General features: G+C 35.2%; 4 protein-coding genes and 1 pseudogene across 4 annotated transcripts; 4 read left to right on the top strand and 1 right to left on the bottom strand.

Annotated features, from left to right (window-relative positions):
- The first annotated feature begins 9,082 nt into the window (after window positions 1-9,082).
- LOC110290238 (olfactory receptor 4P4-like) lies at window positions 9,083-10,018 on the top strand. Its single transcript, XM_021156737.1, has one exon. It carries the CDS (start codon window positions 9,083-9,085, stop codon window positions 10,016-10,018), a length of 936 nt encoding a protein of 311 aa, XP_021012396.1.
- Window positions 10,019-21,049: 11,031 nt separating this feature from the next.
- On the top strand, window positions 21,050-22,015 carry LOC110289808 (olfactory receptor 4C11-like). The gene has a single exon (XM_021156191.2). The coding sequence runs from the start codon at window positions 21,104-21,106 to the stop codon at window positions 22,013-22,015; it is 912 nt and encodes a 303-aa protein (XP_021011850.1). The 5' UTR covers window positions 21,050-21,103.
- A 17,691-nt stretch (window positions 22,016-39,706) lies between these two features.
- LOC110289757 (olfactory receptor 4C11-like) lies at window positions 39,707-40,676 on the top strand. The gene has a single exon (XM_021156127.2). It carries the CDS (start codon window positions 39,765-39,767, stop codon window positions 40,674-40,676), a length of 912 nt encoding a protein of 303 aa, XP_021011786.1. The 5' UTR covers window positions 39,707-39,764.
- A 10,634-nt stretch (window positions 40,677-51,310) lies between these two features.
- Window positions 51,311-52,277, top strand: LOC110289657 (olfactory receptor 4C11-like). Its single transcript, XM_021155954.2, has one exon. The coding sequence runs from the start codon at window positions 51,366-51,368 to the stop codon at window positions 52,275-52,277; it is 912 nt and encodes a 303-aa protein (XP_021011613.1). The 5' UTR covers window positions 51,311-51,365.
- An 8,045-nt stretch (window positions 52,278-60,322) lies between these two features.
- LOC110308063 (olfactory receptor 4C6-like) lies at window positions 60,323-61,258 on the bottom strand (annotated as a pseudogene).
- Window positions 61,259-72,089: the final 10,831 nt, after the last annotated feature.

Raw genomic sequence — 72,089 nt, 5'->3', positions numbered from 1 at the left:
AGGCAACAGACTCAAGGACAGCTTTCCTGTTCTAGTTCTTGAGGGATCCACATGAAGACCAAGCTGTACATCTAGTACATATATGTGCAGTGGACTAGACCAGACCATGTATGTTCTTTGGTTGATGATTCAGTCTCTAGCAGCTGCCAAATGTCCAGATTAGATGACTCTATTTGTCTTTCTGCACAGTTCCTATTCCCTCCAGGTCCCTCAATTCTTCCCCCAACTCTTCTACTAGCCTCCTCAATATCCATCTAAATATTAGCTATGGGTTTCTACATCTGTTTGTGTCAGTTGCTGGGTAGTACCTCTCAGAAGGCAGGTATACCAGGGTCCTATCTGCATGATATTAGCATAGACCACAATCACAGACACAGATACTTATTGCTTGGCTTGATTTACCCTGTTATATTAAAGCTGGTCTCTGACAACCTGTGGATCAGGACCCAAGGTAAATTGTTCTCTGTGTTTGACCAGTTACAGATTTCTATGTTCATATCTATATGAGAACAAAAAGAAGCATCTTTGAGTAATAGTGAGAGTTTTCCTTATCTGTGGTACAAAGATGTGTTCTAGAGATACTTGTTAATACATTTTTGAAACACTGTTTTTAAGTTTATAAACATTTAGACATGTATACTTGTTCTAGATCATTTAATTGTTTTACTGGACTGCTATTTATCTACCCATTGATCTATCCATTGTTTTGTCTGTCAATCTATTATCTATCTATCTATCTATTATCACCATCTATGTCTTCAAACTTCCCTTGTGTATTCATAGCCTTTTTTTCTTTTTCTGTTTTTACCAACCACATTATCTAAATTCTACTCTATATATTTGCTCTACAAACTGTTAATTTATTATGTTTTATTTGGAGACAGATTTTTAATAATTCCAAGATGGTCTTACAGTCATTATCTATGCAGAGCTAATGATGACCTTGAAGTTCCTCTGGCCTTCTGCCCTCTACCTCCTAAGTATGTATAGTGCAGACATATATCACAAGGCATAGACTATAAAGTTTATTCTTATATCCATAATAATTTCAATTTTGTGGTAGTTTTTTCTTATTTGAAAAAATTTTACATATAAAGCATTATATTAATATATTAGAATGCTTGCTTATACTTAAGAGTATTATTTTGAAAAGATGATCAAAACACTGTCTTGTTCCAACTTTATTTTTTGCCTTCCTAGACACTGCTTAGCTTTTCTACAACCTCCTTGGCAAAGTTTTTGGGACTGTCCATAACCTTGACAATAATCTGCATGTATTGGGTAGTATCTGAAAAATATCAGCTGCTACAACCACTCTGGAAATCAGTTTGGTGGTTCTTCAGAAAATTGGACATAGTTCTACTGGAAGATCCAGCAATACCACTCCTGGGCATATACCCATAAGATGCTCCAATTTTTAATAAGGACACATGCTCCACTATGTTTATAGCAGCCTTATTTAAAATAGCCAGGATCTGGAAAGAACCCAGATGTCCCTCAACAGAGGAATGGATACAGAGAATGTGGTACATTTATACAACAGAGTACTACTCAGTTATTAAAAACAATGAATTCATGAAATTCTTAGACAAATGGATGGATCTGGAAGATATTATTCTAAGTGAGGTAACCCAATCACAAAAGAACACACATGATATGCACTCACTGATAAGTCGATACTAGCCCAGAAGCTTGGAATACCAAAGATACAATTTGCAAAACATGAAACTCAAGAAGAAGGAAGACCAAAGTTTGGATACCTTGATCCTTCTTAGAAGGGGAACAAAATACCCAAGGAAGGAGTTACAGAGACAAAGTTTGGTGTAATAAAAAGAAAAAAGAAAAACATCACTGAGCTCTTGAAATAAAGAACTTGTTACTAAGCCTCCCCATATCTCTCATTAATGTAACTTCTAAGAACATTGCTATGAATTGGTCTTATCTTTATTAGTGTTGTACAGCTGAACTTGGACATCAAGAGTATTCAGGGGAATAAGCCTGCTCTTGGCCTGGCATTAATAAAATGACTCATAAATTTTAATTGTCTTAATCAGATGAGTATCAATAACTATCTCACATAGATCATTTAAGTTTAGATGATAATTTTGAAGCTTTTTTATTTATATTTATTACATTTTTCTCTTTGTCTCATCACTTTTCTGTTATCTGTATTTTCCATGGCTACTTAAAATTTATAGTTTACACTATACAGTTTCAACTTTTACAACTACCTCCATGTAACAAACCATCTTTTATGGGTAATATGCCATAATTATTATTCTATAATCATTATGACAATGTTTACAATAAAATTTTAGTAATCATGTTATACATGATAGTCTGTGCATTGTATATGTGTACAAGTATGTGTGTGTATCTATATTTATCAGAAATTCCTGAGCAACTTAAATGCTGTATGCATTTGAACAAATTGTAGACATTTGAACAAATATCTTCTAACCCTAAATAAGGAATCAATGACAGACTAAAATATGGATAGCACCAAAATCCAACGTGATCAAAAAATTAGTTTTATGAGGTTAGTTATTGGAATATGGGTGAAGAATTACTGGCAGGAACAGAAATGACTTAAATACAGGTGCATTACCAAAGCTAGTTTAAAACTGGGCACAGTGCACAATCTGCAGACACTTCAACAGAGTATATTTTCCAGGCACCTTGCTTGGTGGATCTGACTCTCTTCCAGGTGGCTGGTCGGTCTTCAAGTTCTTCCAGATAGTGCGGTTTGTCTGAGAATATCTTTTAGGAGTTCTTTTTTTTAATTTTTAATATTTTTATTACATATTTTCCTCAATTACAATTCCAATGCTATCCCAAAAGTCCACCATACCGCCCCCCACTTCCCTACCCACCCATTCCTATTCTTTTGGCCCTGGCATTCCCCTATATTGGGGCATATAAAGTTTGCAAGTCCAATGGGCCTCTCTTTCCAGTGATTGCCAACTAGGCCATCTTTCGATACATATGCAGCTAGAGACAAGAGCTCCGGGGTACTGTTTAGTTGATCATGTTGTTCCAACTATAGGGTTGCAGATCCCTTTAGCTCCTTGGGTACTTTCTCTAGCTTCTCCATTGGGAGCCCTGTAATACATCCAATAGCTGACTGTGAGCATCCACGCCTGTGTTTGCTAGGCCCCGGCATAGTCTCACAAGAGACAGCTATATTTGGGTCCTTTCAGCAAAATCTTGCTAGTGTATGCAATGGTGTCAGCGTTTGGAAGATGATTATGGGATGGATCCCTGGATATGGCAGTCTCTAGATGGTTCATCCTTTCATCACAGCTCGAAACTTTGTCTCTGTAACTCCTTCCATGGGTGTTTTGTTCCCAATTCTAAGAAGGGACATATTGTCCACACTTTGGTCTTCATTATTCTTGAGTTTCATGCATTTAGCAAATTGTATCTTATATCTTGGGTATCCTAAGTTTTGGGCTAATATCCACTTATCAGTGAATACATATTGTGTGAGTTCCTTTGTGATTGTGTTACCTCACTCAAGATGATGCCCTCCAGGTCCATCCATTTGGCTAGGAATTTCATACATTCATTCTTTTTAATAGCTGAGTAGTACTCCATTGTGTAAATGTACCATAATTTCTGTATCCATCTTTCCTATCCTAAATCAGATAAGGGACTAATATCCAATATATATAAAGAACTCAAGAAGGTGGACTCCAGAAAGTCAAATAACCCCATTAAAAAATGGGGCTCAGAACTGAACAAAGAATTCTCACCTGAGGAATACCGAATGGCAGAGAAGCACCTGAAAAAATGTTCAACATCCTTAATCATCAGGGAAATGCAAATCAAAACAACCCTGAGATTCCACCTCACACCAGTCAGATTGGCTAAGATCAAAAATTCAGGTGACAGCAGATGCTGGCGAGGATGTGGAGAAAGAGGAACACTCCTCCATTGTTGGTGGGATTGCAAGCTTGTACAACCACTCTGGAAATCAGTCTGGCGGTTCCTCAGAAAATTGGACACAGTACTACCGGAGGATCCAGCAATACCTCTCCTGGGCATATATCCAGAAGATGTCCCAACCGGTAAGAAGGACACATGCTCCACTATGTTCATAGCAGCCCTATTTATAATAGCCAGAAGCTGGAAAGAAGCCAGATGCCCCTCTTTTAGGAGTTCTAATAGAGTACATATGTTTAGGAAGTGAGGATCCTAGTGTATTTGGCTAGTCTGAGGGATTTTCTGAAGATAGTGCATTTTCCCTGAAGATATTGCTCCTGAAATGTTACTCTCTTCTGCATTATCTATTTCACCTCTGCTTTGACATACTGTACCTTTACAATCTTATCATTAAGCTGTACTCTTATGCCGGATAATAGTGGTGCACGCCTTTAATCCCAGCACTTGGGAGTCAGAGGCAGGCAGATTTCTGAGTTTGAGGCCAGCCTGGTCTACAGGATGAGTTCCGGGACAGCCAGGGCTACACAGAGAAACCCTGTCTCAAAAAACAAAACAAAAAAACAAAAACAAAAACAAACAAACCAAACAACAACAAAACTATACCCTTACTTCCGTTTTAGACTCCAGTTTAATATCCTACCTTAAAATATACCACTGTTTCACTTATGCTTTAATACCCTGTGATTAAACATGTTTTTCTCCAAAATGGAGCATTTTAGTCTGGGAAAAAAGCTGTTATAAGATGTAAGAATACCATGAAAGTTTTACTGGGGTTAATTACAGAGCTACAGTAGAAAGATTATTTACAGGAACTAAAATGTCTCAAAGACAGTTGCATTACCAAAATTCCAACCCACAATGGATGTAGGCACCTGAATTTGGAAATCTGATTACACTGTAAAATCTGCAAGCAGTCCACAATTTGGAAAAATGTCATTTACAGGTAGCTCAGTTGTACTGAGGCTCATTTAAGAAGTCCATTATGTCTCTGCCCTTAAAGAAGTACTGTTTTGTTTCTCATTCTCCAAGGAAACTGGGCTAATTTCTACCTTCCAGGCAGGTCAGCTTGTACAAGACTGTTGTATGCAACTTAACTTGGCTCAGATTCTGACTCTCAGCAGTCATTATTTTTATACAAGCCTAAGGAAGGATGGGCCCAGTGAATCTGATTGATTACAGCTACTCCCTTTAGCTATTGAATTATTTAAGCTCTGAATTTTAAGGACTTTCCTTTATGACAGAATATTCCCCTCCCTTTACATCAGATTATTACAAGACATATATATAATTTTTTTGCCTCTAAAAAATTTCTCTCCAATATTAAGGGATTACTTTTGGCTCAAGATTTTGTAGATATCAGCTCAGATTTTGATCCTCAAAAGTCTTAGTTAATAGTGAGTTAGAACACCATGCTTTTGAGAAAATTTTGTATTGAAAACATAAAAATACCATGTGCATCCATATTATACAAACATATATGTGTGTAATGTAAGTATATATTATTATGTGAATATGCAATATATAGTATGTTATATGTATTGATATTGTTCTTAATCTGTCACTATTTAATGGTAAGAACTTTTCTTCTTTATCTTTGTTTATCACTTCTCAATGACAAAGTTTTAGTTTCATTTAACAACCAGATTGGCAAAGTGTTTTGAAACAATGTGCATATCTTATTATCTCTGTTCTTTTGTTATTCATACCAAAAATCATTCAGTGAATGAAGAACAAACAGTTTTTTACATTTTTAACTAGTAAAAACTAGTGTTTTACAAAGGAGGAAATTACACAAAAGTAGAATTTCTTAAGCCTCTCTAGATTTAAAAATAGTACTGGTCTCTAGAGACACAATTTTCAGGGATTGGCTACTAAAAAAAATTGAAAGTGCATTTTATCCATAAAATTCACAAGAGGATTAAGTAATACAAAGGTTTCCCACTACTGCTGCATTGTGAACATCATTTTGGCGGGCTTTTGAGGAAATAAATCACACTGAAATTTAAAGGAAGATGTCATGATCTGTTCTGTTTTATTTGTTTTATTTTTATGGTCTATAGACATAAGAATCCTAAAACTTAGCATATATGTATGCATGATATTTTTTGCACATAGTTTTAATCTTTGAGTAAAGAGTAGGTACAAAGAAGTAGCATCAATTAAATGTTACATCATGCTTTTATAGATTCAACAAATATTGCAGTGTAAGTCAAGAGGCATGACAACAGTACATTCCTTAAAGCATAGTAGCATTTTCATTTTGTACAGGAAGAAAACAGCCCAGATATTTTTGTGAAATTAAATCAATTCTAGTTTATAGTCTTTTATCTTACGTGTTTATATGAGTGCACGATCAGCTAGCTGAATAACTAAAGAAGATAAGTGTGTGAAGAAGCATAAAGAAATCTTGAAAAACATCCACAATTCATTTACAGGTAAATCTTCTTACAAATTTTATTGTAAAATCAATATATCTGTTGACAATTACATTTGTTATTTTTAAGGATTTCCAGTCAGGAATTGTAATCAGAATTTGAGCAAGAATATAATAATATATTTCAGTATTTTGCTGAATATGTATTTCAAACAGAACTTTAAGATAATATATTAAAACTTCAGTCCTCATGTATTTCAAGTATTTACAAAAATCAAACTATGGAAAAGGTCTCATTTCTCCAAAAGACCATTTCAAAATCATAAAATATTAAAATTACAATGTTTACTGAGTTTTTATATTATACAATTATAGTATCATTAAATTACTTTTATATTTGTACTCAAGCTGTTCACATCCATACATGTTCAGATTTCTATCTTTGTATGAATATTATTCCATTGTTTTAAATAATTTCAACATATGTGAATGCAATATTATGTCTGATTTTATGACATGTTAGTAATTATTTATCTATTCATAGAAAGTGTATATACTAAGAGGTCAATAATTTCTTTGGTTGTATCTCCTGTTTCCAGCTGGCATATGCATGCTTCATGGGTGTCTTATTACTTCCATGCATAAACATTTATTTTCATAGTCTAATTGATCGAGAAGTTTAAATCTGAAGGAGCTGAGGATCTTATGATACTGAAAACAACTTTGGTGAGTGCAGAAATTCAAAATAATCTTACATACAATTACAGAATAAATCATGGATAGCAGTATAACATAAACTATATAAACATGATATATATATATATATATACATATATATATATATATGGTATATATGATAAACATGTTATTCCAGTTCATATTATATGACTCTATAATCTTAGCAATCTAAAAATATTTTATTTTATGGTGTTAGGTTTTATGTAAAATATAAAGAATAAAGATTGGAAAAGATGAAGTTCAAAATCTCTTATTTGCTCTGGTGGTAAATATTACTCTGTAAGGACAAATGAGGCAGATGAACAGTACCTCGCAAAGTTATTTGCAATTAGCTGATATATAATATTCACTGGCAGAAAATGAATAATTTACTTTATTTTATTTGATTATTCCATAGTTTTACCATGAATTTTATAATATATTCATATACTTCTTAAAAACTTCTAATTGCTTTCTGTTCTTAAAGACTTGTCTCTGACAAAAACAATGTAATTTGAGTCCCTTCTAACATGCTTCTTTAATGACATTATTCACATCGCTATGCATTCTCCCATTCCACATGTGAGTGTAGCAGTTCTAAGGCAAACCAATTATGTATCATAAATTATGTATCATAAATTCTGCTGAAGTAGTCTATTGTAATCCAGGCTCATCTCTCATGTTATTGTCATGGTAATTTTACTCACTGCTACATATAGGATATGTCTTCTCCAAAGAGAATCAGTTGAATAAGAAATAGAAGTGAGGAAATGATGATATTTATACATATATGTGAGATACATTTTATTGATAAAATGTTTATAGTTTGGGCACTTTTTTTCCTTCCTCCAATTCTTTGCAGATCCTCTCCATCTCTCTCTCCACACACAATCTATATTCTTTTTCTTTCTCTCTTTCAAACAAATATGAAACTAAAACAAAATGAAACAAGAAACACATTCATACAAAACCACGAAAATAAAAATGACCATAAGACCAATGTGATAAAATATATGCTAAAATAAAGGCAAAGGAAAAAAAGTCCGTACAATTAACACTGAGGAATTTGTGTGTGTGCGTGTGTTGTCCTGCACATGAGGTCACACTGAAATATGGTTTGTATATACTTGAGAGTCAAGTAAAAAAATGCTTTGCTAGACATTTAATTTGATCTTCATAAAAATTATGTGCAAATCCTCTGTTCATACCATATTTGCAATCAGATTGTATAATTTTACCTTCATTTGGTTATTGATTATTGAACCTGGCCTACCACATTTTCAGCAGAATTAAGTTATTTTTTTTTCACCTGTTTTTACCACCATTAATGTGACTAGAGTTTACCTCTGCACATCATTTGAACTTAAATTCTATAAGTAAAAATATTTTTATTACTTATATTTATTATGAAAATTAGCAATTGTTACTATATTTGTAAAGCTTTAAGTTCCTTGTTACATAGCCAGCATGGTATATTTTTCTTAACTCTAAATCAATTTCTCATCCTTACATGTTTTGTCACCATATTAGTGGATTACTTTAATGATTATATACCTCCTTATTTTAATGGTATAAAAGTATATGCAATTAGAATTGTCTATAGATAATTAAATTTTATTATATGCTCTGAGAAGAAAATGATCTAAAAAGTAAAAGTTTTCTATATATAGGCTATATAATTTAAATAGTAAAGGAAATAAATTCTCTCTATATTATTAATTTCAGATGTTTCATATTATTGTAAATAAAAATAATACAATTGGAGGGATCTAGTAATTTTAACATATATTTTAAAAATTAAGAAAATATCATCTTATATTGTCAATGATTAGGGTATCTGAGAAAAATAATAAAAATCTATTGAACAAAACAAATATGATTTAATAGCAATTAAATAATTAATTCAATAAATTGATTACCTTCTATGATTTGTTAGGAAAATATCTATGATTTTTCAGTAATGTTTATATGGTTGTGATTCAACTGATTTGTTGCTTCTGAAATTCTCTTTTCCATAGATAACTATTCTTGCACAGAGTATAATAAATGGAATGCAAGAGGAACATATCAGAATTTCTTCTTAGGGGGCTGTCTTCTAAGAAGAACATTGATGTGTTTTGTTTCCTGTTCTTCTCATTCTGTTACCTTGCCATCTTGTGTGGGAATCTGCTGATCCTTATCTCCATTAGATGTAGTTCTCTGTTTAACCAACCCATGTACTATTTCCTCAGTCATTTATCTTCTATGGACATTTTCTATACCTCCTGTGTGACACCCAAACTGATAGGAGATCTGCTTGTGAGAAGAAAATATATCTCTTATACAAACTGCATGCTACAGGTCTTTGCCATGCACTTCTTTGGAATGATTGAAATCTTAATCCTAACAGCCATGGCCTTTGACCGCTGCATGGCCATCTGCAAGCCTCTCCACTACATGGTCATCATGAGCAGAAGCAGGTGCCATATCCTGGTCTGGGCTTCTTGGGTTGGTGGTGCTACACACTCCTTGTCTCAGTTTTGTTTGCTAATCTGCTTGCCTTTCTGTGGCCCCAATGAAATAGACCACTACTACTGTGACATTTTCCCTTTGCTGAAAGTTGCTTGTATAGACACCACCATCACTGGTGTCCTGGTGGTTGCCAATTCAGGACTGATTGCTTTAGTAACCTTTGTTGTCTTGTTCGGGTCATATGTGGTTATACTGTTCACATTAAGGAATTACTCTGCAGAAGGAAGACACAAAGCCCTTTCTACCTGTGCATCTCATATCACTGTGGTTATTTTATTCTTTGGACCTTCCATCTTTGCCTACCTTAGACCTCCTACCACTTTCCCTGAGGACAAAATCTTTGCTCTATTTTATACCATCATTGCTCCTATGTTCAACCCCCTCATATATACTTTAAGAAATACAGAGATGAAAAAGGCTATGAAAAAGGTTTGGTGTCAAAACATGTTTTCAGAAGAGAAACATAGTTAATTTGCAGTATGTTAAACAAACTCATATAGTAATAATAGTAGCTCTGGAAACAAGGAGAACTACAACGTTTTAACTATTGAATATCAACTACTCATTCAAAAAGGGAAGAGTAAATGGGATTGGAAAATACCAAAATGAAAATTTACTATGCAATTGAGAATGATTAATGTTTTTCATATTAAAGTTTTTAGGGTGATGGAATGGTGACTACAAAGCATACTAAATTTCCAAGCTCTTTTAGAATCTTAATTTTTTTTTAATTTGGATTTTTACATGATGATAGAAAATATTCCAGGATAATTCAGAAATTAAATTGATGGTTATTATTGTCAGATAAATGCTTTTAATAATGTTTCATACTCTAATAAGATATGTCAATAAATCTTATATGGTGATAATTTTAACTAAATTATATTATGGTATTTCTCTAAGCAAACATACTCAAACTGTGGGAAATCCAGATGAAAAATAAAAGATTTTATGCCATTACAGAAAACCTTTATTAGTTCAACTCTAAAACCCACACTTGAGTAAATCACTTCATACAAGACAGACCTAAAAAAATAGTCCAAAAATTATTTGGTTCAAGTTCTGATGGCAAAGAACTAAGATACTATATTCTGTTTAAAATTTTTAAGCTGATTATTGTTTTCATCTCTTTTATATTGTATTGAAAGTTTCTTTGTGATGTTTTTATAGATGGACGTCAGTATGCCTTAACCATATTTCTCAATCAGTTGTCTTTCTCCTCTCTTCTCTCACCTTTGTCAACATTCCTTTCCTGAATACAAATAGCTTTCATTCTAAAGTCAGGTCAGTTATAATCCATCACCCTCTGTTACAAACATATACCCTTTACTCCTCTTCTCCTTCTATGAAGGGTTATCACAAAAGCAATTGCCTTTTGATGAAGGGACCATGCACTTGAGAAACAGTCCACAGAGACCCCTGGGCATGAGCTGACCTGAATGTTTCCTCACTGAGAATTAGCTTTCCTGGTTTCAGAAGGAACAAAGTAAACTTTCAAAGAAGTAAGCAACTAACAGTCCTACTCATCTATAATACCTATGAATCACATCAATGACTAGCATGACTCAATAATGCAAGTGTACAGTAGCGGCAGGTATACCATGGCACTAAACAACAGTTCTCTAATTGGACATAAGACCCACTTCATAAGAGGAAAATGGTATTTAATACCAAAATCCTAGCTCAATACTCAGTAAAGTCATGGGTATTGAGAACAACGTGCAGCTATTACTTAACTAAAATACTTTAAAGCCTAAAAATAATCTGAACCTTCTCTTTATATACACAAGTAAATGTAGTCTTTGTCTGTCAACAAGGAAAATGCAAAATACAAAGAGAATTACTGAAAACTACGTCCAGTACAAAGTCAGCGTTGTAGAGTCCTGTCTCAGTAGATACATCTACAAATCATTCCCATACCTAAGGTTTGGAAAATATTATAGAAAGAGAGCTGGAAATAACATAGAAGCCAACATACCACATTGTGAGATTTCACATTTGTTTTGAAGAACTTAAACTAGTGTGGAACAATTTCTTTGTAGTACTTAGTAAAGGATATAAAAGATAATATAAAACAACTCCATGAAAATGAATGACAGCAGAGAAAATATATAAAATTCATTAAATGAAAATAAAACACACTCGACCAAATTCTAGTCCTTTAAATATAAATTAAACTTAATTTAAAATACTATAGTAAAAATATGTTACTTTATCCAAACTTTTTAAACATAGATTTTAAATATTTAATTTTACCATAAAAATAATACTTAAATAACTATAATAAAATAAAAATAGTATTCCTTTACATTCTTTCTTCTTTTCTGTCCACTTGTTTCTTTTATTGCATTTTCAAATATTTTAAAAGTTGCAATATTAATTTCTCATATCAAAATGCATTTCATCAATATTATTGTTGTTACTATAACATATTTAAAATTTGTCATAGTAGATGATTATACTTTAATAAAAATTTTTTGTGATTTGTGTATGGGTATGTGTGAGTGTGGTCCTGGGATTATATCAGGGCCTTGTACATTCTAATAAAGTTGTCTGATCCCATCTAAGCTCAAGCTTCAAGGTTGTGTGGAAAGCCAATAGCCCACATCAAATTAAATGGAGAGAAAATTAAAACAACTCCATTAAAATTAGTAACAAGACAAGGCTTCCCACTCTCCCTTATTTATTTAATATATTACTTGATGTTATATCTAGTGCAATAAGACAACAAAAGGAGATCGAGATGATAGGAAGAAATAAAGGTATTCCTATTTGCAGATGATATGATAGTATACATAAGCACCCTCCAAAATCTACCACAGAATTGCTGATAACTACAGAATAGTGGTTGCATACACAATTAACTGAAACTCAGGAGCCCTCAGTTATACAAATAATAAATGGGCTGAGAAAGAAATTAGATCACAAACAATATGAAATATCTGGGTGTAATGCTAACCAAAAAAGTGAGAGATCTATATGATCAGAAGTTCAACTTTGGTAAGAAAAAAATTGAAGATGGAAAAAGTTTCCATGCTCATGGATCAGTAGGACTAACAGTGAAAATGACCATCTTACCAAAAGTAATCTACAGATTCAATGTAATACCCATCAAAATGATAATACAATTTTTACAGACCTTGAAAGATAAATTCTCAACTTCATATGTAAAACAGAAACAAAACAAAAAAAAAACAACAAATAAAAACAAAACAAAACAAAATAAAAATGCAAGATAGTCAAAACCATCCTAAACAATGAAATAATATCTGGAGGAATCACCACCTCACACCTCAAGCTCTATTATAGAGCAACAGTGCTAAAAATGAATGGTATTGGTGCAGAAAGAAACAGGTCAATCAATGGAATAGCATTGAAGACCTAGAAATAAACTCTCATTAATATAAACACTTAATTTTTAACAAAGAAACCAAGATAATTCTGTGGAAAAATGAAAGCATCTTCAGCAAATGGTGCTGGTCTAACTGGATGAATTTATCACTCTGCACAAAACTCAAATCTAAGTGGATCAAGGACCTGAACATAAAACTGGATATATCAAACCTAACTGATGAAAGAGTGGGAAAGACCCTCATGGGCATTGGTACAGAAGTCAATTCCCTGAACAGAACACCAATGACTCAAAGATCAAGAGTTGACAGTGGGATCTGATGAACCTGCAAAGCTTCTCTAAGGCAAAGGACAAATTGCCAATAGGACAAAATGGCTGCCTACATATGAAGAATGTGTAACTAACACTATATCCAATAGATGGCTGTTTAGTACAGAACTAAACAGAATTCTCAATAGAGAAATCTTGAATGACCAAAAAGCTTTTGAAGATATGTTCGATATGTTATCAGGTTATCAGGGAAATGCAAACCAAAACAACCCTGAGACTCTACACCCATCATTTTGGCAAAGATAAAAAACTCAAGGGACAGCACATGTTGGTGAAGATGTGGAGAAATGAGAAAACTCCTCTATTCCCGGTGGGACTGCAAACTTCTATAATCACTCTGGAAATCAATCCATTTTCTGGAAGATTGGAAATAGTTCTACTGAAAGACCCAGTTATATCACTCCTGGGTGTATACCCAAAAGATGTTCCACTATATCTTAAGGACAAGTAATCTACTATGTTTATAGCTACTTTACTTCTAATTACCATCAACGGGAAACAACACAGGTATCCTTCAACTGAAGAGTAGATACAGAAAATATAGTTCATTTATACAATGTATTGTACAACTATTGAAAATAAGGACATTATGAATTTTTCAGGCAAAAGGATGAAAGTTGAAAATATCATCCTGAGTGAGGTAACCCAGATCCAAAATAACATTCATGGTATGTTTTCATTGGTAAGTGGTATTAGCCATGAAGTACAGAATACCCATGATACACCATACACACCCAAAGAAGTTAAACAAGAAGGAAGGACCAAGCAAGGATGATTGGATAACACTTAGAAAGGGAAACAAAATAATCATAGGAGGCAGAAGGAGGGAGGGAACTGGAGGAGGTAGGGGTAAGAGTTGAATGGGAGCTTCTGGAGGAAGTTGCCTGAGAGAGGCCCACAGGGCAGGAGAACGAATGGAAATATAGAACTGCCTTGAGTTTGGCGATAGGGTGAGAATCACCAGAAGGTCCCAGAGAACATGAACATGAACATGGAACCTGAAGAGGCTACCTCTTTTAACCAGGCAGGTCTTCCAGTGGAAGGAAAAGGGCATCAAGCCACCCACAAGTCTTTCACCAAAAAGTCATCTTCTTTAAAAGTAACAGAGGAATAGAGCAGCGACTGAAAGAAAGGCCAGCTGGAAACACATTCCATGAGCAAGGACCAATTCTTTAAATTATTTCTGGTTCCCTGTGGGAACCTCACAGGAAGACCAACATGATCAACAAACCCTGAACTTCAGGAGCTCTAAGAATCTGAGCCACTAACCAAAGAGCCCCAACCCCCGCACTACCACTCCTCACATAAGTAACAGACAGGCATCTCAGTCTCAGTCATCATGGCTACCCTTTTTGACCTCAGTGAGAGAGAATGCTCATAATCTGACAGAGACCTGATGTGCTAGGATAATTAGGGGGAATATCACCCTCTCAGAGGAGAAGGAGAGGAGAATTAAGGGTAGGGATTCTATGAGGGAGGGACCAGTATGGGGTGCAGCATTTGGGATATGAATAAATAAATTTCAAAAATAGTTAAATGCTTTAAGAGCTCCAGATTCAAGTGGTAGATTTAAAACTCAATTTCACCATATATATTTAAATCTTAAACTGTGATCAGGGTTTGTCTGTCACTCCAAAAACTTATTTATTGTATTTCTTCTATGGTCTAAATTTCAATGTGACTGTGACAGAATCATTGAAAAAATTATTTGGTAAATACTATGCAATAAGAATTAAGAGGCACAAAGGTGAAATGGCTGTGACATCAGTTCTTGGGAATAATTGGTTGTGTAGTTGCTATGATTGTGGACTAGTTCTGTGAAATTGCTCATTTACCAAATGCTTCAGGGGTTTGTGAAAAAGGGGCATGTGCTTGCTCTCTCTGGAGACTGGACATGGTGAATGCCTTCATATTTCTGTAAGCATTTTGTGGCAAAACCCGAGATGTTTAATGCTCATATTCCAGAAAAATATTCAGTGTGAGAAAATGTTCTTATGTAGTAAAGTGGATATTAGTGGAGTTTTTTAAGTGACAGAGAAGATTTGTTTTAGCCAATATTTCAGTCTTTGTGGCAGAGTCAACTCCAGTCTTCTACAGGATTGTGAAGTTTCATCTTTCCCCATAGTTTTTATACCTAAAAGCCAGATTGGATGGATCTAAAATATAATCTACGTTGTAAAGACTCAGTTCACCAATTTACATGGTGCTGATATCTTGTATATGATTCATCATTAATTTAAATCAAAGCACAAAGAGTAAACTATGAGCAATGTATTGGAAACAGACTTTATCTTCAAAAGAAAGGGTAAGTTTTTAAATCTAATTAAATGATTTATCGTTTCTCCCATTCACTATCAGCTCATTTTCATTTTTAATCCTCTAAAACCTAATGCAACAGAGTCAAGTTTTATACACTGATCTGAACTTGGTATTGTTTTTATTTCTTTATCTTCCACTGGCATCTGAGAGACTAGACTATGACTTGGGGTACCTGCAGGCTTACTGCAAAGTGTGGAGTCAGGACAAGAGTTGGTGCAGGCCCTGTAAATAGACAGTCAGTTTGCATTGAAGCTGCTGTGACAGAATTTGATGCTGATGATGTCTGGTATATATACATATGTATATATTCTGTTTCCAATTCATCCTATGGGTTTGGTGTCAGGACATATACAAAGAATAAAAGAAATTTCAGTGATAAAATACTCTTTATCTAAATTTTTGGTTAATCATTCCTGAAACTTCTCCTAGCTTATGATTGTCATCCTTTTGAGGATGATTCTTTTCATAATTGTAATAGACATAATTGCTGTAAGAGATATAAGGATTAGAACGCGTGGAGCACAAAGGCTTGAATTCTGCTCCTGGGTATTGTATGGCAGCTGTGTGATAAACACAGCAAGATTTTATAACATGTGCAAATCAGAACAATACGATCTTGCCATATTCCAGTGTAGTAAAACTGAATAAATTAGCAATGCTCAAACAAAAATGACAGGAGGATGTGGTTGACATGACATGACTCATTGAACATGCAAAAACCTTATAGCAGATAATGTATTTGTAATTCAGACACTTGACTATGTAAATATAGTCAGGATTTTCTGAGGAGATGGTGTTTTCATTGTGCTTTCTCTCCATAGAAAAATATGGGGTAGATGTTTTAGAAGAGAAAAAAAAAATCATCAGGATGTACCATGTGGAATTTTTAGAGAAAAAGTCTGTCTAAGAAATTATGTTTCTATGGCGTGCATGGAGTGCACATGGTGAGAAGTGGCTGGACCAGTGATGCTCAAAGCCATAGTGAGGATCTCAACCACTGTGTTTTGGAGCAGTAATAATCTTACAGCACGTGAGTACTTTCAGTTCACATGCCCACTTGTCCATTTAAAACAGTGAAAGGAAAGAGGCAAAGGGGAAGAGAATGTATGAAAAGTGAAGGTAAAAGGAAAATTTACAGCTGATTAACCACATAGGAAAGACATAAGTCTAAAGGCCATAGGTGATTTTTTAAAGAATTCCTAAGATTATATATATATATATATATATATATTATATATATTATATACAAGAGGTAAATACAGAAAAGGATGATAGAGGTAGAGATATAAAACCATAGAGATATCCTTCTATATGTAGATATATATTTGTATGCATACATCTCAGTATGATTTATTTTATTTTTCCCACTATATTTCATGAGACTTTAAAAAGTAATAACTGCATAATATTGGGTCAAAAGACCCATAATCTAAACAATACAAATATCTTTTATAATGTAGAGGGACAATATTCCATTTTGGTGTTCCTCTATAAAATAGTTGAGGATCATGACTTCCAGTCCTCTCAAAGGTACTCCAGTGAAGTCAAACATAGGATGCCCTGCAGTGCCTTCCTGCATGTTATAGCTCACAGCATCAATAACAATAACATCAATAAATCATATATATACATATATGAATTTGTTGAGTCATACCATCCCTAGTATTCATTCTGTTCATTACTATTCAAACATGTTTTTTTTTTTTTCATTCAGTTTTCCTGCAGTGTATCTAATGAGGCAAGGTTAACTTATGCCAGTCCGCTCACATTACAAAACCTCATTTGTCACATAGTTGCCAGATATGACCCAGAAACAAGGTTTTGTGCTCCAAATCTTCTAACATCTGCAATTTTGCATGACAAAGTTCAATTAATTTTTCTTACATGTAAGAACAGGCAAACAAATATCATTAGCCGGAGGATGCTGGAATCTTGAATGACATAGTCTTTTCATTACAGGTAAGCTCATCAGGAACTCACAAAATTTATAAAACTCCAACAAATAACTAGTGATTGTTATTTTTTATTTCAAGATATTAGTGAATCTTTGCTTCAATTTCTATAACATTTCTGTCTGTCTGTCTGTCTTGTGTGTGTGTGTGTGTGTGTGTGTTCCATGGAATACCCATGAAAGTCACAAGGCTTCTTGCAGAAATGAGTGTCTCTTCCATCATGTAGGTTGTGAGATCAAATTTAGGTCATCTGACTTGATGACAGCACTTGTTTCTGGGTACGATCTCACCACGTCCTGGTGAATCAATCTTAGTAATGGGTGTTCTTACATTTTGTGTCCTCCAATTTTATATTGTAATAATGAAAAGAGACCCAAAATTCATTACCCTGCTTTATCATATTTCTTCTAAGAAACTACTTACATCTCGAAAAATTCTCCTGTTTTTGGAGTGTGCTACCCAGACCATTGTATTGATTCGTTTACCTGGAAATGTGTTTTCCTTCTCATTCACATTGAATGTGATTTCATTTTTTTTTCATAAAAATGACTTTTCTCTAATTTTCATATCACTGGAATCTGCATTATTACAGATGTTCTGTCTCAATTTTCCCTTGGTTATAGAGATCCTGCAGTCAAGATGCTATGTAGTATTGATCATTTTGTTAATAAAAGTCTTAAATGTCTTTTCTATCTGTGGCCACCACAGAAAAGGTAGTAAGATCATTAATGATGATTTTATTTCAGACACTTTGGGAAACAAATTTATATTTAACAAAAAATTGAGCAAATAAGCAACTTGAAATAAAACTTTTATGAAATGGGAGGCTGTACTTGAGGAATGACAGTTAGCAAACCAGGGGAACAGAAGCAGATAGCCACACATCTACCTTGTTTATATTGAATGAACTAATGTTTATAGCAACCCAATAGAGACATATGATTGAAACACACACAATTACATATAAATATTGTGGTACTGAAATTTTTTATCTTCAGTGGGCAGAGAGGTGGTATTTGCCTTTGCTTGTCAGGGTGGCTGGCACACACCTCTCCCTCTCCCTCACAGGTAACATTAGAATCTGGCTACAAACTGACCTCTGTCATTTCAGGTTTTAATTCATCTGTTGAAATAATTTTAAGTTCCTCGGTGAACATTATATAATATGATAAATTATTCTTTTCTATCTGAAGATTATTTAACTCCTTCTAATGCAACAAAATAGTGACATAAATATTTAATTATTTGGCTTACATTCATTTTTCCTTGACATTAGATTTTGTTCATAAAGTATATTTTGATTAGCCTAATCTCCTCAGACTCTTTGGATTCATCCATTGAAGCTAAAGATAATTATAGAACAGTAAATAATGACTTATATTTCATAAATGATAAAGTAAAATAGACAAATTGGCAAATTGGATGAAATGATATGAGAAGATTTTACAGCAAAAGATATAATCCTGACAAAAGTCAACATTATTCTTAGCTATCAAGTCCTATTATTTTGCTAGGCTGAATTCTATTCAAGAATATATCAAAAGGGTTATAAAAGTGTGGCATTTTCAGGGAAAATAGTAAAAAAAAAAAAGTAAGATGTTATTATAAAACTCATGTGAAAATAATGTAATATATTTATTTCTGTCAACTAACTCATATAAAATCACATCATAAAATAAGTTTTTTATCATAAACTTTAGCTTATCTGAAAAGTTATCAGACTTATAATTCTGGCTATAATGTTTATGTAAGATAAGGATACACAAACCACAGATTCAAATAGACTCAAATATCTCTGGGAGAAAATATAATAAACTCAACATATTTCTTTCTGCACAGTGGAAGCATTATTGAAAGTCAGTTCTTTTGTTCTCACATATTTTGTTTGCTTTGGTGATTTCATAATAATCATAAAGTACAGAGAAATAAATTAATAATGAACAAAGTTATATAAGGATTGAAAAGAGCTAATATTTATCAATGAGGATGATTTATTTAGTATAACTTAAAATTATTTGTTTCACAATTCATTATCTTTTGTAGAGTTATTATCTATAAAGTAAAAATTATAAGCAGCATACATTTCACCAAAGAATATACTACTTTTATTACACTATTGTTATAGTATTAAATATAAATTGATATTTATGGCTGTAAGGTATAAAAGCATGTATTCATTGAAATGGACCACTGGGTAAAGAGTTGCTGCCATGCCTAACAAGCCGAGATCAATTAGCTGGACCCACTAGGTGGAGGGAGAGAATTACTCTTTTGGTCTTCACATCACTGTGATGTCACAAATACACATGCATATACACATATACACACACATACTCACACATATACACAAAAGGTGAGAGAGATGAAAACACACATAAAGAAATGAAGATATGAGTTATAAACGTACTAATAATTTTATAGAACTTCTACATCAAAATGAGGCAGTAACATTACATTGAGAATTTCTTTCAGTCACATAAATTTAATCCCAGCACTTGGGAGGCAGAGGCAGGAAAATTTCTGAGTTTGAGGCTAGCCTGGTCTACAGAGTGAGTTCCAGGACAGCCAGGGCTACACAAAGAAACCCTGTCTCAAAAAATTAATAATAATTTTACAGAAATTATACATAAAAATGAGGCAGTAACATTACATTGAGGATTTCTTTCAGTCACATAAGCACAAATATTTGAATACACAACCAAAAAAAAAAAAGAGAGAGAGAGAAAACACAATAAAAACTAACATTGCAGTAAACAAGTTTATTCTAAAAAAATTTTAAAAGTAGATAATTATGTGTGTGTATGTAGGACATATATCTTTTCTAAGTAACATTTTTCTACTTACAAAAAAATTTCTAATGAAATCTAAAACTTATAGCTAGAATATGTTACATTTACAATGAATAAATCTAAATGTAATGAAATCATTATAGTACACCTTTCTTTGATCATACCAAACTTTATTGTCCAAACCCTTAAGTTTTCAGAGTAAAATGTTACACTGAAAAAAGAGGTAGTATTAAAATTGGATTAAATACATTTTTGTAAAATATAATTTATCCAGGAGTTAAAGGAGACAGGAAAAATAGAAACAAAGAGGTAGTGAATTCACTTGAGAATTTTGTTATAATGGAATCACTAGGCTTAGTGGTTAATTGTATTAAGTAGGGCTTTTCATGTTACAGACCGATACATGTAAATGTGAATGCATGCATGGACTAAATAGTCTTTGAAAGCACTCCAAAATGTGTAAAGAAAATGTTTGAGCTCAAATCCTCCTCATACACCCAACTGACACATATGCTTTTCCTAAGTTTCCTAATCAACACATAACTCTTTCAAAGAAAGAAAAAACTTAACACTTTAAAATATCAACAGAAATCAGTCCAGTAAGCTTCTGAGTCAAAGGAAAATCTCATTGAGAGATAGGTTTCTATGTTGACCTTTTAAAATATTCTTCAGGGATTTCAAAGGGAGGTGAGACTTAACAGCGGAGGTAGAACCAAGGAATTTCAACATTTGGACATTGATATCAATATATCATTTCTTTGTTTGCAGGTTAAACATTTTTCAGCCAGTCCTATCTAATATAGCCACTGATAGGATGCATAACAACAGTGTGACTGAATTTATTTTGTTGGGATTGACTCAGGATCCAGAAAAACAGAAGGCAATATTTGGAGTCTTCTTGATTCTTTACCTTATGACTTTAATGGGGAACTTTCTTATCATGGTGACCATTAAGATGAGTCAGACACTTGGGAGTCCCATGTATTATTTCCTCTTTTATTTGTCTTTCGCTGATGCTTGCTTCTCTACAACTACAGCACCTAGATTGATCGTGAATGCCCTCTCACAGAAAAAAATTATTTCCTACAAAGAATGTATGACTCAGATCTTCACAGCTCACTTCTTTGGGTGCATGGAGATCTTCGTGCTTATCCTCATGGCCATTGACCGCTATGTAGCAATCTGTAAGCCTCTAAGATACACAACTATAATGAACCAGAATATCTGTGATATATTAGTTATTATTGCCTGGGTAGGGTCTTGTATTCACTCTTCAGCACAGATTTTCTTAGCCTTAAGATTACCATTCTGTGGCCCAAATGTGATTGATCACTATTTCTGCGATTTGCAGCCCTTGATGAAACTTGCCTGCATGGATACCTATGTGATAAATTTGCTAGTTGTGTCTAATAGTGGTGCCATATGTATGGTAAGTTTCATAGTACTGTTTATCTCCTATATTTTCATCTTATACTCTCTGAGAAACCATAGTGCAGAAGGAAGACGAAAGGCCTTATCTACATGCACTTCTCATTTCATTGTGGTGGTCATATTTTTTGGTCCCTGCATATTTATATACACACGGCCACTAACCACTTTACCAATAGACAAGATGGTGTCTGTATTTTATACAATAGGGACACCTTTGCTAAACCCTCTTATCTACACTCTGAGGAATTCAGAAGTAAAAAATGCTATGAAAAAGTTGTGGTGTGGTAAAGTATGACTGTCCTTGATAAAGAATATATGAGGATTCTAAAATATAGCTCTTTAAGAGGTTAATTTTGATACATAGAGAGGAAAACTGAAGTATTTCTGAGAGTATATGTTCGAGGTACATGTGCATGTGTGTATAAAGGATAACCTGGGGCCAGCAAAATAACTTAAGGGGAAGATGTATTTGCCACAAGCTTGATGACTTGAGTTAGGTGAGCATAATCCCTGAAACCCACATGGCTAAAAGAGAGAATAACCTCCAATAATTTCTCCCCACCTACTAAGACATATCATGTTGTGCATATAAATTCGCATATAAATATGCGAATAAGTACAAGCAATAAAAATTTAAAACCTAGAATTTGTTTCATACTTCATATATGGATAGAAATTTAATAATTTATTATGTATGTATATTATTTTAATAATTTAAACCAGGTATAGGTTATCTTATTAACACCCCATGAGTACTAAAAATAATGAAAGGGAAGATGATTTGTTTGTTGGCTTTAAACAGCACAAGAAAATTTAGATTTTAAATATTCAGCAATAAAATTCAGAGCTGGAGTTTGTCCCCTTTGCTATATTTGCGTTTTAAATGATATTTTCATTTTTTGTATAATCTAATCCATATTGTTATAAAATACACTCATTCTGACCCTTTCATCTCACAATGAAGCACAATCATCCTATTTCACTATCTTTGTTATGAATTACACTGAAACACAGATGTACCCCTTTAAGTGATAATAATCTGCTGAGTACAATTCAGTGGGAGTGGATTTAGTTAATATTCTGAAGGCCTTATGAGTCATCCTGAGAACAACAACAAAAAATGATAAAGGCTGATGAAAAAGACTATATGGTGTCATATGAGTATTTCCCATTTTCATACTGGGTTATGACCACCCAAATCACTTCTAACAATTTCATTACAAACAAGTGTAAGAAAGTATGTATTGATACCCAAAAAAATATTTCAGAAAGTTTTTGTCTCCTATTCATTAATGTCAATTGTTTCTATATGTGTATCACATAAATATCCATATTTTTTCACTCTACATCTTTATGTTTTGTTTTTAATACCCATGATGATTTTTAAACATAACCTCTTCTTAAATAAGTCAGAAACAGGTATATATTTAATTCTTATCTTTCATTGTTCCTTCTAACTTCATATATTAAAAAAGGACTGTTTACCAATCTTTAAATACAAGCTCACAGAGTTTCACAAGATTCTTCTCAGTCTTAGGTAAAACAGAGTTCCAAATTCCCCAGAAATATAATAAGGCCACTATCCCAAACATACATGCTCAATTCAAATGCCCCAATGCAAATGGTTAGGCTGAATATCATTGAACAAAGGTCTATAATCACCACAGGCCTGCCTATGAGGGATGCTATAACATGTTGATTAAGTAGGAAGATACACTAATACAACTCTATAACTGCTGTATTCTGGACATAATTATATAGGAAGAAGATTTCATGTTTCTCACAGACTCAATAATTTTCTTATTATTATGTGAAAAATATATACAAATATTAAAATTAAAGTATCCAAAAGGTTGATATTCTCAAAGTGTGAAAAGTTACACTCTATCATCACCTAATATTGAGGATCTGGAAATGAAAAAGACAGTATCTAAGAAGACATGTAGATGTGGAAGCAATGAGATTAGGTACCACAGGATACCTATCATCCTGACCCTCCTGCTATAATGGGCCATATTTTCAACTTGGGAAGCTAAATAAGACATTTCTTATTGAAGTTATTTTTGCCATAGTAGTTTTTCACAATAATGTGAATTACAACCAATAAAAACCAATTAATCATCTGCCCTCTATTGATATTCTCATACAGAATAGTATGATAACCTTCTCTAAATAATTAGATATTTCAAAATAGCTGGTAGAAAAGTTACCAATACAAGAAGTTCTTATGAGTGTGTGCAGTGATGAATATGTCCTTTTCCCTGTTCTGGTCATTATGTGTTGTATATGTGTTAAAACATTATGCTTTATTCAATAATTTTTGTAATTATTGTATAGTGAAACAAACAAATATTAAAAATAAATTATTCCAACTTTGATGGTTTTTTTATAGTGATAGCTCTTTGAACATTTTTAATTAGGTATTTTCCTCATTTACATTTTCAATGCTATCCCAAAAGTCCCCCATACCCTCCCCCCCACCCCCCTACCCACCCACTTTTGGCCCTGGCGTTGCCCTGTACTGGGGCATATAAAGTTTGCAAGTCCAATGGACCTCTCTTTCCAGTGATGGCAGACTAGGCCATCTTTTGATACATATGCAGCTAGAGACAAGAGCTCCGGGGCACTGGTTAGGTCATAATGTTGTTCCACCTAGAGGGTTGCAGATCCCTTTAGCTCCTTGGGTATTTTCTCTATCTCCTCCATTGGGGGCCCTGTGATCCGTCCAATAGCTGATGTTTTCAAAGTGTTAAAAGTTACTCTCTATCTTCAGTCAAGCTCTAGAATCTGAAAATGAGAAAGACAGATAATGACAAAGGAGACACGTGAGGGAGATGTATGTAGACAACAGAAATACCTTATTTGAATTGTTTTATAAATGGACTCATGGAGGGTATGTTCTGCTTATTCTTGTTGATGTTTAGTGGAGTCTCAAAGATGTCTGCCCTGTCTTACCTAATTATTACCCTTTTTACAAGAGGAAACTCTGTCTTCTTTCATTGAAGACCCATTCTTTCTCTTCAAAAGGCCCATTCTCCCTTACATGCTGCATCATAAAAGAATTCTATGTGGTTTTCCATGAATAGTGAGTGGCATTTGTCAATTCCTTTCTAGTCCTGAGAATAATACTTTACAGTAGCCTCATAGTTTTCAAGGAGAGGTTCCAAGGCTGGACACTATTACTGAGGCTATGGAGGGCTCACCAAAAGGGACCTATCATGACTGCCTTCTGAAAGACTCAACAAGCAACTGAAAGAGTAAGATGCAGATATTTGCACGCAGCCAATGGACAGAAACAGCTGAGCCCTGTAGTTGAATTGAGAAAAGGCTGGAGGAGGCTGAGGAAGAGGGCAACCCTGGAGGAATACCAGCAGTCTCAGTTGACCTGAACCCTGAGGTCTCTCAAACACTGGACTACCAACCAGGCAGCATACACCACCTTATATGAGCCCCCCCCCAACACATATACAGCAGAGGACTTCTGGGTCTGGGTTCAGTCAGAAAAGATGCACCTAACCCTCAAAAAACTGGAGGCCCTAGGGAGTTTAGAGTTCTGGTGGGGTGGGGGTTGGGGGTTGAAGCGAACCTCATAGAGTCAGAGGGGCAGGGAGGAGATATGGGATGTGGAACGGTTGGAGGGTGGACCAGGAAGGGAATGGGGTCTGGAGCTTAATAAATAAATAAATAAATAAATAAATAAATAAATAAATAAATAATAAAAAGAATAAACATTTTTTTAATTTATTTTTTATTAGGTATTTTCCTCGTTTACATTTTCAATGCTATCCCAAAAGTCCTCCATACCCACCCCCCCAATCCCCTACCCACCCACTCCCCATTTTTGGCCCTGGGGTTACCCTGTACTGGGGCATATAAAGTTTGCAAGTCCAATGGGCCTCTGTTTGCAGTGATGGCCAACTAGGCCATCTTTTGATACATATACAGCTAGAGACAAGAGCTCCAGGGTACTGGTTAGTTCATACTGTTGTTCCACCTATGGGGTTGCAGTTCCCTTTAGCTCCTTGGGTACTTTCTCTAGCTCCTCCATTGGGGGCCGCGTGATCCATCCAATAGCTGACTGTGATCATCCACTTCTGTGTTTGCTAGGCCCCAGCATAATCTCACAAGAGACAGCTATATCTGGGTCCTTTCAGCAAAATCTTGCTAGTGTATGCAATGGTGTCAGCGTTTGGAAGCTGATTATGGGATGGATTCCTGCATATGGTAATCACTAGATGGTCCATCCTTTCGTCACAGCTCCAAATTTTGTCTCTGTAACACCTTCCATTGGTGTTTTGTTCCTATTTCTAAGAAGGGGCAAAGTGTTCACACTTTGGTCTTCGTTCTTCTTGAATTTCATGAGTTTAGCAAAATGTATCTTATATATTGGGTATCCTAAGTTTCTGGGCTAATATCTACTTATCAGTGAGTACATATTGTGCGAGTTCCTTTGTGATTGGGTTACCTCACTCAGGATGATGCCCTCCAGGTCCATCCATTTGCCTAGGAATTTCATAAATTCATTTTTTAAATAGCTGAGTAGTACTCCATTGTGTAAATGTACCACATTTTCTGTATCCATTCCTCTGTTGAGGGGCATCTGGGTTCTTTCCAGCTTCTGGCTATTATAATTAAGGCTGCTATGAACATAGTGGAGCATGTGTCCTTCTTACTGGTTGGGACATCTTCTGGATATATGCCCAGGAGAAGTATTGCGGGAGCCTCCAGTAGTAATATGTCCAATTTTCAGAGGAACCGCCAGACTGATTTCCAGAGTGGTTGTACAAGCTTGCAATCCCACCAACAATGGAGGAGTGTTCCTCTTTCTCCACATCCTCGCCAGCAACTGCTGTCACCTGAATTTTTGATCTTAGCCATTCTGACAGGAGTGAAGTGGAATCTCAGGGTTGTTTTGATTTGCATTTCCCTGATGATTAATGATGTTGAACATTTTTTCAGGTGCTTCTCAGCCATTCGGTATTCCTCAGGTGAGAATTCTTTGTTCAGCTCTCAGCCCCATTTTAAAATTCAGGTGACAACAGATGCTGGTAAGGATGTGGAAATCAGTCTGGCGGTTCCTCAGAAAACTGGACATTGTACTACAGGAGGATCCAGCAATACCTCTCCTGGGCATATACCCAGAAGATGTTTCAACTTCATGTTCATAGCAGCCTTATTTCTAATAGCCAGAAGCTGGAAAGAACCCAGATGTCCCTCAACAAATGAATGGATACAGAAAATGTAAAATTTACAAAATGGAGTACTACTCAGCTATTAAAAACAATAAATTTATGAAATTCTTAGGCAAATGGATGGATCTGGAGGTTATATTCCTGAGTGAGGTAACCCAATCACAAAAGAACTCACATGATATGCACTCACTGATAAGTGGTTATTAGCTTAGAAACTTAGAATGGCCAAGATACAATTTGCAAAATACATGAAACTCAAGAATAAGGAAGACCTATGTTTGGATCCATCGTTCTTCTTTGGAATGGGGAACAAAATACCCATGTAGAAAGTTACAGAGACAAAGTTTGGAGCTGAGACTGAAATAAGGACCATCCAGAGACTGGGGATCATCCCATAAACAGTCCCCAAACCCAGACACTATTGCATATGCCAACAAAATTTTGCTGACAGGACTCTAAAATAGCTGTCTCTTGTGAGTCTATGCCAGTACCTGGCAAATATAGAAGTGGATGCTCACAGTCAGCTATTGAATGGAACACAGGGTCCCCAATGGAGGAGTTAGAGAAAGTATCCAAAGAGCTGAAGGGGTCTGCAACCCTATTGGTGGAACAACAATATGAACTAACCAGGACCCCCAGAGCTCATGTCTCTAGCCATATATGTACCAGAGGATGGCCTAGTTGGCCATCATTTGGAAGAGAGGCCCTTGGTCTTGCAAAGATTATATGCCTCAGTACAGGGTAATGTCAGGGCCAGGAAGCAGGAGTGGGTGGGTTGGGGAGCATGGAGAGGGGGTATAGAGCACTTTTGGGATGGCATTTGAAATGTAAATGAAGAAAATATCTAATAAGAAAAATTAAGGCATCCAGGAAAAGTCTTCAAACCAATGGTGGCATGACTACAACCAAAAACTGAGTAAGTTAGCACCCTCATTCACTCTGCCTGATGACTGTCACCATTAGTAATGATAGTTATTCTTGTGTATAGAAACAACTACATTTTAAAGTTTGTTTTAATACATAGAAAACCTTAATATGTGTTTCCTATATTAAAACTGTCACTTATTGTTATTACATCAAATCTGTTCCCCTATTAAAACAGTCACTTATATTGACTAGTATTACAAATGTCAAGGCAAAAAATATGTGTGTCATGTTTTTAAATCAGGTTTCATAGACCTATAATGTGGGAGAAAGAAAAGTGATGTTTTTGGATATAAAGTGGAGTGAAACTTGGGAACAGTGATTCATGCTGAAATCCTAGTACTCAGGTGAACAAGGCAGGAGGTTTGCATCCTGGATAGCAGACTGACTCCATAGTGAAGGCCTGACACAAAATACAGAAACTAACAAAAAATAATGTAAATTATGATATGAGGAATAGAAGATAAGCAAAACAGTTAGAAAAACAGATACATAAGTCAAGGGGAAAGGAAGAAGGAAATCAAGGTATACAAAGATACGTAGTGTGACAGACAAAATTAAAAGAAAAAAAAGTGAAATTGGAGCAAGAGCACAACCAACCAACCAAAGTAACAAAACATCACCAGTAAGCCTCTCCCTCTAGACAGCAATTTTTATAGGTAGTTATCTAATAGAGACTAATTTATTATTTTTAAATGTTCAAAATGGTTCAAACTAAGATTATAAAAACTTGATCAAATTCATTGAAGGGCACAAGTATTAACTGAATGCCTTACTCAGAAAGTAAGCATTACCTGCAGAGAACAGAAGCTGTTACCGAGAGTGAAGGGCTGAAGTGCTTTTCTAGTGCTACATTGTTGTGCTTGCACTCAAAGAATTTAATTAAATAAAGGTTGTCATATTTTAATAAATATTTTTGACAATTTCATATCTTGTTCATAGTCAGTGCTCCCCTTAACTTCTCTAAGTAATGGTCCCATAAAGATCTTTCACTTGCTTGGGTAGAATCACACCAAGGTAGTTTATATTGTTTGTGACTATTGGAAAGAGTGTCATTTACCTAATTTCTTTCTCTGCCTATTTATGCTTTGAGTAGAGGAAGGCTGCTGAGTTGTTTGTGTTAATTTTATATCCAGCCACTTTTTCTGAAGTTGTTTATCAAATTAGGCATTCTCTGGTGGAATTTTTGAGGTCACTTAAGTATACTCTCATATTACCTAAAAATAGTGATATTTTGATTTCTTCCTTTCTAGTTAGTATACCTTGACCTCCTTTTGTTGCTGTCTAATTGCTCTAGCTAGAACTTCAAGTACTATATTGGATATATAGGGAGAGAATGGGCAACCTTGTCTAGTCTCTCATTTTATTGGGATTTCATCAAGTTTCTCTCCTTTTAGTTTGATATTGGCTACTGGTTTGCTGTGCATTGCTTTTATTATGTTTAGGTATTGGCATTGAATTCCTGATCTTTCCAAGACTTTTAACATGATGGGGTGTTCAGTTTTATCAAATGCTTTTTCAGCATTGGATGAAAGAATAATGTGTTTTTTTCCCTGAGTCTGTTTATGTAATAGATTACATTGATAGATTTACATATATTGAGCCATCCCTGCATCCATGGGATGAAGCCTACTTGATCATGGTGAATGGTGGCTTTCTTACTATTTGGACAGATATCAACAAAATACCATTATATAAAACAGTACAAATGCATTTGAAATAAGTGGATGGAAATTGAAAGATGATGTTGAAATATGTAGGTGGAATAATGAGGCCATAGGATTTTATAAAGCACATTTTAATCTTTTTAAAGATTTGTTGTATGTGTAATCATCCCTTTCCTTCCTTCAAACTCTCCAAAATGCTTCTCCCAGCTCTCCTTCAAATTCACTTTGTACATTGTTATTACATGAATATTTGTATCTGTATATACATATGCATTGCTAAATATAACCTGATGAATCCATATAATATTACCTGCATTTATGTTTTCATGGCACACTATACTACTGGGACAGCTGCTCAACTAAGTTCATAGCAGCTTTATTCATAATAGCCAGAACTGGAAACAACCTAGATGTTCCTCAAATGAAGAATGGATAAAGAAACTGTGGTATATCTACACAATGAAATACTACTTAGCTACTAATAACAAGGACATCATGAATTTGCAGGCAAACAGACAGGGCTAGAAAACATTATTCTGAGAAAGCTAACTGAAATCCAGAAAAACATGCATACTATGCACTCACTTATAAGTAGGATTGATCAAAAAGTACAAGATAACCATTCTACCTTTCACAGATCCCCCCCCCCAAAAAAAAACAACCTAAGTACTATGGGCAGCCCAAGGGAGGATACTTGAATCTCACTCAGAAGAGAAAATAAAATAGTCATTGGAAGAGGATGGATGGAGGGAACTGAATAGCAGTAGATATGAGCAGGGGAAAGTGCATGGGATTCACGTGTAGGAATAGGGGTTATGGGAGAGGGAACAAAAAATATCAATGGGGAATATTTCTGGGAATAGCTTGAGTCTTAGAACTGGAGAGGTTCTGGGGAGTGTATGGGATGACCCTAGCTGAGTTTCTTATCAATAGGGAATATGAAGACTAAAGTAGCTTGCTTCTGTAGCTAGGTGGGACTATCTGTGGAAGGAGCGGGGCCATCTCACCACACACAAAACCTTCAACCCAAAATTTGTCTTTCCTGTAAATGGAACAGAGATAAAGATGGAACTGAGATTACAGAAATGGCCAGCCAATGACAGGCCCAATTTGAAATTCTTCGCATGTAAAATTGCCAATCCCTGACACTAATAATGATACTCTGCTAGGATTACAAACAAGAGCCTAGCCTAACTGTCTCCTGAGAGGCTTCATCTAGCATCACATAGAAACAGAGGCAGAGATCCACAGTCAAACATCAGACAGTGCTCAGAGGGTCTTGTGGAAGAGTGGGAAATAGAACTGAGTGAGCTGTAGGGGTCAAAGATACTACAAGAACACATACAGAGTGAACTAACATTGACTTAGCAGCATTCAGAAAGATGAATCACAAACAGAAGCACATGCAAGGGCTTGAACTAGGTCTACTACACATTAGTAGCAGACAGGCAGCTTGATTTTCATGTAGTTACCCTAACATTTCAAGTGGGGAACCAATTTTCTTCTTCATTTATCTGCCACTGGACCCTCAGACCCTACTTGAACTGCCTAGTTGGGCCTCATTTGAAGAGGAGGTGCTTAGTATTGCTGATCACCAATGCAGGTATCCACTTCTCCTCAATGGGAGTAATCTGTGGAGGAACTTGTAAGGGTGAGAATAGGAGGACAGAAGGAATGAGGGAGGATGTAAATGGATTAATTAATTAATTAATTAATGTAAACAGGTCCAATACAACAGTCATCAGACAAATGCAATTTATAATTACACTGTCACCACCTGTGTGTCTTATGCTGAGCCAACTAGACTCAACAGATAGCTTCAAATCCATGACTACGTAGACAGCCTGTTTAGGATCAGTGGATAACAAAACGAAATTCATACTCCTGAGATTGAAACTTATGAGCCTTGATAAATGCACTGTCACTCAGGAAAAAAGTTACATAAGTAACAAAAAATGTCCTTTAAAAGGAAAGATAAAATATGTAACAGACCTAATCTGTTAAATGGGAAACTATGCAAGGCATTGATTTGAATATGAATCTTTATAAATCTGGAGTCTCTATCATTACTTTATTTCCTGCTTTGTTGCTATGCTTGATTGACCTCACATGGATGGGATATTAATACTCTAAATATTATTTATTTGGTCCAATGACATTGTAGTTTGTTTTGTATTATTGCATGCATTTGTATTATATTTTAGTGGTATATAAATTTTATAGTACAGCAAGCAGCATTATGCAATATTTGAAGCACCGAGGAAATAATATAAACAATTTAAAATAATACAGACATACACATTTATATATTTTTAACATCATTGTTTTCTTACATTGTTTCTTTTGTCAGTCACAACAATTTTAGATGACACAAAAAAGCCTTTTGTTCTTTCCCTCAACCTTTAGAGAAATTCACATAGCAGTAAGTATGTGAGTCTAAAATGCATTACAGATTCTGTTAGGCATATTGACTGTATTAATAGGTAATAATAGTGTCACACTTTAAGTAATGCCTGTAATGTAAATTCAGTTATAATTTGGAATAAGTATTATTCCCTTTATTAATCCATCAACAAGATACCTAGACACTCAGAGGTCGAGTTGAAGAGCAGTTGCTCAGTATGTCTGAGATTTCCCATTTGTTGCAAAAAACTTAAAAACATTTGGAAAAATATCTTTATAATACTCAATAAATAATAATATAATAAGACTCCATAATAAGGAATAAAAGCAAAAAATATATAAAATTGATGAGCTGAAGATAAAACACACTTTACCAAATTCTAGTCCTGTATATAAATAAATAAAAATTATAGCATTATAGTGGAAGAAAATTAATTTATTAAATTATAGCAACTATGAGTTATAAAGTATTTCATTTTATCATGTTATACTTTTGATAAAATTTGCAATAATAATTGCTTAACATATTAAAATATATCTCATAATCAGCATTGATATTAACATAACATATGCTTAATTATTCATAGTAAATTAGTATACTTTAATATCCATGTGTGTGATTTTTGTATGGGTCTTTAACAGTGTGGAGCTGGGAACAGCATTAAGGGCCTTCTACATACCTGTCAAGCATTCTACTTTAGTTGTATCTCTGACTATAACGGTAACACATTTTATAATTAGAAACTAATTAGGAAATATGCCTACAGCTCCAGATTCAAATGGTAGATCTAAAACTGTATTCCATCATATATATTCAAACTTTAAACTGAACTCAGAGTTTTTCTGTCATTGAAAAATCTTATTTATTGTATTCTTTCTACAGTCTAAATCTCAGTGTGATTTTGAATACAAAATTAGAGAGAGTATTTGGTAATTAGTGTGGCAAATGTCCCTTAAAATATCAAGCTAGGGCAGGAGGAAAAAATATGTCTTTGACAACATTTCCTGGGAATAATTGGCTGTGTACTTGCTATGATAGTGTACTATTCTGTTAAATTGCTCATTTAACAAATGCTTCATGGGTGAGTGGAAAGGGGCATGGTCTTGGTTCCTGTGGAGACTGGGTATTTGTGTACATTTCTATATACCTATAAATATTTGTAATTAGAATGGTGTTTAGTCCTCATACACTCCTGGGAATTTTTCAGGGATGAGTTTTGAAATATTTTTAAAATAAAGTGGATATTACTGGGATTATTGTTTAACACAGAGACAAGGAGGAGAGAGAGAGAGAGAGAGAGAGAGAGAGAGAGAGAGAGAGAGAGAGAGAAGAGAAGAAAAGAGACAAGAGAAGGGGGGAATCTTTTCAGCCAAGGTTTGAATCTCCATGGTAGAGTGTAAGACAGAGTGGATGAATCTAAAATACAATTTAGGCTGTAAAGACTCAGTTCTCCAGTTTCCATGTCGTAGATTCTCTAGTATGTGATTCATTGGAATAGTAAATCAGATCAGAAAGAAAAAACTATGAACAATGTACTGGAAACAATCTTTTTCTCCAAAAGAAATGGTAAGTTTTAAAATCTAAACTATCTTTTTCCCCATTCAGGATCCACTCATCTTCATTTCAATACTGTAAAACCAAATTTATTAGACACTTTTTCTACAGTAGTGAGAAGTTGGTAATAGTTTGTGTTTCTTTATCTTATATTAGTCTCCGAGAGACAGGAATGTGTCTTGAGGTAAGTGCAGACTGACTTGCAAAGTGTCGGCATAGTTTTGGGTCCTGTTGATAGACAGTTATTTTGCATTGAAGCTGATGAGACAGAGTTTGATGCTGATGAAAGCAGTTTTATGGTTTGGCATAAATATTTGCTCACATTCACTCTTTAGATATGATTTAAGGGTTAACACAGTGAATATTTCTTTACAGTCACCCTGTTGGTATGATGTTTAAAACAAAGGAAAGAAAAGAAAAGAAAAATATAAAAGAAAGAAAGAAAGAAAGAAAGAAAGAAAGAAAGAAAGAAAGAAAGAAAGAAAGAAAGAAAGAAAGAAAGAAAGAAAGAAAGAAAAGCAAAAAGCCTGGCTTAAATTTTAAAACACACTATCAATATAACTTTGTCCAGTTTCCTGAAACTTGCCCTGGATTATCTTCTGTTCTTTCTCTTCTGATTCTTACTGACACTGATATTATGTTTTTTGTGACCATGGTTCTTCTCATAATTATAATAGACATAATTGCTGTATATATAAGGGTTAGAACATGTGGAGCACAAAGGATTGGCTTCCGGTATTGGGTCTGGTCTGGAGGCTGTTTGGTAAATATAACAAGATTTTACAATGTGTATAGATTAGAACAACATAAACTTGCCTCACTGGGTGCAGTAAGACTGAGTCAATTAACAATGCTCAAACAAAGATTAGAGGATATGAGCTTGGGATCACATGACTCAATGAATACACAAAAGGCTTACAATGGATATGTATTTGTAACACAGTATTTACACTGGGCTCTCAGTCCACAGAAGAAATTGGGGTGCAGGGATACAGGTTTTAAAATGTGGAACTGTTAGAGAAAGAGTCTAAGAAAGTGTGCTTACATGGAATTCATGAAGTGTACATGATGAGATGTGGCTGAACCAGTGATGCTCAAAGCCAAAGTGAGGATCTCAACCACTGTGTTTGGAACAGTAATAATCTTACAGCATGTGAGTCCTTTAAGTTCACATGCCCACTTGCCCAAAGAGCATGTATGAAAGAGAATGGTAAACTGATTATCTGAATGGTGATCCTTATATTTTAAATATACATGGAAGAGACTTATTTCTAAAGGTCATTGGTGGTTTTATAAAAGAATAATTAGTATTGTCAAATTTATTTTCTGTATGAATTAAAAATTTTACCATACATATATAGATAAATAAAAATAAATAAATAAATAAAGTATGAATGCGAGTGTATATATAGAAAGAAAAAGGGAGAAGGATACGTATAAATATGACATAAATAAAGATAAGACACAGACACAGACAGAATTATAGGTATAGATAGATCCGTAGATGTGTATATTTTATGTGCATATATCCCAATATTATTTATTCCTTTTCTTTTACTACATTTCTTGAGACCCTAACAAATAATAATTTAAAATATTGTGCCAAAAACTGTAAGTCTAAACAAGGCAAATATCCATTATAAAGCAGAGGGAAGACACTCCATTTTCCTCTTCCTCTAGAATGTAGTTGAGGATGAGTGCTTCCAGTCTGCAAATTGTGACTTTCAGCATCAATCATACTAACAGACTTTGTAACTTTTGTGTGTGTGTGTATTTGTTCAGTCTTGTCATCCTTCTATCATTTTTGTTTGAACATTGTTTTTTAATCCAGTTTCAACATATCAAACTTAGAAGGCAAGTTTATATTGTTCTAGTCTACACACAGGACAAAAAAAAACAAAAAACAAAAAAACAAAAAACATATGCTTGCTGATCAAACTGCAACCAGAAATGAGCCAGAGCCAGAAGCTAAGCCTCTATGATCCAAGTCTTCTAAAGTCGGTAACTTTGCGGGGCAAATGTGAACTCACTTTTCCTATTAAGAACAGGACAACAGATGTCTGCAGCAGGAGTAAATGATCTCAGCTCTTCATTACAGCTAAGTCCTTTAGGCCCTCTCACACAAAATTTATAATATTCCACTGAATAAGTAGAGAGCTTTTTTATTATTTAAGGACATGAGTGAATATCTGCTCCAATTTTTAATTCATTTATTTCTTTCTGTGTGTCTTTTTCTCTTTTCTTTGTCTCTCTTATCTGTCGCTGTCTCTACCTCTGCCTCTATTTTTGTCTATTTGTCTCTCTGTCTCTCTGTCTGTCTCTGTCTCTCTGTCTGTGTCTGTGTCTATGTCTCTCTCTCTTTCTCTCTCTCTCTCTCTCTCTCTCTCTCTCTCTCTCTCTCTCTCTCTCTCTCTCTCTCTCTCTCTCTCTCGTGTGTGTGGGGGTGTGGGGGGTGTGTATTGGGAAAATCTGTGAACGTCACAGGGATTAACAGGAAATCAAATGTTAGCTATCTTTGTAATTTCTGGGATCAACTCAGCCTCTCAGATTTGATGGCAGCACCTTTTCCTAGGGAAGATTTTACCAGATTTAGGTGAATCAATCTTAATAATGGGTGCTCATATGTTTTGGGTCCTCCAATTTTATAACGTAATAATGAAAAGAGACCCAAAATTCTTCAACTTGCTTTCATCAATTTCTTCTAAGAAACTAGTTGCATCTCTAAACCTTTCTACATTTTTGTGTCTGCTACCTAGAGGGAGTTTATATTGATTTGTTTGCTTGGAATTGATTTTCCTTCTCATCCCCATTACATGTGATTTCATCTCTTTTGTCACAAGTGATAATTTTTCTCTAATTTTCCTATCATTCACATCTATACTATTAAGCTAATCATGTTTCAAGTTTACCTTTATTATAAAGATTCTGTTTTCAAGGTACCATGTATTTTTTAATATTTGTTTTTCTATACTTAATGAAAACCTTAAAAGTTATTTCTCTTTCCTGGCCACAGCAGAAAAGGTATCAAAGTCACTAATGATGATTTTATTTCAGCCAAGTGAAGAAAATTTGGATTTAAAACAGTGTAAAAATTGAGCAAATAAACTACTTGAAATACGAGTTTTATGAAAGGGGAGAATGTGATTGAAAATCACCCCGGCAGGACTTTCAGTAAAATCTTGCTGGCATATGCAATAGTGTCTGCATTTGGTGGCTGATTATGGGATGGACCCCAGGGTGGGGCAGTCTGTGGATGGTCCATCCTTTGTCTCAGCTCCAAACTTTTTCTCTGTAACTCCTTTCGTGGTGTTTTGTTCCCAATTCTAAGAAGGGGCAAACACAGAAGTGGATGATCACAGTCAGTTATTGGATGGAACACAGGGTTCCCAATGGAGGAGGTAGAGAAAGTACCCAAGGAGCTGAAGAGGTCTGCAACACTATAGGTGGAACAACAATATGAACTAACCAGTACTCTGAGAGCTCGTGTCTCTAGCTGCATATGTAGCAGAAAATGGCCTAGTCAGCCATCATTGGGAAGAGAGGCCCCTTGGTCTTGCAAACTTTATATGCCTCAGTACAGGGGAATGTCAGGTCCAGGAAGCAGGAGTGTGTGGGTTGGGGAACAGGGTGAGGGAGGTTATAGGGGACTCTGGAGATAGCATTTGAAATGTAAATGAAGAAAATATCTAATAAATAAAGGAAAAACATTAAAAATGAGCGTTATATTTTTAAATTAGATTGTAAAGGACAAAATTAAAGTAGAGAAATTGGCAAATTAGACTACATGACATCTAAAGATGTTCAAACAAATACAGATAAAAGCAAACCTCATTCTTAGCTAATAAATCTGTTTATTTTGTTATATTGAAATTTATTCAAGCAAATATCAAGATTGAAAAATGCCTTTAGAAGACTAGAAGTGTTACATTTTTATGAAAATATTAAAATATAAGTAGTTTCTACAAAAGTCATGTGAGTTTAATGAAATATATTTTATTTACATCAGCTAGCTCATACAAAATAACATTATAGGATAAATTTGTCATAAACCATGGCTTCTCTGAAAAGTCATGATTCCTACAATTATGGTCATACATTTCTGTAACATAAAGAATCACAGACTCACAGATACAAATACACACAAATCACTCTGGAAGTTTATACCATAATATCAAGATGTTTCTTTCTGCATAGCAGAAGTATGTATTCAAAGTCAGTTTTATTTTAATTCTCCTCTGTTATTCATTATGCTTTGTTGATTTCTTACCAGTCACGAATTACTTAAAAATATATTAATAGTAAACCACATTATAAAGTATTGAAAACAGCTATTTTTTTAATAAAATTGATTTCTTTAGCATTAGGAAAATTTATTTATTCTTCAGAAATTGTTATGTTATGTTTTATAAAATTTTAATTTATAAATCAAATATAACAATATTACAATATTAAAAGAAGTATGTATTTCAAACAATATATTAACATACTACTAAACTTAAATTGATTCTTATGATTGTAAAGCATAAAAATATAGCTATAGAAATGGATTATCTGTTAATCAGTTCTTGCCATTACTAAAAACCTCAGATCGATCCCTTGGACCCACAGGGTAAAAAAAGTGGGATTCATAACTGTACCTATATGCATACCCACACACCACACATACAATCCCCCCACACACACACACACAAACAAATGCATGCACACATGCACTCACAGAATGAGAGAGAGAAAAAACACATAAATGAGTTTCAATTTTCTAATGGAATACACCTAAATGTAAAAATATTCATTTTTAATATTATATTATAATGTACTTTTCATTGATATGACAACCTTAATACATGGTCCAAATCTTAATTTTTTTCATGGCAACAGTAAAATGGTATACAGAATATGAACGGTACTATTAAAATATGATCAAATAATATTTTTAGAGAATATTTATCCAAGAGCTAAAGGAGATAGGAACAATAGACAAAAAGATAAGTGAATTCAGTTGAGATCATTGTAAGAATAGAATCACTAATCTTAGTGGATCATTGCATTAAATAGTAATTTTATTATTATTGAACACAGTGTTAAAATGAACACTGGGTCTACATGTGCATGTGTATGTACTTATAGATAAAGTACTTATTTTTTTCAAAGTCCACAGAATGGATAAAGAAAGTGTTTGGGCTTACACCCTCCTAACATATCCAACAGACACATGGTTACATTGTTTTTTCTTAAGTTTCCTAATCACTAAATCACCTTTTAATTTCTAATTTTTCTTTTTTTTAATTTTATAGGATATTTTCTTTATTTACATTTCAAATGTTATCCCCTTTCCAGGTCATCCCTCCAGAAAACCCCTATTGAATCCTCCCTCCCCCTGCCTCTATGATGGTGTGCCCCCCACACACACACCCACTCCTACTTCACTACCTTGGCATTCTTCTACACTGGGACATCGAACCCTCACTGGACCAAGGGCTGCTCCTCCCACTTATGTCCAACAAGGCCATCCTCTGTACATATGCTGCCAGAGGCATGGGTCCCTCCATGTGGACTCTTCAGTTGGTGGTACAGTCCTAGGAAGTTCCAGGGGTCTGGCAAGTTAACATTATTGCTCATTCCATAGGGTTGCAAACCCCCTGAGCTCCTTCCATCTCTTCTCCAACTCCTCCATTGGGGACTCCGCACTAAGTCCAAAGGTTGGCTGCCTCTGTATTTAGTCTGGCTTTGGTAGAACCTCTCAGGAGACAGCCATGTTAGGCTCTGTTAGCAAGCACTTCCCAGCATCCTCAATAGCGTGCAAGTTTGGTGACTGTATAGGAAATTGTCTACATGCACTTCTCAAATTCATTGTGGTGGTCATATTTCTTGGTCCTTGTATATTCATATGTTTATGTCCAACAACGATTTTTCCAATAGACAAGATGATGTCTGTGTTTTATACAATTGGGATCCCCAGGTGGGGCAGTAATCGCCTTTTCAAAGAAAGAACAAACTTCACTTTGGAATATCAACAGAAATCAAAGTACCTCACACCATTAATATTTTTCATCCTTCAAAGTCTAAAGATTTGATCCAATGCAGTAAGCTTCTGAATCAATGGAAAAATCTCATTGAGACATAGGTATCTATGTTGACATTTTAAAAGATTCTTCAATGGTTTCAGGACAAAGGCAAATGAGAAAACAGCATGGGGAGAATCAAGGAATTTCAACATCTGGACATTGATCTCAATATGTTATTTCTTTCTTTGTAGGTTAAACTTTTGTAAGCTACCTCCTACCTACTGCAGACATTGACATCATGTATAACCATACCATGACTGAATTCATTCTGTTTGGGTTGACTCAGGATCCAGAACAACAGAAGGCAATATTTGGAGTCTTCTTGATTCTTTACCTTATGACTTTAATGGGGAACTTTCTCATCATGGTGACCATTAAGATGAGTCAGACACTTGGGAGTCCCATGTACTTTTTCCTCTTCTATTTGTCCTTCGCTGATGCTTGCTTCTCTACAACTACAGCACCTAGATTGATTGTGGATGCCCTATTGCAGGAAAAAATCATTACCTATAGTGAATGTATGACTCAGGTCTTTGCATTTCACTTCTTTGGGTGCATGGAGATCTTCGTGCTTATCCTCATGGCCTTTGACCGCTATGTAGCAATCTGTAAGCCTCTAAGATATACAACTATAATGAGCCAACGTATCTGTAGTGTATTAGTGATTCTTGCCTGGATAGGGTCGTGTATTCACTCTTCAGCACAGATTTTCTTAGCAATAAGATTACCATTCTGTGGCCCAAATGTGATTGATCACTATTTCTGTGATTTGCAGCCCTTGTTGAAACTTGCCTGTATGGATACTTATGTGATAAATTTGCTAGTTGTGTCTAATAGTGGTGCTATATGTATGGTAAGTTTCATAGTACTGCTTATCTCCTATATTTTCATCTTATACTCTCTGAGAAACTACAGTGCAGAAGGAAGACGAAAGGCCTTGTCTACATGCACTTCTCATTTCATTGTGGTGGTCATATTTTTTGGTCCTTGTATATTCATATACATACGTCCACCAACCACTTTTCCAATAGACAAGATGGTGTCTGTGTTTTATACAATTGGGACCCCTCTTCTCAACCCTCTTATCTATACTCTGAGGAATGCAGAAGTAAAACATGCCATGAAAAAGTTATGGGGTGGTAAAATATGACTTTAGTTGATAAAGAATATATGAAGATTCTAATTATAGCTACTAAGGGGTTAATTGTGGATTGAAAAAATCCATATAATTCAATCATGGATTGAACAAAAAATAAAGTATTTCTGAGAATATATAAGCAAATATCTGTCTTGTATATGTGTGTAGAAATAATAATCTAGGACATGTGAGGTAGCTTAATGATTAAATGTGCTTTCCACCAAGCTTGATGAGAAAATAATTCTCATATGTTGTCCTCTGACCTTACATGTGTCCTGTACATATACACATATATAGTTACAAAAGTAAATGCATGCAAGAAACTTAATAAATAATATTATACACACACTGACTCACACACATACATACATATGTGGTAGGTAAATAACTAATTAATAAATAATAGCATTTATGTGAAAGTGTGTAGGCACATTACTTTCAAAGACTTTATCCTAGTCTATTTTGAATATATTCACACAAATAATCTATTAAAAAGTCCCTACAAAGCATAATTGTTATCTTGACAAACTAAGGATTAGAAGGCTTGATTTTAGAAATCAATTCTTCTTGTCTCCATGGGAATTTCAGTAATAGAAAACTGATATACTACAACAAAACTTCAAATACGTACAAACCCTAGACATCACTGAAAAGTTAGTGAACCCCCAGTGAGTGGTAGCAAAAGGAGGAGTCTTTTGCTTGGATATAAATTGGAGTTCTTTCACATTGTCTTTGCAAAAGTAGGGGCAGAGGAGGTGAAATTTAGGCTGTTTGAATTTTCATAACAAGAAAGATCATTGTATAGTGGGATGTGATAGATGAACAGGATAGACGACGTGGAGAGACATACAGGAATCTTGATTCTTTCTAGGTGGAGAGAAAGAACATCATCACTCTTATTGTTTCAACTATATACATATTTGGAGAAATAAATGGAAACTCTGGATATGAATAGTTTAGCCTAGAATAGGTTAACTTATTAACACCCTATGAGTACCAGAAATGATACAAGGGAAGAGGATTTGTTTGCTAGCTATAAATACTACATAAAATTCAGAAATATATATATATTTAAGAATATCAGATCTAGAGTTTATCCCCTTTAGGCTTTTAGTTATATTTGTATTTAAAATGATGTATTTTCATTTTAATATGATGCAATCAATATAACTATAATTCCCGTTCATTCTTGCTTCTTCATATCACAATAAAACATAGCTATCCTATTTCACTATGACAGGTTACAAATTACATTAAAATACCCAAGTACCACTTCAAGTGATAATAGCCTGCTGTTGTATAATTCAGTGCGAGGTGGCTTAGTTGCTATTTAGAAGGCCTTGGTTGCCATCCAGAGAACAAATGAGGAAAAGCTGATGAAAAGGACAGTGTACTGTGTAGATATGAGTATTTTCCATTTAGCACTGTTATATGACCATGCATTTTCTAAGAATTTCCTTATGAAGATGTTATAGCAGAGTAAGCATTGATATCCCCAATGGATATTTCTCACACTTTCTTGTCTCCTATTCACAATTCACAGATGTCAATTTTTGTCTATACCCTTTGCATATGAATAGCCATTGTTTTCATTATATTTATATCTTTGAATTTTGTTTTCAGTACTCATGAAGATTTTAAAACAAAATCCCTTCTTTTTTGTCATTAACTTTTTATTGGATATTGTATTTGTTTACATTTCAAATGTTATCCCCTTTCCTGGTTTTCCCTCCAGAACACCCCATCCCATTTCCCCATCCCTGCTTCTATGAGAGTGCTCCACTACCCACCCACTCACTCCCACATCACCACCCGATCATTCCCCTACATTGGGGCTTCAAGCCTTCACAGGATCAAAAGTCTCTCCTCCCATTGATGCCAGATAAGGCCATCCTTGGTTACATTTGTGGCTGGAGCAATAGATAGCTCCATGTGTACTCTTTTGTTGATAGTTTAGCACCTGGGAGCTCTGGGGAGTCTGGTTGGTTGATATTGCTGTTCTTCCTGTGGGGTTGCAAACCCCTTTAGTTCATTCAGTCCTTTCTCTAACTCCTCCATTTCTTAAGTGAATAGGTCAGAATCTGATAAACATTTATTTCTCATCTTTTGATGTTCCTTCGAGCTTCATATAGTAACAAATATCCTTTCACCAACCTTTAGATGCAAACTCACATAGTGTAACTATATAAGGGCTTGAACTAGGTCTCCTACACATTATTAGCAGATGAACAGCTTGGTTTTCATGTAGTTACCCTAACAATTAAAGTGGGTAACCAATTTTCTTTCTCTGTTAACTGCCATTGGATCCCCATCCCCTACCTGGACTGCCTAGTTGGGCCTCATTTGAAGAGGAGGTGCTTAATATTGCTGATCACCAATGCAGGTATCCACTTCTGCTCACTGGGGGTAATCTGTGGAGGAAATTGTAAGGGTGAGAATAGGAGGACAGAAGGAAAGAGAAAGGATGTAAATGGATTAATTAATTAATGTAAACAGGTCCAATACAACAGTCATCAGACAAATGCAATTTATAATTACACTGTCACCACTTGTGTATCTTATGCTGGGCCAACTAGGCTCCAACAGATAGCTTCAAATCCATGGCTATGTAGGCAGCCTAAGATCAGTGGATAGCAAAACAAAATCAATACTCCTGAGATTTAAACTTACACGCCTTGATAAATGCACTGTCACTCAGGAAAAAAAGTTACACAAGTAACAAAAAGTGTCTTTTAAAAGGACAGATAAAATATGTAACAGACCTAATCTGTTAAATGGGAAACTATGCAAGGCATTGATTTGAATATGAGTCTTTATAAATCTGGAGTCTCTATCATTATTTTATTTCCTGCTTTGTTGCTATGCTTGATTGACCTCACATGGATGGGATATTAATACTCTAAATATTGTTTATTTGGTCCAATGACATTGTAGTTTGTTTTGTATTATTGCATGCATTGGTATTACATTTTAGTGGTATATAAATTTTATAGTACAGCAAGCAGCATTATGCAATATTTGAAACACTGAGGAAATAATTAAACAATTAAAAATAATACAGACATATACATTTATAATATTTTTAACATCATTGTTTTCTTATATTGTTTCTTTTGTCAGTCACAACAATTTTAGATGACACAAAAAAGCTTTTTGTTCTTTTCCTCAACCTTTTGAGAAATTCACATAGCATTACGTATGTGAGTCTAAAATGCATTACAGATTCTGTTAGGCATATTGACTATATTAATAGGTAATAATAGTGTCACACTTTAAGTAATGTCTGTGTAATGTAAATTCAGTTATAATTTGGAATAAGTATTATTCCCTTTATTAATCCATCATCAAGATACCTAGATACTCAGAGGATGAGTTGAAGAGCAATTGCTCAGTATGTCTGATATTTCCCATTTGTTACAAAAAACTTAAAAACATTTGGAAAAATATCTTTATAATAATATAGTAAGACTCCATAATAAGGGATAAAAGCAAGAAATATATAAAATTGATAAGCTGAAGATAAAACACACTTTACCAAATTCTAGTCCTGTATATAAATAAAAATTTAAATTATAGCATTACAGTGGAAGGACATTAATTCATTAAATTATAGCTACTATGAATTATAAAGTATTTCATTTTATCATAAGTTATACTTGAAATAACTACAGTAAAATAAAAAATAGTATTCCTTTAAATTTTCTTTTTTGTTTTCAGTTTACTTTTTTGTTACTCAAAGTCTTTTAAAATTGCAATAATAATCGCTTAACATATAAAAAAACCTCATAAACAGCATTGATATTAACATAACATATGCCTAATTATTCATATTAAATATGTTTACTTTACTCAAGTAAATTAGTATACTTTAATATCCATGTGTGTGATTTGTGTATGGATGTGTAACAGTGTAGAACTGAGAACTGTATTAAGGGCCTTCCACATACCTGTCAAGTATTCTACTTCAGTTGTATCTCTGACTATAATGGTAACACATTTTACAATTAGAACCTAACTAGGAAATATGTCTACAGCTCCAGATTCAAATGGTAGATCTAAAACTGTATTCCATCATATATATTCAAACTTTAAACTGAACTCAGAGTTTGTGTGCATTGATAAATCTTATTTATTGTATTCTTTCTATAGTCTAAATCTCAGTGTGATTTTGAATACAAAATTAGAGAGAGTATTTGGTAACCAGTGTGGCAAATGTCCCTTAAAATAACAAGTTAGGGCAGGAGGAAAAAGATATGCCTGTGACAATATTTCCTGGGAATAATTGGCTGTGTACTTGCTATGATAGTGTACTATTCTGTTAAATTGCTTATGTAACAAGTGCTTCATGGATGAGTAGAAAGGGGCATGGTCTTGGTTCCTCTGGAGACCAGGTATTTGTGCACATTTCTATATACCTATAAATATTTGTAATTAGAAAGGTGTTTAGTTCTCATACACTCCTAGGGAATTTTTCAGGGATGAGTGTTGAAATATTTTTTAAATAAAGTGGATATTACTGGGGTTATTGTTTAATATTGAGAGAGGTTGGAGAAAGAAAGAGAGAAAAGAGAGAGAGAAAGATAAGAGAGAGAGAGAGAGAGAGAGAGAGAAGAGAAGAGAGAGAATAGAGAAGAGAAGACAGAAGAGAGAAGAGAAGAGAGAGAAGAGAGAGAGAGGGAAAGAGAGGGAGAGAGAGAAGACTCTTTTCAGCCAAGATTTGATCTCCATGATAGAGTCTAAGCCAGAGTGGATGAATCTAAAATAAAACTTAAGCTGTAAAGGCTCAGTTCTCCATTTTCCATGTTGTAGATTCTCTAGTATGTGATTCATCAATATAGTAAATAAGATCAGAAAGAAAAAATCTATGAGCAATGTCCTGGAAACAATCTTTTTCTCCAAAAGAAATGGTAAGTTTTAAAATCTAAACTATCTTTTTTTCCCCATGCCGTTCCATTAATCTTTATTTTAAATTCTGTAAAACCTAATTTATTATACACTTTTTCTACAGTGGTGAGAAGTTGGTAATAGTTTATGGTTCTTTATCTTGTACTAGTCTCTGAGAGACTGGAATATGTCCTAGGGTAAGTGCAGACTAACTATCAATGTGTGGGAATAGTTTTGGGTCCTGTGGATTGACAGTCATTTTGCCTTGAAGCTGCTGAGACAGAGTCTGATGCTGATGAAAGCAGTTTTGTGGTTTGGCATAAATGTTTTCCTTACATTCACCCTTTAGATGAGAAGATATGATGTAAGGGTTAACACAGTCAATATTTATTTACAGTCACTCTGTGGGTATGATGTAAGTGTTAATACAATTAGTAAATAGCAGAAAGAAAGAAAGAAAGAAAGAAAGAGGAAGAAAGAGAGAAAAAAAGAGAGAAAGAAAGAGAGATAAAAAGAGGGAGGGAAGGAAGGAAGGAAGGATGGAAGGAAGAAAGGAAGAAAGGAAAGAAGGAAAGAAAGAAGGAAAGAAAAGAAAAAAAAAGAAAAGAAAAAATCCTGGCTTAAATTTTACAACACTCTATAGAACTCTGTTAAGTTTCCTAAAACTTACCCTGGCTTATCTTCTGGTCTTCCTCTTCTGATTCTTACTGACACTGATATTATGTTTTGTTTTTTTTTTTTTTTTACTATGGTTCTTCTCATAATTATAATAGACATAATTGTTGTACATATATAGGGGTTAGAACATGTGGAACACAAAGCCTTGGCTTCCGGTCTTGGGTCTGGTCTGAAGGCTGGTTTGGTAAACACAAAAAGATTTTACAATGTATAAATATAGATAAAGAGAGAGACACAAACAGAATTATAGGTAGAGATATATCTGTGGATGTGTATATTTATATGCATATGTCCCAATTTGATTTATTGTTTTTCTTTTACTACATTTCTTGAGACTCTAACAAGTAATAACTCTAAAATATTGTGCCAAAATCTGTAAGTCTAAACAATGCAAATATCCGTTTTAAAGCAGAGGGAAGACACTCCATTTTCCTCTTCCTCTAGAATGTAGTTGAGGATGAGTGCTTCCAGTCTGCAAATTGTGACTTGCAGCATCAATGATACTAACAGACTTTGTAACTTGTGTGTGTGTGTGTGTGTGTGTGTGTGTATTTGTTCAGTCTTGTCATCCCTAGTAACCCTTCTATCATTTTTGTTTGAACATTGTTTTTTAATCCAGTTTCAACACATCAAACTTTGAAGGCAAGTTTATATTGTTCTAGTCTACACACATGACAAAATAGTGCTTGCTGATCACACAGCAACCAGAATTGACCCAGAGCCAGAAGCTAAGCCTCTATGATCCAAGTCTTTCAACCTCTGTAATTTTGCAGGGCAAATCTGAACTCACTTTTCCTATGTGTAAAAACAGGACAACAGATGTCTATAGCAGGAGGAAGATGGCATAGAAAATGGTCTCAGCTCTTCATTACACCTAAGCTCTTTAGGCACTCTCACACAAAATTAATAAAATTCCACTGAATAACTAGAGATCTTTTTTTTTTTTTTTAAAATTTCAGGACATGAGTGGATCTCTGCTCCAATTTTATTACATTTATTTTTCGTTTTGTGTCTTTTACTCTCTTCTTTGTCTCTCTTTATCTGTTGCTTTGCCTCTGCCTCTGTTTTTGTCTGTCTGTCTGTCTCTGTGTGTGTGTATGTGTGTGTGTGCGCCCGCGCATGCACATACTGGGAAAAAAATCTGTGAAAAATCACAGAGCTTTACAGGAATCAGCTGTTTCCTATCTAGTAATTTCTGGGATCAACTCATCCTCTCAGATTTGATGGCAACATCTTTTCCAAGGGAGGATCTTGCCATGTTTAGGTGAATCAATCTTAATAATGGATGCTTATATGTTTGAGTCCCCCTATTTTATAATGTAATAATGAAAACGGACTCAAAATTCTTCACCTTGCTTTCATGAATTTCTCCTAAGAAACTACTTGCATCTCTAAAAAATTCTACATTTTTTGTGTCTGCTACCTAGAGGGAGTTTATATTGATTTGTTAGCATGGAAAGGGGTTTCCTTCTCATTCCCATTAAATGTGATTTCATTTCTTTTGTCACAAATGATAATTTATATCTGATTTTCATATCATTCAAATATACACTATTAAATAATCATGTTTCAAATTTCACTTCATTACAAAGATCCAGTTTTCAACATACCATGTATTTTTTAATATTTGTTTTTCTATACTTAATGGAAACCTTAAAAGTGATTTCTCTTTCCTGGCCACTGCCGAAAAGGTATTAAAGTCACTAATGATGATTTTATTTCAACCAGGTAAAGACTATTTGGATTTAAAACAATGTAAAAACTGAGCAAATAAACTACTTGAAATACAAGTTTTGTGAAAGGGGAGGATGTAATTGAAGAGCCAGTTATGAAAGTCACACCGGCAGAGTTATGGGAGTAGACAGCCACAGGTCTACATAGTTTATGTTGAGTCAACTAATTTTTATCACAACCTGAAAAAGAGATTGCTGAATTACACATGTGGATTACAAGTGCACATTGTGGTGCTCAAATTTTTATTTTGTTTTTTGTTTGTTTGTTTGTTTGTTTGTTTGTTTGTTTTAAACTTCAATGGGCAGGTGTTTTTTGAGTCTGCTCATCAAAATGTCACACTTCTCTAAATCTCTCTCACTGAGAATTTGGCTAGGAACTGACCACTGTCCTTTGGTGTTCTAATTCATCTCTTTAAGTAATTTTAAGTTCCTCTGTGAACATTATACCTGGGAGAAATTGTGGTATTTTTTTTTCTTTCAACCTGATGATTTCTATTCTTCAAGTGCTAAAAGTAGTGCTTTAAATACTTAACTATTTGATTTACTTATATCTCTTTTTTTTCTTGGAAATACATATTTTTATACAGTGTGTTTTGATTAGTTTTACCTCTTTTAACTCTTTGGATTCACCCTTTGAAACTAAAGATAATTGTGGAAGAGTAAAGAATGAGCATTATATTTTAAATCAGATTGTAAAGGACAAAATTAGAGTAGAGAAATTGGCAAAGTTGACTATGACATCTAAAGATGTTTAAACAAAGTAAACACAGACAAAAGGAAACAACATTCTTAGCTAACAAATCCCTTTATTTTGCTATATTGAAATCTATTCAAGCAAATATCAAGGTTGAAAAATGCCTTTAAAAGTCTAGAAATGTGACATGTTTATGAAAATATTAAAATATAAGTAGTTTCTATAAAAGTCACATGAGTTTAATGAAATATATTTTGTTTACATCAGGTAGTTCATACAAAATAACATTATAAGATAAATGTGTCATAAACCTTGGTTTCTCTGAAAAGTCATGATTCCTACAGCTATGGCCATATATTTCTGTAACATAAGGATACACAGATATATACAGACTCACAGATACATATACACCCACATCACTCTGGAAGCTTATACCTTAATCTCAAGGTATTTCTTTCTGCATAGCAGAAACATGTATTCAAAGTCAGTTTTATTTTAATTGTCCTCTGATATTCAGTATGCTTTGGTGATCTCTTAACAACCATGGATTACTCAAAAAAATATTTTAATAGTAAACTACATTATAAAGTATTGAAAAACAGCTATATTTTTTCAATAAAAATGATTCCTTTAGCATGAGGTAAATTTGTTTATGCTTTAGAAATGTTTAGGTTCTATACAATTTTTATTTATAAATTAAATATAACAATATTACAATATTAAAAGAATTGTGTATCTCAAACAATATATTATCATACTACTAAATTTAAATTGATACTTGTGATTGTAAAGCATAAAAATGTGGCTATTGAAATGATTGTCAGGTTAAGAATTGCTTTCATGCCTAAAATCCTCAGATCGAGCCCTTGGGTCCACAGGGTAAAATGAGTGGGATTCATGACTGCACCTATACATATACCCACACACCATACACACACAAACACATGCATGCGGACATGCACTCACAGAATGAGAGAAATAAAAGCACACATGAGTGAGTTACAGACATAAGAATATTTTATAGAAATTCTAGGTCAAAGAGAGGTAATGAGGTTAAATTGAGTATTTTTTTCACTCACACAAGTTATAAGTATCTGAATATGCAATTCAAAGAAAATATAAAACATAACATTGCAACAAAGATATTTTTTACACAATATTGAAAAAGAATAATTTGAAATATATATATGAACATATATTATTCTAAAGAACATTTTTTAAGTTTAAAAATCAAAATCTCTAATAACAGTTCAAATTTACAGGTAGTAAAGCTTAATTTTCTAATAAAATAAACCTAAATGTAGTAAAATTACATATTTAATATTATACTATAATGTACTTTTCATTGATTTAACAATCTTAATATATGGTCCTTAATAAATAAAAAATCATTTTTTTCATGGCAACAGTGAAATGGTATACAGAATATGAATGGTATTATTAAAATATGATCAAATACATAATTTAGAGAATAATTTATCCAGGAGATAAAGGAGACAGGAACAACTGACAGAAAGACAATTAAATTTGATTGAGATCATTTTTAGAATAGAATCACTAATCTTAGTGGATGATTTCATTAAGTAGTTCTTTATTATAGAACACAGGGTAAGAATGAACAATCGGTATACATGTACATGTGTATGTATTTATAGATAAAATACTTTTTTTTTTTTTCAAAACCTTCAGAATGGGTAAAGAAAGTATTTGGCCTTATACCCTCCCAACAGACTCAACAGACACATTGCTTTATCTTAAGTTTCCTAATCACTAAATCACCTTTTTTTTTTCTTTTCGTTTTTAAATTTCATTGGATATTTTCTTTATTTACATTTCAAATGTTATTCCTTTTTTTTCCAGGTCTTCCCTCTGAAAAACCCCTTCCCTCTGAATCCTCCCTCCTCCTGACTCTATGAGGGTGCTCCCCTCACCCATGCACCCACTCCCACTTCACTACCCTGGCATTTTTCTACACTGGGGAATCGAATCCCCACAGGACCAAGAGCCACTCCTATCACTGATATCCAACAAGGCCATCCTCTGCTACATATGCAGCCCGAGCCAGAAGACCGTCCATGTGTACTCTGGTTGGTGGTCCAGTCCCAGGAAGCTCCGGGGGTTCTGGCATGTTGACACTATTGTTCCTCCCATGTGCAAACACTTTCAGCTCCTTCAGTCCCTTCTCTAACACCTCCATTGGGGATCTCTGCGCTCAGTCCAATGGTTAGCTGGGAGCATCCTTCTGCTTCTGTATTTGTCTTACTCTGGAAGAACCTTTCAGGAGACAACTATGTCAGGCTCTGTTAGCAAGCACTTCCCAGCATTCACAATAGTGTCCGGTTTGTTAACTGTACATGGGATGGATCCCCAGGTGGCATAGTAATCACCTTTTCAAAGGAAGAACAAACTACGCTAAAATATTAACAGAAATCAAATTTCCTAGCAACACTAATATTTTTCATTCCTGAAATTCAAAAGATTTAATCCAATCCAGTAAGTTTCTGAGTCATTGGAAAATCTCATTGAGACATAGGTATCTATGTTAACATTTTAGAAGATTGCTCAGGGGTTTCAGGACAAAGGCAAATGAGAAAACAGCATGGGGAGAATCAAGGAATTTCAACATCTGGACATTGATCTCAGTATGTCATTTCTTTCTTTGTAGGTTAAACATTTTTAAGCTACCTCCTACCTACTGCAGACATTGACATCATGTATAACCATACCATGACTGAATTCATTCTTTTTGGATTGACTCAGGATCCAGAACAACAGAAGGCAATATTTGGAGTCTTCTTGATTCTTTACCTTATGACTTTAATGGGGAACTTTCTCATCATGGTGACCATTAAGATGAGTCAGACACTTGGGAGTCCCATGTACTTTTTCCTCTTCTATTTGTCCTTCGCTGATGCTTGCTTCTCTACAACTACAGCACCTAGATTGATTGTGGATGCCCTATTGCAGAAAAAAATCATTACCTATAATGAATGTATGACTCAGGTCTTTGCAGTTCACTTCTTTGGGTGCATGGAGATCTTCGTGCTTATCCTCATGGCCTTTGACCGCTATGTAGCAATCTGTAAGCCTCTAAGATATACAACTATAATGAGCCAACGTATCTGTAGTGTATTAGTGATTATTGCCTGGATAGGGTCGTGTATTCACTCTTCAGCACAGATTTTCTTAGCCTTAAGACTACCATTCTGTGGCCCAAATGTGATTGATCACTATTTCTGTGATTTGCAGCCCTTACTGAAACTTGCCTGCATGGATACCTATGTGATAAATTTGCTAGTTGTATCTAATAGTGGTGCAATATGTACGGTAAGTTTCATAGTACTGCTTATCTCCTATATTGTAATCTTATACTCTCTGAGAAACCACAGTGCAGAAGGAAGACGAAAGGCCTTGTCTACATGCACTTCTCATATCATTGTGGTGATCTTATTTTTTGGTCCTTGTATATTTATATACACACGGCCACCAACCACTTTTCCAATAGACAAAATGGTATCTTTGTTTTATACAATTGGGACACCTGTGCTCAACCCTCTTATCTATACTCTGAGGAATGCAGAAGTAAAACATGCAATGAAAAAGTTATGGGGTAATAAAGTATGACTTTACTTGATAAAGAATATATGAAGCTTCTAGTTATAGCTACTAAGAAGTTAATTTTGATACATGAATTAAAAAATAAAGTGTTTCTGAGAATATAAAATCAAGATATCTGTCTTCTATATGTGTTTAGGAACAATAATCTAGGACCTGTGAGATAGCATACTGGTTAGATATGCTTTTATCCAAGCTTGATGATAGAATAAATTCCCATAAGTTGTCCTCTGACCTTTTCATATGTGTCATGTATATATATATATAGTTATAAAAGGAAATACATGCAAGAAACTTGATAACTAATATTGTACACACACTCACTCACGCATACATATACACACATACATATATAAATAGGTAAATAACTAATTAAAATAATAGTATTTATGATGTGAAAGTGTGTAAGTATATAAGTTTTAAAGACTTTATGCTAGTCTATTTTGAATATATTCATACAGATAATCTATAAAATAAGTCCATACAATACAGAATTGTTATCTTGACAAACTAAGGATTAGAAGGCAGTGTTTTAGAAATCAATACCTTCATTTCTCCATGAGAGATTTCAGTAATAGAAAATTGATATACTGCAACAAAACTTCAAATACATGCAACCCTAGACCTTACTGAAAAGATAGTTAATCTCCAGTGAGTGGTATTGAAAGAAGGAGTCTTTTGCTTGGATGTAAATTTAAGATCTTTCACATTGGCTTTGCAAAAGTAGGGGCAGAGGAGGTGAAATTTATGCTGTTCAAATTTTTTTTTTTTTTTTGGTTTTTCGAGACAGGGTTTCTCTTTATAGCTCTGGCTGTCCTGGAGCTCACTTTGTAGACCAGGCTGGCCTCGAACTCAGAAATCCACCTGCCTCTGCCTCCCGAGTGCTGGGATTAAAGGCGTGCGCCACCACGCCCAGCTTGTTCGAATTTTCAGATCAAGAAGGAAGACCATTGTATAATGGGGTGTGAGAGAAAAACAAAGGGATAGAGAGCATGGGGAGACATACAGGAATCTTGATTCTCTACTGGTAGAGAGAAAGAACATCATCATCCTTATTGTTTCAACTATGTAAATATTTGAAGAAATAAATGGAAACTCTGGATATGAATATGTTAGCCTGGAATAGGTTAACTTATTAACACCCTATGAGTACCAGAAATGATACAAGGGAAGAGGATTTTTTGTTTGTTAGCTATAAATAATACATGAAAATTAGACATTTATATTTTAAAGAATGAAAATCAGACCTAGAGTTTATACCCTTTAGACCTTTAGCTATATTAGTGTTTTAAATGATTTATTTTCATTTTAATATGATGTAATCAATATAATTATAATTCACATTCATTCTTGCTTCTTCATATCACAATAAAACATAGCTATCCTATTTCACTATGACAGGTTATGAATTACATTAAAATGCACAAGTATAACTTCAAGTGATTATAGCCTGCTGCAGTACAATTCAGTAAGAGGTAGGTTAGTTACTATTCAGAAGGTCTTGGGTGCCATCCAGAGAACAAATGAGAAAAGGCTGATGAAAAGGACACTGTACTTTGTAGATATGAGTATTTTCCATTTAACCCTGGCCTATGACCCTGCAAATTTTTTCTAACAATTTCTTTATGAAGAAGTTATAGTAGAGCAAGCATTGATATCCCCAATGGATATTTTTCGGACTTTCTTGTCTCCTATTCACAAATGTTAACTTTTGTCTATACTATTTGCATATAAATATTCATTATTTTCATTATTTATATATTCAAGTTTTGTTTTCAATACTCATGAAGAGTTTTAAACAAAATCACTTCTTTTTTGTCAGTACTTTTTTATTGGATGTTGTATTTATTTACATTTCAAATATTATCCATTTTCCTGGTTTCCCCTCCAGAATCCCTCTATCCCATTCTCTTATCCTTGCTTCTATGAGAGTGTTCTTCCACCCACCTACCCACTTCCACCTCACTGCCCTTGCATTACCCTACATTGGGCCATCAAGCCTTCACAGGACCAAGAGTCTCCCCTCCCAGTGATGCCAGATAAAGCCATCCTCTGCTACATATGTGGCTGGAGCCATGGGTTTTTCCATGTGTACTCTTTGGTTGGTGGTATAGTCACTGGGAGCTCTGGGGTGTCTGGTTGGTTGATATCCTGTGTGGTTGCAAACTCCTTCAGTTTATTCAGTCCTTTCTCTAACTCCTCCTCTTTTTAAGTGAATAGGTCAGAAACTGATAAACATTTATTTCTCATGTTTTGATGTTCCTTCAAACTTCATATAATAATAAATGCCCATTTACCAACCTTTAGATGCAAACTCACATAGTGTAAATAAAAAGTCTTAACATTAGGTAACATGGAATTCCAAATTCCAGAGATATTAAATAAGACTTTCATTCAAAACTTAAATGTTCAATTTAAATGCACCAATTCCAACTGCAATATGTTGACTGTCTCTCACACACACACACACACACACACAAGTCTGGAATGTCCTAGAAGATATTCATCTGGGCATGCCTGTGTGGGGTGATCCAGCTTATGTTAATTAGGCAGGTAGACACCCCTTAGCTGTAGAAATTTCAACTCCATGGCATGGGAGATCTTGTGGACTGAAGAAAAAGAAGAAGATGTTGTTTTTCCTGTCTTTGATTCCTGACTGTGGATGCAATCTCCTTAGTTGCCCTAGGCTATTACCATCATGACTCTCTTGCTATATGAGGACCATGCCATCAAACTGGCGGACAGAATAAACCACTGTGCCTTCAACTTAATCTTACTATAATATTTTTCATAGTAATATGAATGATATTAATAATATGAACTAAGAAAAACCATTGCTTTTTTCCTATAGCATAGTTCTATAACAACTGAATACACCAACTAACTAGTTATTTCAAAACAGCTGGTAGAAAAAGTTAAGAGTGCTATCAATACAAAGAAGTTATAACTGCTTGAGGATTATGAATATGCCCATTTCCCTGTTCTGGTCATTACACATATTTAAAACATGTTTTGCTTGCATAATATTGCACATATGTTAAAATGTAATACTTTACTCAACACCTTTTATAATTATCATGTGACAAAATATATTCAAATACTATAAATTAAGTGTCCAAACTTTCACATTTTCAAGGTAATAAAAGTTACTCTCAATCTTTAGCTATGATCTAAAATCTTAAATTGAGAAAGACAGACAATTTCTAAGAAGACAAGTGAGGTAGATGTATGTAGAAGTCAGGAACACCTTGTTTGAACTTTTGATTTATAAACTGATTCACTGACTTTAGACTTGGCAGATATTGATGAGGGTATATCCTTCCTCCTCTTATGAGATATTTTGGCCTCTCAAAATTATTTCCCTGACATATCAAATTATTAGTCTTTTTATAAGAGAAAACTACGCCTTGGTATAAGAAGACCCTCTCTTACCTCTTCAAAATTCCCTCTTTCCATTTGGGTACCTTCCTACAAGAGTTCTCTGTGGCTCTCTATGATCAGTAAATGGCAAATATCAACACCTTTCTAGCCTCTGGAAAACAGTAATGAATACTGTCCTTACAGAACAGTATCAACTAGAAACTTTCATCCATATCTTCAACAAAGTCAAAATCTGCATGATTCTCTTTTTTTTATTGGATATTTTCTTTATATACATTTCAAATGTTACCTCTTTCCCAGTTTCCCCCAAAACCCCACTATCCTGTGCCCCTGCTTCTATTAGGGTATTCCCCCACCTATCCACTGACTCCTGCCTCCCCACCATCTCATTCTTCTACACTGGGGCATCGAGCCTTCACAGGACCAAGGGCTTCTTCTCCCATTGATGCCCAACAAGGCCATCTTCTGCTACATATGTGACTGGAGCCATGGGTCCCTTCATGTGTATTCTTTGGTTGGTGGTTTAGTCCCTGGGAGATCTGTGGAGACTGGTTGGTTGATGTTCTTCCTATGGGGTAGCAAACCCCTTCAGCTCCTTCCATCCGATCTCTAACTCCTCCATTGGGGACCCTGTGCTTTGTTAAATGGTTGGCTGCCTCTGTATTTGACAGGCTCTGGCCTAACCTCTCAGGAGACAGCTATATCAGGCTCCTGTCAGCATGCAGTTCTTGGCATCCACGATAGTGTCTGGGTTTGGTGACTGTATATGGGATGGATCCCCAGGTGGGGCATTCTCTGGATGGCCTTTCCTTCAGTCTCTGCTCTACAAGTTTCTCCATATTTGCTCCTGTGAGCATTTTGTTATACCTTCTAAGAAGGACTGAAGCACCCACACTTTGGTCTTCCTTCTTGAGTTTCATGTGGTCTATGAATTATTTTCTCTGTCCTTTGGACCACTAATGAATGGGTTGAGTTTCAGGCTACATAATCAGTACAACACAGTGATAATTGTGTTGTATTTTGAGCATGCATGGGGTACACACACATACACAAAGAGAAAAAACACACATTTGAAGTGAGGATCAATTTTATCTTTGGAATACTTGCTCTAAATCTTTTTTGACAAACCATTCTCATAAACTATTCTCATAATTACATATTGATCAAGATTTTGTTGCCTTTTCCAATATCATGAGTATTCATTTACTTTTAATGTACTTTCATCATCATGGAACTAGGCAGACTGGCTTGAATAATTTTTTACCATTTAGTATTATATCTAATCAGACTTTTAAATTTATTGCTTGATTTCAAAATAAATATCAATATGTGTTTGTGTATGTGTATATATATACATGTATATATACATGTATACATATATATATATGTTTGTATGTGTGTGTGTGTGTTTGTGTATGTATGTATGTATAGACTATGGTAATGATAAGTGGTGACACATTTCCACTGATAAGGGAGTCACACATTAGTTTTGTAGACTAATTGTGCTAAATATTATCTTTGAAAACATAATGAGAACAACACTTTATTAAGTAAATATTATTATTTTCTGCTTTATTTTTAAAATTTGGATATCCTCAGATTCATTTTATACAGCAGCCAGGCAATAAAATCAGAGAAATCTGCACACCTGGACTTTCTGATTGCTTGGAATAGAGGAATGAGATACTATATCCAGCATTCAAATGAATTCTTTTTCAGTTAATTATTTTATTTTATTTTTTATTAGATATTTTGTTCATTTACAATTAAAACGCTATCGCCAAAGACCCCTATACCCTTCCCCCTCCATGCTCCCCAACCCACCCACCCCTGGCATTCCCCTGTACTTGGGCATTTGATCTTCGCAATACCAAGGGCCTCCCATTGATAGCCGAAGAGGCTATCCTCTGCTATATATGCAACTAGAGACACAGCTCTGAGAGGTACTGGTTAGTTCATATTGTTGTTCCACCTATAGGGCTGCAGACCTCTTTAGCTCCTTGGGTACTTTACCTCGTTCATTAGGGGCCCTGTGTTCCATCCAATAGATGACTGTGAGCATCCACTTCTGTATTTGCCAGGCATTGACATAGCCTCACAAAAGAGAGCTATGTCAGGGTCCTGTCACCAAAATCTTTCTGGCATATGTAATAGTGTCTGGGTTTGGTGGTTGTTTATGAGATCCCTGGGTGGGGCAGGTGTCTTGGGGTATCCAGGGCTAACTGTGGTGGGCCTACTAGGTTCTGATGATGCCCAGTGGTCTTGGTTTTTGTTAGTAAGATTCTTTCCTTTGCCTTTTGCCATCTGGTAATCTCTAGTGTTAGATGTTCTAGCTGTCTCTGGCTGGAACTTGTTCCTCCTTTAGCCTCTGTCAGCACTCCTGGGAGACTGACTTTCTCCTGTGTCCCAGTGGTCAGAGCACTCTCTGCAGGCAAGCTCTCCTCTTGCAGGGAAGGTGCACAGAAGTTTGGAGCTCAGATCCACCTCTTGATTCTTCTATTCAGAGCCCTCCCTTTGTCCTTTGACCCCGTTGCTGTTAGCACAAGACCCTCTTGGTTTTTTGGAACTGATATTGTGTTCCACTCACCAGTGATCTCAAGATCCTGAGTGTGCTAGGGTGCCTGCAGTGTGGAGAGTCCTCTGGGGACCTTGGGGCCCTATGCTGAGATCATGCCCAAGATGGCATGCGGGTGGCACAACCAGAAAGAACCACAGCTACTGGTTGGGTTGGGCAGGTGTCCTTTGTCCCAGTTCCTGCTAGCACAACCCTCTGAGTTTTTTGGAACTGATGTTGTGTTCCCCTCATCAGTGATCTCAAGACCCCGGGTGTCTGGGGATCTTGGAGCTCTCTGCCGAGTTCGCGCCAAAGATCTCAAATGAAATTTTAATTGTGCTTGCTAAATCAGCAAGCAAACTGACAAATGATTTAAATTTATAAAATGAAGCAGGAAATATTTGAAGAATTAGCTAATGTCACACTCTTTGATGTGTTGAGCTTTATCAAATTAATAATCCCTACCTAATAAATATTGAGTTAAGGATTCACTTTAAAATGCTTCCCAATGTCTTTGTTTTGTGATTAAAAATTAAAATAATTTTGAGGTTTTCCAGAAAGATCAAAACAATCACACTATTAGTAGAATTTTTGCTCATTATTGTGAAATGGAACAATAAGTATAAAGATGTATAGATATATTATCATAAAATATTTTGAAAGTTTTATAAACTTTGCTCTGAAGTTGAGAAGGAAATGCCAATTAGAAGCTATATTACAACTCATTCATATTTTATGCTCAAACACATTACAGAAAATAATCTAACTCGATCAATGTTATAAAATATGTTTCAACATTGGGTCTCTTTGACAAGATGATAATCACTGTTTTCTTCCAACAGACATATAGGCAACGGCATTGACCCCTATGTATTGCCCCTCTACTGCTTCCACTGAATGTGTGGAATGTTTTCCTTCACCTATTGGGTCTTATAATTTTCTTGAAAATGCTGTGTAAATTTACTTACTTGATTCTTCTTATAGGATTTTTATTCCACTAATAGTAATATGGTTGTTTGCTTTGTTATACTTTTGTCTCTTACTGGTTTTTATGGTTATGATAACACTGATTATTTCATCTAATTATTTGTCTTGAAGATATCACAAGAATAAAAGAATATGTCTGAAATTCCATCTCTGATTAGAAATCATGGAAAATCTCCCAATATTAACTCTGTCACTAGAAATCATGATGGAACCCTACTTCTGCAAACTTACTAATCTATCTTATATTTGTTTTTTAATTAACAAATTACTTCTTTAATTAGATAGTAGTGATAATATATTCTTGATCACTATACTAAGTAAACAGGGATATTCAGATAAAGAATAATGTCATTAGCTGAGTCCACATCTCAGTGGTTGAACACTTGTCCATGATGACAGAGTCATTGTTTCTTTCTCATTGTATAAAGAGGATGTTTTTTCCTCATTGTAAAACTTATGACAGAAAATAAAGAACAGTGCTGTTGCAGGCCAATTTACTGAAAAACAACACTCAGTTAATATTTTATTTGAATATTTATTGGACACATTGATGAATAAAAAAGCATTGTTTCATACAAATGTGTCCTGTACTTTAACCATCTTCAGACCTGTAAAACGCCCATACTTCATTCCTCACCCACCCACCCATGTGTTCTTTTTCCCTCTGAATGCTTCTACATGACTTTTTATATTTACACGTTTTCCATATTTTAAGTTATATTAATGTACATATGTATATTACAGAGGCACACATCAAAAAAATCAAAGGTTAGAATAGGTTTAAGGATAGCAGGAAAATATAATGCGATTGATGTCTATCAGGGGAATTGTTTGGGAACACAATATGTTCAGAGACAAAGGCAGAAGAAAGGTAGATCAACAAAATTCTAAAACAAAAGGGAGATGTTCAGATTTTGGGAAGCAAAGTGAATGTACAATGCAGGAAAATTCATAAATCCTATATTTCAAATAATCTAAATCATAGCAGAAAATTTCATATTGTTATAAACATAAAACACCACCCTGCTTTTCAGGGAAAGATGAGCAATTTTATTTATTGTTCATTTCTGAAACTGGATTTTTCTTATGATATACATCATGTTTAGCAAAAAAGTTACTTGGAAAGAAAACTCTATTTTCTCCAAAGTTTTTCCATAGTATTTTTCACCTCTTTCTTCCTCAATGTATAGATCAGAGGATTCAGCATAGGTGTTACAATTGAATCTGACACAGCCATGGCCTTGTCTATGGGGTAGGTAGACACAGACCTCACATAGTACAAAGGACAACACAACTAATGTGAAGTGGGAGCCACAGGTGGAGAGGGCTTTGTGTTGCCCTTCAGATTTATGATTCTTCAGAGAACACAAGATAGTTATGTAAGAGGCAATTAGAATAATGAAGATAGCCATATATATTACCCCACTGTTGTAGATGACAATGAGACACTATGTATGGGTGTCCATGCAGGCTAATGTCAGCAACTGAAACAAATCACATAAAAAGTGATTTATAATGTTTGAATCACAGAAAGGTATTTGATACATGAAAATAAGCTGAATAATTGCATGTGCTAATTCCCCTACCCAAGCTCCTGCCAATGGTATACAATACATCCAATATATTGTATCTGATATATCAATACTCATGATGTTCATGTAGTGAAGAGGTTTACAGATGGCCATACAGTGGTCATTGGCCATCACAATAAGCAAAATGATCCCCACACCTCCAAAGAAATGTTCTGCAAAGAGTTGGGCCATGTATCCTTCAAAGGAGATAAGAGTATTTTCAGAAAGGGAGTCTAAAATCAACTTTGGAGCAATGACAGAAGAAAACATGACATCTACTAGGGACAAAAAAGTGAGGAAAATGTACATAGGTGATCTTAAACTCTGACTTTCGATCATGGTCACCATAATGAGCATATTTCCTAACACCACTGATGATTACAAGATTACATGTAACATTAAATGATTAGAAACACAGCAGAAAACAGTATCCGAATGTTCTGGTTCTCTGTAAGACCCGAAAGTATGAACTCTGTCACCTTGTTTTGATTTCCCATTTATCTTGTGCTTAGCATTCCGCCTCAGAGCTTTAGAACCTAAAATGAAGTGTGGTTTAAAATTAATCAATATTGGTCTTTTAAGTCATTAGTTCACATATTCAATTACTGTATTGCTGGACATTCTGCTATATATGATAGAGTAATTTCTTCAATGAAATCTATTCATAAAGGCCTGCATGGTATAATCCCAGCACTTGCAAGTTGGACCCAGAAAGAGTGGAAGTTCAAGGGCATCCTTGCATACATAGTCTGTTACTGGTCAATCTACATGTGACTTTCTCTCAAACATAACTTTTCTTTCATATTAAAAAGCTTCTTCTTTCTCCTTTGTGTTTATGGTAGTTATTAGTGTAAAACTAGTGTTGATCTTTATGACTTGTTAGGGTTCTTTTGAACAAAAAAGGGACTAAGGCTCACTTGTCAGAAATATAAAGAACCCAACATATTGCAGCACGCTATGATTTTATACATAAGAAAATTCAGTAAATTGACTTACATTTTTCTTTTATTGAAAAATTTTTAGTACTATACGTTCTGATTATAGTTCCAAAGTAGTTTTCTCTGCTACTATTCCTCTTCTTTCTGCCATGCCTTAGAAAACAAATAATCATTCATTTGTCAGTCTACTCTGAAAATATTTATTCAAGCAAAGAGTAGTTTGGTTCACAATGTTTTTAGACTTACTTTGTGTCGGTAAGTGTTCATGAAGAAAAAAAAATAGTACAAATACAAATAAATGAACTGAAGAAATGAAGGAAAAAATAGTGACTTAAGGCTCACAGAAATATAGTAATGAGGAGAGAGAAAGGCTTGGTGTGACTTCGCACAGAGGGAGCAGCAGGAACAAAGGTGTCAAGGAGGGAAGAAGGAACAGTTTAAGGCAAGTTCCGAGAACACAGTCCTGCAGTTGTGAACATCAGAATCTAACGTAACTTCTGCTGTGGCCTCCCTTCCCCCCAGCCTGGAACCTGCCTGCTCAAGGGTGGAGCTACCGGCTCATTCGTCCTGCCACGCCTACCTACTGCTGGAACCTGCCTTTGCTGCCTGGAGGCACACACGTGTTCGTCCTGCTACTGGACCCTGAGTTACTTGGCGGGAAGTTGGGTTCCCTCCCCCTTCCTTTATAACTGGGTGTCTGAAATTAGTAAAATTGAGCCTTGATCAGAACTTGTTGTCCTGGCTCCATTCTTTTCTTCCGCCCCATCTAGATTCCTCTCTTTTCAGAGAACTGCCATTTTCAGTTGAACCGTTCTTGTTGTGGACTGCGGGCAGGCCGCAACAGTTGGCGCCAGAACTGGGACCTGAAGAATGGCAGAGGGATGCTAAGAGAAACGACTGCTGTGTGGAGCTCCACAAGAAAGGAAAGGATCTTCGTATCGGAGGAGCATTGGAGCAACGGACAGGTACACATGCTGGCGCTAGCCTAAAAAATTTCAGTTTTGTAAAGTGTTGCTGAGGATGCGGTAGGATACGAATCAAGTTTGAACCAGTGCTGACCCAACACTGTTTCTGCTTGGGGTCAGCAGTTCGTTAATCGGAATACGGAGACAGGCGGTGTGCCGCAGCTTTTTAGAAAGCTGCTTAGGTGGAAGAAGGAAGGGTTCAAAGTAAGAAATTTTTTAGATAAGATAGATAGCTGTTGTCCATGGTTCAAAGAAGAAGAAACGATAGATTGTGGAACCTGGGAAAAAGTTGGTGAGGCCCTGAAGCGAGTTAGAGTTTGAGATTAAGCTTCAGAGGCTGAGTCTCTTTAGATATTTCTAGTTTAGATAATGATTAATGTGGTTCCTATCCTAAATAGTAAAATTTAAGATAAGATATAAAGCAATGCCTCTTTATTAAAGCATTAAAGCTTGCTTTAATAGGTATTCATAGATATTAATTGATATCCAAACTTCGTAATATGATAGTAATGCTTCTAATATTGATTTTAACAGTGATAAATTGTTTTAAACATAGGTTTTGCTTTCCCAAAGTTGTAGATATTATCCTAACCTTGCACAAAAACTTAAAAATTATGGTTAAAACTGCCATTGTTCCATTGACTGCAGCTTGCAGTTTGATTGCAAATTTAAGATTAATGCTCAGATTAAAAAGTATTTTACCTTTGAGTCAATACAGGGCTCTGGGCAGTCCCAGAGCGGCTTGTGGCCTTTTCTTTTGTTTTGCAAACAATGCCTAAAAAAGTTTTTCCCTGTGTTCAAGAAAATTTCTTTTTAACAGTGTTACAGATCTATTCAGATGTTTAAAATAATGCTTAAATTCAAAGATTTTTGCTTCTAGTAAACTGGTAATCACTAGAAAATTTTGCCTCTATGTATGGCTAATATAGCTTTACATTATGTAAGAAAAATGTTTATTGTTTCTGCTTCTTTACAAGAAGCCAAAAGTTTTAATCTTTCAGTATATATTGTTTCCTAAGTGGAAAGTATTTTATTAACTAATGCTTCTCAAGGGAAGTTTACCTTAAATCCTTGCTTGTCATTTTTCCAGTTTAGACTAGCTTCTAGCCTTTTAACTTTATGGCAATAGTACATCAGAGACTGTATATTCAGACTTAGTAAAATTAGTCATTTAATAGAGTCATAATGATTTTTCACTCTTCTTCAGTGTGACCAGCCATTCTAACTCAATCTTAGACTGGTCTAATATTCAGTTCAATTATTAGAGATTCCTATATTCTAAATTACCTAGCAAAGTTAATTCAGAGCATATCCCCCAAGGTCACCAAAGGCTCATCTTGCCTTCACCTTATTTGTCCTAAACTTTTTGCAAACTGACATTAAAGGTCAGTCTGCAGCAAAACGCCACTGGCACCCAGTTACTTCTAATTCTTATGCATTGGTAAAATGGAAGGACGCCCTGACTAATAAATGGAAGGGTCCAGATCCAGTTCTAATCTGGAGAAGAGGCTCGGTTTGTGTTTTCTCACGAGATGAAGATGAAGCACGGTGGCTACCAGAGAGATTAATTCGTCAGGTAAACACAGATTCTGTCTCTTCTCGTAAGTATCATTCTAAAGACTAAAATTCCTCTTGTGCTGGGAGTGGAAGCTCTCAGAAAAACTGTTTTCCTCTGAGCCAATTCCCCTACAAGAGGCCGGAGATTAACTTTAGCTTTACAATTTGCATCTAAATAAATTACCTTGACTTCTCCGAACAGAAAATTTACATTGCTACACTCTCATTGTTTAAAATTCTTCCTTCTCTCAAGCAGGTCAATCTACATTCTCCGGTTCTCCGCCCCTACGAGCAAACAGGTGGTACTGCTAATCTCCCTTCCAAGGACATCCCAGCATGTGGCTTTTCAGTCTAAGATAAGATCTAGATTTACCAGGAGAGCTAGGAAAGTAGAAATTTCATATATATTTACAAAGATTAGTTCTTATTTTGATAGAGATGGGCTTAGTCCCTTAGCTGGCCTCTGGCTTTTCACCCTTGCTGTTACTGCAAGGTGTCCTTAGTTCCTCAGGCTACTGAGAATAACAGGGATAAAGAGAAAAGACTTTCAGCTCCTATTTTAACCAAAATTAATGGTGTTAATACTGACATAATTCTTGTCTAGGCCTTGCTAAATCTGAGGTTGACAAGTCTCATATAGAGACCTCGCAATAACTCAGAATTGCGCTACTGATTCATAATCATATGAATACAGTATGGGTACCGCTTGGCGCAGGAGATTACTGCGGAGGGAAGGTCCAGTTTGACCGTTTCTGAGTTCCCTGTGCGACACACCTGATTTGAAGGAGGTTGGTATCTGACTCCAGCTAAAAACCAAAAATACTTAAGGCTCTGCCTCCCCTCCCCAAAAGATACCAAGAGCCACAGATGTGAGTTGTTACAATGCTCACGGGAGGAATCAGGTCAATGTCCACCCAAGTCAAGGTTAAAGGCCCACTCATCTATGGATGAAAAAAATCATTTGATCACCTCTGTTAAGCATTGCCTATTTAAACTTAATTAATAGGGGGGAGAGAGGTTGGAGACCTTGCTGTCGTAAGGGCAAGCCCTTCACTGCCTCCCACCCAAAAAATAAAAAAGCCAACTGGCCTTGTACTAGGAGCCAGCCAGTCTTACCCCCTTCTCCCTGTTCCCCTGCCTGTCACCCAAAATTGCAGAGGATTATCAGCTCAGTGTTATTCTAAAATCGTTTAGTTAAACTCAGCCAGGGTTCCAACGCCCTACTTAAAATGCAAACAGGTAGCTACCTATTCAGCACTAATTAGCATTATAAAGTCAGAGCCTACAGCCCAGCGCTGCTATTCAGTCAGTGCTTTAAAGACAGTCTTAGCCAGATACAGTTTACCATTAGAAAAGTTAGGGAATCCCACGGAAACAGGTTTTTTCTTTAGCCCTAAGAACTCAGGCAGAATTATTGAACATAGATAATTTTTCTGCCTCAGGCCACCCCCTTTTTTTTTTTATTTTTGTTTTGTTATCTAATGGGGGGAAATGTGGCCTCCCTTCCCCCCAGCCTGGAACCTGCCTGCTCAAGGGTGGAGCTACCGGCTCATTCGTCCTGCCACGCCTACCTACTGCTGGAACCTGCCTTTGCTGCCTGGAGGCACACACGTGTTCGTCCTGCTACTGGACCCTGAGTTACTTGGCGGGAAGTTGGGTTCCCTCCCCCTTCCTTTATAACTGGGTGTCTGAAATTAGTAAAATTGAGCCTTGATCAGAACTTGTTGTCCTGGCTCCATTCTTTTCTTCCGCCCCGTCTAGATTCCTCTCTTTTCAGAGAACTGCCATTTTCAGTTGAACCGTTCGTGTTGTGGACTGTGGGCAGGCCGCAACATTCTGCAACCCATCTCAGCTGAGTGATTCACTAACACTGGTTTACTGTATAAGATATACATTTAATTTTACTTGTAGAAGCAGCATTTTAATAGTTTAAAGACAGCAATTACGTCACAATACATATGCAAATGTGTTCTATAACATGATTTCATAAATAGCTTCTCAGGACAGACATCATTCCTTGCCATTATATAAACATTTGTCATTTTAATTTTCTGATATTTTAACAATTGTGCTGCAGTCAAAGATTCTGGATTCTTGTTTACATGAATGAACACTATGTTCACATATATGGATTCACTGATGAATCTGAAAAAAAAAGTATTTCTGTAAAAATTATAAAACTACCTATATAAATATTTTAGTTGTAAGTGTTGATTTAATCTCCTAAGTTTCATTCTTATCATTAACGTATGAAATACCTCTGACTGTGTTTTATATTTCTTTAAATCTTTTTCTTATTTTTAAAATATTATCACTTTTACTTATTACACTATATGGGTGATGCAATTGCATTGATTTGGGAGAACATTTCAAGTGTTAAAAGACTATAGAAAATGTTTTCTCTAGGTTGGATAATTACTAAACTATCAAAACAACACAAGAAATTTTTCTTTATGAGAAATTATTTCTACCATCTTCAGTGTAACAAAGCTACTGAGTGCTATAGCTTAGATTGGAATTCCAAGAAATTTGCCAGTTTTCTCTCTCTCTCTCTCTCTCTCTCTCTCTCTCTCTCTCTCTCTCTCTCTCTCTCACACACACACACACACACACACACACACACACACACACACACACATACACACACACACACACACACACACACATACACAGACATCTATTAGGGTGTGTTTGGTGTTTATGCACATGTGTGCATGTGTGTGATGTACATATGTATGCGTGTGATTATTTTTCACACTGGATTTAATTGGAGTAAATAGACTGTCTACAATTCACTATGATCTTTCAATGACCCAATTAAATTAATCACTAAGATCTTAAAACATGCCATTAATACAAATATTTGCTTAGGTTTCTGATCTCGAAAAGCAAAGTGCTAGTAAAAGAAGAAGCACAACTAACTGCAAAGAGTTTGACAGAAAAAAAAGTTATGACGTTACAATTATAAAAATGAGCCATAGAGAAAAGTAGTGTCTTCCAGCCAGTGGTGGCATGACTGTCATCATGAAAGTGTGCAAATTAGTGATATTACCTACTCTGGGTGACCACTGTCACTGTAGGTCACTGTAGCTATTCTTGCATATTGAAACAATTACATTTGGATGTTGTGTTTTAGTGCATACAAAAAACTTAGGAATGTATATTTCCTAAATTAAATTAGTCACCCATACATAATGTTGTCTAGCATTACGACTGTCAGAGAAATAAATATATTTCATTATATTTTCAGGGATCAGAGACAAATATCACAAAAGAAATGTCATCTTAACACATGTCTGAAATCTTAGTATTCCGGTGACCAAGGCAGGAGGTTTGCAAGCTTGATTTCAGCCTGCCTATAAACTGAGGCCCTGACTTAAAATAAAGAAACTAATTAACTAAAAAAAAAAAAAAATTATGAAAATGAGGAACTGTCAGAGGGCTGAATGGGAAGGTGATAACCACTAGACTGTAAAAAAAAAATAAATTACTTAAAAAATATGATAAATGAAACAAAATTGTAAATAAAAAAGAGATACATGAATCAAGAGAAGAAAACAAATTCTCAGTGACCAACAACTAGTCTTCAGCCTTACAAAGTTTCTGCTATCATATTAAATAATAATATGAATATTGACATTGTCTGAGTTAATTTACATATGATAACAAATATTCTTATTTCTGCTGATTCTACAACTCAACAAAAATGAATGACACTAATTTCTATTGGATCCATATTCCATGTATCACTATTTAGCAATTATAATTTCTAAATTTAACTGTGGTAGCTTAAAAACAACAAATAAATAAACCTTAGAACTGTGGCCAGGCTGGGCAGTGGTGGCACACGCCTTTAATCCCAGCACTTGGGAGGCAAAGGCGGGCAGATTTCTGAGTTCAAGGCTAGACTGATGTACAGAGTGAGTTCCAGGACAGTCAGGGCTACACAGAGAAACCCTGTCTCAAAAAACAAACAAACAAACAAACAAACAGAACTGTAGCCAGGCAGAAATGTGAATAATTTGATTAATTCTCAACACACTCAGAAGGGTTTGAGAAATACATAGAATTTTCAGTTAGATAATCCTTCAGAAACACAGCAGCACAAAATGTCACTTCCTGTGGAAACTTCATGAACATATCTGTAAAAAACTTCAGTTAACATATCTGTAAAAAAATAATTTTTGTAAAGGATTGATTTTGTAAAGTGTAAAGTACTCTGAACATTTTGACATGATTTCCAAAAAAAAAAAAAACCTATTCATTTTATTTTTAAACTGAAGGTACAGTTGCCTTTACAGTAAACACTAATAGGAAGACACATGTTTATATCAAATATTTTTGGCTTTCAATATAGAGTATTAGTGGAGTTTGGAGATATGCATAAGAATATTTCACCTACCAAATCCCAGGTGTAGAACCACAGGTTTAGTAAATAAAACAGCAATCTTTGCTAGTTCTTATTTATTTATTACAAAGGTAGCAGAAAGAAGCTTTCTATAGCCTCCTTTTTGAACTATTTTCAGAATGTACCTAGTTTACAAGATAACATGACTGAGTGCAGGAGATGTACCTTTGTTGTTCTCCCAGCAAAGGAAGGGTGATTTCAATGCACCTGACAGATATTATCCATGGAGTATTCACTACAGTGATTATTAGTCTTGCTCCCACAAAACACACTATTTGAATGTCAAAACACAGAACAAACAGAAAAGAAATCCCTTGAATACTAGACTAGTGTTTGGCTTCCAAAATTAAGAGTATGTCCTAAGCCATTTTATTAAACTATAGTAAAAGCATTTTACCTGAGGTAAAATTTCTAAATTCATTGTGAATTTAATATTTAATTTTTTGAAATATTTGTACAATATACAGAAAAATAATATAATATGATGAGTTGGAATTATTTTGAAAGTTCTTCAAATAATGAGTGACTTGAAGCTCACTGTAGATTTATTTTATTTATTACCACCCATAACCTAGATATGATTGTACTGTTTTTCCATCCTCTGGTTCTATATGTTTTCTATACATTTATATATTATTTCAATAAATATGACTCAAGCAACTATTATAGTCCCTTTGCAGTATACAAAATACAGAGCATAGTTTCTTCCTACCTGATCATCTGAAATTTCTGTAAGTAAAATTGAAAATAAAATTATATCTATCTACAAGTAAATTGCTTTGTGTATGCATTGCATGAAAACGACAGTTATAGAGTGGAGGTAATGTAAACTAGGGCTCAGGGGTTGCTTGTAATTTAGACTGGTCCTCAGAAGAAACTTCTCATGGGGGTTCATGTTTTTACAAAGACTTGTCGCAGTAAAAGAGATGGCCAGGTGGATATTTGTCTTTTAAAAATTTACTAAATTTGTGGAACTGTAGGCTGGTGAGTGAAAAAGTGATGAGAAGAGGTCACAGATGAGTATCATGGAGTGTAACCACCACCCACAGCCTGAAATCTGGCTGATCAGACTTGACTGTTAGGACTAGGAGATCACCAGGGGTGGAGTCTGCCACCCTATCGTTCTGCCGCCCCCACTTCTGCTATCTGCTGCCTCGCTGTTCCAGAGTATTCACGTGGTCACCTGCAGCTGGACTCCAAAGATGATTTGGCGGGAATAGGCCCCTCCCCCTTCTTTATAACCCTGTGTTCCTAATATTAAAATTGAGTTTTGATCAGGATCTTGTCTTAGCTCCATCTTTCTCCCACTGCCTAGATTCCCTCTTTTCTTCCAGATTCCAAGATGCCTTCCAGGCTCGAACCTGGACATGTGAGCCACTGGCCAGCCTCAACAAATTGGCGAACCAACGCAGAACCTGGGAAATGGCAGAGGACACGGGAAGGAACACCACTGGTTTGGCGCTCCATGGAAGAAGAAAAGAATTAAAATTCATACCGGAGAAGATTGGTACAGGCTAAGTTGGAACGACACTAAACCTGTGCACTCAATTTACTTAGGTTCAGCAGTGAGATAATCAGGATCTAGGAATTAGCTGCAGCTTCCAGAAGCTGCTTTTTTAGGCATGAAAAAAGAAGGGTTTAATAAAAGGGATTTAATAATTAGGCGGATTGGCCGCAGTCAGAAACTGCATCAAGTGGGAGGAAAATGTCCCAGAAGCAGAGAGAAATTTTAGGGGTGCCCTGCTTTGTTCTCTCTGGGCCTTACAGCAGAAGTTCTCTGCCCTCTTTGTAGCAGAGGTCTTGTCTAATGTCTGGTGCACCAGTCCATTTACCGGTGAATTCATGTGTGTTTTGTTTCGTTGTCTGAATGACTGAATGTTCTGTGTTTCATGTTTGAAAATAAAGATGACTAAATCTTTCTCTGCTGGTATAGCAAAGCTGAGAGTGGCCACAGGCTTTAGCCAAGAAACAGGCACACAGCAGGAGGGCCCCTGCTGGAAAAACTGTTCTTTAAAGGAAAAAAAGAGTCTGCAGCCTCATGGTTTTGGGGAGGAAAAAGCTGATAGATGGTTTGTCCTAAGAAAATTTTCTGCATTCGTGATTATTGCGTTTAGCTAATGATAACGTGCTTTTTATTTTATGATTGTAGCTAGAAAAATTAATATTCTCTTATTGGTCTACGTGTAACTGCTTCATTTGTTTTTGTTTTGTTTTGTTTTATTGGTAATGTGCTCTGTGTGTTTCACAATCAGCTCATAAGTTATTGGTTAAGATTAAATAATTCTTACATTGGTAACAGAAGGTTAGCCTTAAATTGGCAACTCAGGAGTCTTTTCAAGCACGTGGCATAGCAGGCCAAAAAACTGGGCCTCCTAAGATACCTTTAGCTGAGATAATAATTAATGTGATTCTTATCTTAGAAAGTAAGATTAAGATAAGATTTAAAGCAATGTCTCTTTAATGAAGCGTTAAAGTTTACATTGTCATGCATTCATAGATATAAATTGGCAGCCAAATTTCACAATGTAGTAGTGAAGTTTTAATGATAATTCTTATAGTAATAAATTGTTTTGAAATTGAGTTTTGCTTTCCCAAGGTTATAGTTACAATCCAATATTACTAAGAAACTTGGTAGTTCAAAAATTCGGTCCTCATTACGGGAGAGCCATAATGCTTGAGTTGGAAATTTTTTTCTTATGCATCCTCGGGGAAGCTGGCGCAAAATCTCCTTTGTTTCACAAACTGTGACTGAGGAACTTCCCGTGATCTCCAAACTCACCTCTCCCTGCCTTCAGGGAAGATTCCTTAAGATTCAGAGGCAATATCTTTTAATACCTGGTTTTTAGTTATACTAGAAAATCATGGTCCAGTTTTTATAATTGTTATCAATTATAATCAATGGTAATTAAATCTGAGCTGCCTATTTTAGTTATTGGTTATTAAAAGTACCCTCAACAATTCTTTAGCAAGAAAAAACATTATTGTAAAGTCATTTTTCTCTTCTTCCCAGACGACTGTTGGCCCACATGGAGCCAGCTAGCTGTTGGCTGCTGTGGGGCAGGGCCTTGGGGCACACAAGACCACAGAGCTGCCTCTTGACATCACATCAGCTGGTGTGGTGGGTGCTCACCTCCTCCGTTTACAGAAATGCTGGGCTCAGCAGCGGGTTAAAATCCAAAGTCCTTTTCAGAGTGACTCCACATGCCAGAGTGGCAGGCAGCCAGGGCCAAGGAGGACTTAGGGCAAAAGGGCCCCTCCGAGGTACCCTGTGGGTGACAGGCTTGTGACCGTGGAGCCACAACAAGGCCGAGGGTGGGCAAGGCCGAGGTGGCTTTCACCTCAAAACACAGTTTCAACATCCTATTAGAACCACTGTGGTGCTAATAAAGAATTGTAAAATATATTCTTGTATTTTAGAAAACCTATAACAATAATTGTGTCTTAAAAACCTGACTAAGTG

Source organism: Mus caroli, unplaced genomic scaffold (assembly GCF_978045245.1).
Source record: "Mus caroli unplaced genomic scaffold, Mus_caroli_1 scaffold_2, whole genome shotgun sequence".
NCBI lineage: Eukaryota > Metazoa > Chordata > Mammalia > Rodentia > Muridae > Mus > Mus caroli.
The sequence above is the reverse complement of the archived record's forward strand: the minus strand, read 5'-3'. Positions and strand labels throughout refer to the sequence as shown.

Coding starts and splice junctions, on each gene's coding strand:
- LOC110290238 (XM_021156737.1), top strand. CDS start 9,083: ATGGAATGCAAGAGGAACATATCAGAATTTCTTCTTAGGGGGCTGTCT.
- LOC110289808 (XM_021156191.2), top strand. CDS start 21,104: ATGCATAACAACAGTGTGACTGAATTTATTTTGTTGGGATTGACTCAG.
- LOC110289757 (XM_021156127.2), top strand. CDS start 39,765: ATGTATAACCATACCATGACTGAATTCATTCTGTTTGGGTTGACTCAG.
- LOC110289657 (XM_021155954.2), top strand. CDS start 51,366: ATGTATAACCATACCATGACTGAATTCATTCTTTTTGGATTGACTCAG.